Below are 60,948 nucleotides of genomic sequence, written 5' to 3'. Positions count from 1 at the left end.
GCATCTGCTCACACAATAAATTGATGATCATCGCAAAAGGAGAAAACCACACATAAAACATACAAACAAGCAGAAAGGGTAAGCTAAAGTAAAAAGGTTTCCATCATGCAATTGAACATACAATTTAAAAGTCATGAGTACATAAATCAACCAAGCATATAATGACCGACAAGCAAAACACTAAGACTCAAAGATACAATTTATCTGGATACATATAATTAGTCGGATTCACTAGATGTTTGCACTTGTGGTGGCCTCTACTGCTCTGTAGAGCCATTGTCAATGGGTTTCACCCTACCACTCATAAAGTTAGCCTTCAAACATCTAAGGCCATTATCCTACCAAAGACTAGGGCCTCCTACTACTCTCACCACTTGAGTCAGTACGCTTTACGTGAGACTAACTGACTCTTTAGAGTGTCAGGATGCAATCCTTACTTGAATCCTTACTAAATTATATAATGAGGCACCACCACGAAACCCCGTGGAATTACGTCCTAACTAATGAGGCACTACCATGAGCTCCCACTAACAGGGGTCATGGAATTACGTCTTGACCAATAGGCACCCCCATGAGATCTCACCTCGAGATTCATAGAATTATGTCCTAAATCACACCAAAATCATGTCTCACCAACCAAGCATAAATTTATCATGCATACCAATTCCATGTCAACTTTTATAACCAACCATTCATTCATGTTCCATACCAAGATCACACCAAACTCATCAATTCTAACATGTAAGCCATTGAATACATGCAAAATCACTCAATACATGCTTTAATATAGTAATCCAACCAAACATGTGACCATCACTCAAAAATAGAGAAGAAAACAATGCATGAGCATATTCTCGCCCAGTTCTGGCTCAGGCTAAAAGGCCTCGCTCAAGCGAGAGAGTTCTCTCACTTAGGTGAGCTCCTTTCACCTAGGCGAGAGCTCGAAAAGTGAGAATAGTGGCCTAAGCGTTCTCTTGCTTAGGCGAGACCTCCTCGCCTGAGCGAGATGGACTCTCGCTCAAAACAAGAGCTCGTCGCTTAAGCGACAGCTCACGCAAGTTCTAGGGAGCAACTTCTGGTACTCTAGCTTGGGCGAAACTCACACGCCTGGGCGAAAACACCATGTTTCTCCATTGTTCACGCGTGCAATAGTCAGATATTCACCACTAAACAACGTTTTAGCACTTCTCTAGCAATTACAACGTCAAACAACTCATAATATCATGAAGCAAGACCAAAACAAATAGAAAATCGAAGAATAAACAAAACCCTAGCTTTCCTTACCTTATCAAGGCTACTATGAGAGGTTTTTGGCACGAACAGAAAAACATATCCAGCTCCTTGAACAACTTAGTGAGCTAGAAAAATAGTGGAACAGAAAGGAAATGAGGTCATCAAGAGGAACCTTAGTTGGTACCAAGACAACAAAGCTAGAATAGAGGGAATATCAGTTGGGAGGTTAACTTACATGGAATAAATGGAGTCGTTCCAGCTCAACGGAAAGCGGAAGCAAAATCCTAGCAGAGCTCAGTTGCGGGAAAGGAGAGGGAAAAAAGCTGGTTCGTTTATGGAAAATAGAAGAACGAGTGAGTTAGGCTGCTCTAGGGGTTTTGGACACTTCATGGGCTAGCCCTAGGCCCAACTGATTTAAGGCAAGCCCTTAAACATTGAGGCAAAAATAAAGTGGGCCTTATATTCTCCCCAACAACAAAAATTTTTGACCTCGAAAATGAAGACTTACCAGGAGAATAGATGCGAATGTGACTTCCTCATATCCTCATCTAACTCCTAAGTAGAGTCACCTGTTCTTCGATCCCAGATGACCTTGATAAGACTGATTGGTTTTCTCCTACGTTCCTCAGCTCGGCTATCCTCCAAAGCAACAGGTGGTACTTATATCGTGAGATCCTCCCTGATCTGCCTATCCTCGGCTTCCAACACATGAGATGGGTCAAACACATATTTCCTCACCTGCGAGACATGGAATACCGGATGGAAATTTGCCAACTGAGGAGGCAAAACAATCTCATAAGCCACGGGCCAAATCCTCCTCGAGATCTAGTAAGGGCTAAGGAACTTAGGAGAAAGCGTCCTTGAGCGTAGAGCCCTTCCCATACCAGTGGTTCGGGTCACCCTTAAGAACATGTGATCTCTAGCCGCGAATTCCAAATGTCTCCTGCGGTCTGGATAAGCCTTTTGCCTACTCTGATAGGCTTGCATTCTATCTCTCACTAATTTCACCTTCTTTGTTTGTTCCAACAACTCCGGTCCAACAAGCACTACTTCCCCATCTTGATATCAACATAGAGGAGTCCTACACTTCCTGCCATAAAGGGCTTCATATGGGGCCATGTTGATGCTCGCATGAAAACTGTTGTTGTAGGTGAATTCTATCAAGCGCAATACTTCATCCCAAGCACCCAAATGATTCAGCACGAATGTTCTCAACAAGTCCTCAAACGACTGAATTGTTTTCTTAGACTAACCATCGGTCTAAGGATGATAGGCTGAACTCATAGTCAACTTGCTACCCAAAGCACTCTGCAATGTCTGCCAAAAATGGGAAGTGAACCGCGAATCTCTATCAGAAACTATACTCGACGGTACCCCATGCAATCTTACTATTTCCTTAATGTACAGGTGGGTCAACTTAGCCATAGGCATTCTCAACTTCATTGCCAAGAAATGAGCACTCCTAGTCAACTGATCTACCACAATCCAGATCGTATCATGACCCCTAAAGGTTTGGGGTAAATGGGTCCCAAAGTCCATAACTATGCTATCCCATTTCCACATCGGTATGTCCAAAGGCTGTAGAATTCCACCGGGTCTCTGATGCTCTACCTTCGCCTTTTGACAAGTCAAACAAGCGGACACAAACTAAGCCACATCCTTCTTCATACACAGCCACTAGAAGGTTTCTTTAAGATCCTGGTACATCTTAGTCATGTTAGGATGCAAACTAAGACGACTCTTATGCCCTTCCTCAAGGATTAACCTTTTCACCTCAGTATCATCGGGTACACACACCCTACCTTGGAATCTCAGTACACCATGACTACCCATTGCAAAATCCTTCGCTTCATCTGATCCAAGTTGTTCTCTCACTCCTTCTACACTAGCATCTGCCAACTGTCTTTCTTTAACAAAGTTCAAGAAGTCACTAGATATAGTCAGAGCGCTACATCAAATGAACTCATATTCTAATTCAACTTGTAACTTCATGTCTATGAATTTCTCTAGTAGCTCCAACTCCTTGATCATAAGGTGTGCAATATGTACATTCTTCCTACTCAACGCATCTGCCACTACCTCAAGAATTCCATCCACCTCATTTGCCTCATGTTCAACTCCTTCTGATCAAACAAATACTTGAGGCTCTTGTGATCACTGAATACACGAAACTAGGCACCATAGAGGTAGTGCCTCCAGATCTTCAAGGCCAACACTATAGCTGTCAACTCTAGATCATGAGTGGGGTAGGTTCTCTCATGCACCTTAAGTTGCCTCGAAGCATATGTCACCGCTTTCTTCTCTTGCATCAACACACAACCAAGCCCTAGATGAGAGTTATCACAATAAACCTCAAAGGGTTTACCAACATCTGGGATAACCAAAATGAGAACACTCGTCAACCTTCGCTTAAGCTCTTGAAAGCTTCCCTCACATTTATCCGTCCAAGTAAAAGGTTGGTCTTTCCGGGTAAGCTGTGTTAGAGGTGCCACTATCTTTGAGAATCCTTCAATGAATCTCCTATAGTAGCTAGCTAAACCCACGAAGCAGTTGATCTCTGTTGTCGACTTGGGACTTTTCCACTTAACCAATGCCTCAATCTTTGCTAGATCCACCGCAATGCCCTGTGCAGATATCACATGGCCCAAGAATTGTACTTCATTTATCCAGAATTCACACTTGGACAACTTAGCATATAGTTGCTTCTCCCTCAGAACACCAAACACTAATCCCAGGTGTTCGGCATGCTCCTCCTAAGTCTTGGAATAAATGAGTATGCCGTCTATGAAGACTACGACAAACTCCAAGAATGGCCTGAAGATCTTGTTCATGTAGTCCATAAACATAGCTAGAGCATTGGTCACACCAAAAGACATAACCATGTACTCGTAGTGTCTATATTGGGACCTAAAGGTTGTTTTCTGTACATCATCTGCCTTTACCAAAATCTGGTGATATCCTGACTGCAGATCTATCTTTGAGAACACTGACGCCCCATGCAACTGATCCATCAGGTCGTCTATTCTCAAGAGGGGATAGTTATTATGATCGTCATCTTGTTCAACTGTCTATAGTCCACACACAGACGTGAACTCACATCCTTCTTCTTCAGCAAAAACACTGGTGCTCCCCATGGCGAAGTACTAGGTCAAATGAACTATTTCCCCAATAGTTTCTCTATCTAACTCTTGAGTTCTACCAATTCCACCGGAGCCATACGATATAAAGCCATCGACATTGGGGTGGTGTCTGGTACTAGGTCAATCGAGAACTTAGTCTCTATTGGGAGGCAACCCTAGTACTTCCTCCGGGAACACATCCTCAAATTTATGTACTACCTATGATAAATGTTCCTTCCTCCTTCTTCTTCTTCTTCAGATTGTCATGGCATTTGAGTTACATGTAATTGTTTACTATTTTCTATAATTATTTTTTATTTGTTCACTACTATTTGGTACATTGTTTTTATATTTATCCAGCTATAATTTCTCTTTTGAAATTTCACATTGAAATTTTTAGGGTTAAATATGTCTTTAATCTCTTAACTTTTAATGAAAATTGAAATTAGTTCATCTTCGAAACTTTGGTCCAATTTAGTCCCCAAACTTAAAAAATGTGTCGATTTAGTCCTTTTAACTAAATTTTGTTAAGTTAATTTAATGTTTCAAATATATTTTATTATAACATTTGAGTTGTTTACACTGTTTGACACATTTTCGCTTTAACGTTAACTGAGAAACGTGTTTGAAACGTGAAATAAACTTAACAAAATTTGGTTAAAATGACTAAATTCACACATCTCTAAAATTGAGGTTCTAAATTGGGCCAAAATTCTGAAGAGAGACTAATTTCATTTTACAGAAAGTTAAGAGATCAAAAATATTAATCCAAATTTTTATGATATCATATTTTATTTATTCTAATTTTTATTTTTTATAAAAATTATTTAATTTATATCTTGAACAATGAAGGATAGATGTAAGTGCTCGTTATTCAAGGAAAATAAGAATAAGACAATAATTTAATATCCATAGTGTTCCGGTAAAAATCCGAGGGTCTTTATCTAATATAAAAACATAAGGATCTCTTGACTTCAAGTAAAAAGCCAAAGCAGGCCAAAAAAATGGTTCAGTCCCTTGGCCCTGGGAATTAATTTTTTATTTATAGCGAAAACTGATTACAAGTTTTTTCTTTACAAGTTTTTTCTTCTTTTTTGAATAAACGTAGAAAGATATAATCAACAAAATAAAAAATTACATGGTCAAAAATGGATTAGAAATTTAATCTAAGCACCAATATCCTTGAGCCAGCTGTGAGTCAATAATCATTGGTTAGGTTCCAGAAGACTTGAATATAGGCCCAATTCGGCCCAAAAGAGGCTCTTAACTCATTGACATTGAGGTTGGCTATAAGTTGACCTTACCAATTGGCCTATTAACGACCTTCAAGGTCACGTGACTTTACTTTGTGTACGACTTCCCTAGAGATCGGTTTTCGGACATCTCTAGTGAATCGATTGTCATCTCTAGTGATAAAGATAAATTTTCACTTCAAAAATAAAGAAAAACGTAATCAAACAATACTCACTTTATTCAATTGTCATTCTTATTTATCTCTTTTTAAAAATTGTTTATCCTCAACCCTTCATTTTAATTCAAATCTAATTAAATAACACGTTAGTTTGAATAAAGGAAATAAAAAACAAAGATATATTTTTCCATCTTTGAATTTCAAAGACATGATGACTTGTGAAACTAGTAATCAGATTTGTTTTTATAATCATTTTACTTTGGTGATACTTAGTTTTTGTTACAAACCTTATTAACAACTTTTATTAGGAATTTTTATATTTTTTTCTCGTACACTATAAAAAAATTAATATTACCAATTATCAAATTTAGTCATTAATACTAAAATTCAACAATAAATTAAAATTATCAGCAAATTATTAATGATATAAATTTTTTTGGTAAAGTCTTAATCTATAAATTTATTGATGAAATAGGAATTTTATCGATAATTTAATTTTTTCAAATAAATACGTGCAGTACTTTATGTTTACAAGCCAAAAGTTTTTATAAAAAAAAAAACTGAAGTATATGTTTTTAAAAATAATTTTGTTGTAAAATTTGTTAATAAAATTTGATAATTAAACATTTAAAATATATTGGTAAAATTTGTCGATAATTCATCAAAATCAGTAATTTCAAATTTTTTTGCAGTAATATAATTAATCGAGAAAGTTTGAATTCAAAATTTTTATTTTGGTTTAGAACGAGTACAATACACTGGTGATGGAATATCTTTATGGAAGAACTTATAATTGAAACCTTCAAATCTGACAGTTTCTCATGCTCTTTAAAGCATACATTTAGATGTTTTTCCCAAAGGAAAAAAAAAATCCTTAAGGCAATGGGTCTATGAGTTGAGAGTGATGTCAGTGTCTTATGTGGTTAGGCTCAAATCTTATTGGTGTTGTTCTCTCCGGTGAAACCCCCTCTGTAAAACCTGACAAGTGGTATCAGAGCCGATACTGATGGTTAATACTGGCTCAGACGAGTGTAGTACCAGTGTAGTCCTAGTATCGAAAGTCTTCCTGGCAAGAGTCCCAGATAAGGGTTCCAGGTAAGCGTGTCCCGTTAAGAAGAACGGCGGTACAGAAAAGGACAGAAAAAGGAGTACTCGTGGTTCGTGGTTGGGCAGCTTCCGCTGGAGGGGGAGTGTACCAATGTGGTTGAAGGGACTCACCCTTAAGGGGAGAGATTGTTAGGAATCCAAGTGTGAGTCTAAGTCCCACATTGACTAGAAATGAGAAAGTAGAGCACTATATAAGAATAAAGACCCATAAACCTATTGCCTTGAGGTTTTGAGTTGAGAGTGGTGTCAATGTCTTATGTGGTTAGGCTCAGATCTCATTGATGTTGTTCTCCCCAATAAAACCTCCTCTGTAAAACCTGACAGAAACATCTTGACTAGAACAAAATGCATAGATATGATTGATATAATTCTAGTGTCAATTTTGATGAAAAAAAATTGTTATGCTTAAAGAAATTTAACCAAAAATATCAAATTGTATCAATTTTTAAAAAATCAAAACCAAACTAAAAAATTCTATATGACTAACTTAATATTTTTAAAAGAAAAAATAAATAAAAAATATAACTCAACAAAATTTTGAAACCTACAAATATTAGCTGAAGTTTCGCCAACTAAATATATGACATGGTCTTTCAAGTGAATATTTGAAATGATCTTTATGTTTCTAACACCGGTTGAGCATTTTAACTGAATTTCTTTCCTTTTTCCGTTTATTACTTTTTACATTATCAATTTTAACTTAATGTCAGTATTTCTCAAAATTTACAATAATGGAAAATAACATATATTAAATATTATTTATATATCACAAATTTAAATATAATTTCCCTATCTATAAAATTGTTTATCAAAATCTTTAGTATAGTATATATAACGATTTATTTATTATAAATTTTATTCCGCTCAAAACACACCTAAATACTGGTCATTTTAGAAGATAAAAACGAGCAAAAGAACAAAAGAGCACATAGTATTTATTTGGTTTATGCACACAGTAACGATAGTATCCAGAAACCTCTGTTTCTATCTGACACGTGTACTCTCTAGATGAGTCTGAACACGCGTTTGAAATACACCTTCGTCAGTTTTATTCCAATCAAAATTTTCATGAAAATGAGCCGTATGAAAGAGGAAAATTATTTAACCATAAAAACTAAAAACTATATATTAAAATCTATAGACTAGAACATTCTACTCATAAATATCTACCTGGAAAAATCTTGTTGAAGACTTGGATCATTCTCAGCCACATCATCAACATCAAATCCTCAATATAGATTTTTGTACCATAATGTCCCACAGTGGTGCCCACATGACTTTTTTGTGTATGTATATAAACACTTCGCGTGTTGCAGTGCAAAGCATCCATGTATGAAGAATTGACCATAGTGTTGCAGAAAAACAAAATCTTTCTGTTATATTCGAACACCCTTTTGAAAAAAGAACGAGATGTGTGCCCTAACACGCAGCGATTTGCAGAGGATTTTTGAGAAAGTGGACGTGAATGGAGACGGGTTTTTGAGCCTGGAGGAGCTGAAAATGGTGCTGGAGAAGACGGGTTTCAAGTACAGTGTGGAGGAGTTGGAGTGTCTGGTGGGAAAGAAGAGGCTTGAGTTGAGTGAGTTCTTGGTGTTTTATGAATGTATGGTGAAGCAGAAGAATGGGGAAGAAGAAGGGGGTGATGAGATTGAGGATGTGGAGAGAGACCTTGTGAAGACTTTCAAGGTGTTTGATTTGGATGGAGATGGGTTCATCACAAGCCAAGAACTTGAGTGTGTGTTGAAGAGGCTTGGCATGTGGGATGAAAGGTGTGGGAAGGATAGCACATCCATGATTTGCTCCTATGACACTAATTTTGATGGCAAACTTGATTTTCAGGAATTCAAGGACATGATGCTTCTAACAAATTCTTGATATAGTGTAGTTTTGTACTGAGTTTTACACTTTCACTTCTAAGGGTCTTGGTCATTTTTTTTCTGGCCTTAAATTTTGTGGCTTGTTGTAAATTCTGTGTTAGTCACAATAACCAATCTCTTGGTATGGCATACAAAAGTTATGTAATTGAGTTCGTAGATTAAAAGTGTACAAGTGAGCTTCAGTAGTTGTTTGAGCTTAGTATATAACAGATCAACTTTCATGTATATCATGTATTAGTTAAGAGGTGATTTATGAACACCCTTCTTAAGAAAAACTATATCAATATTTCTTACATTTTTCCTTTCCTGTTTATATCACACTCGATCGTATTAGTTATTATATATACTTATGTTGATGTCTTTTAGTTTCCATAAATATTTACCTTAGTAATGTTTATTTATGAAGGTGATTTATTCAAGGAAAATAAAATATGTGTTTCTAAATTATTTAAGTTTTGTTTTGATCTTTCTTTAAAAAAAAAACGTATTCAATTTTCATGTCTTTAAGTATCTTATTAGGTATTGTTAACTTTAAAATTTAGAATTTTCTTCAAAGTTTTATTCTTAAAAAAATATTTAAAAGTGTTAAGGAAGAAAGTATAATTAAATTTTTTTGACTTCGCGATTCTTAAATAATGTTAAATTAAAACAAACTTTCAATCAAAATCGGGAATAACATTTTATCTTTGAATCATTTTTCTTTTTTTATTGAGGGTCAAGAAATTGAGAGTTATTTTTAAAATCAGTTTTTCATTCTAATTCGCTGAAATAATATTTTTAGATCAATAATTACATTTGACATTTAGTTTAGAGCTTAATTATAATTTTATATTTAAAATAGCTTTCCAAAAGATTAAGAAATAAAACTATATTCAAATTATCTTAATCTCAACTTTTAAACGATAAACTATATTATTGTTCGTATTTAAAACACATTACATAACAAACTTTTTTATTTTCTATAAAGCATTGTCTTATAAGTTGAAAGAAGAATATATAAAAAAAATATTTCAAAATTAAAAGAATTAAAAGTAGAGAAAAATTTAGAAGGATTAAAATTGAATTTTGAAAATTTACGATATAAAGGAAAAAAACAGTAGGAATTGAATTAGCTTAAATGACGATTTGAATTTCTTGTTTTTTATATTTTCTTAATTAGATTTTGATTGCAATATTATTGATTTAATAAAGATTGAGAATTTGTTGAAAGTAATACCTTTTACTTGATCTAGAGTATTTTCTTTTTATTTACGTGGACATATGTTATCTTTTTATTTACATTGATAAAATTATTTTTGGTTGTTGTGAATAATTTTTATTTTTCAATCAAGTTAAGATTTTCTCCGTCAAGAAAGTTTTTATTTTTCCTTTTTAATGGATGCAAATACATTTTTCGATTAACATTTATCGTTTTTGTTATCAATGTATACAAGACAAAAAAACTTCAATTAACAATTTCGTAAAAGCAACTCAATTAATATCAACTTAAATAATTGTAATTAACAATAACTGAAATAAACAAAATGGATCAAATGAAAAATCTTGATAAATTTTAACCAAAAAACTCAAATCAATCAAAACTAGGAAATATTTAATATTAATATTTTTATTATTAGTTAATATTAGAATAATATTTTATCTAAATAAAAAAATAAATTTTGATCAATTTAAATTATTTTATCCAAATAAAAATATTTAAAAATAAATAATTTAAAATTATATTAATTTAAATTTAATGTATTTAAATGCTTTATAAATGTTCAAATTTTCTATCTAACCTTCCTATAAAAGTCATATAGCATTAAAGACACTCCAAGGGAAAATTGAATAGTGCATTGACTTTGCTGGTTTTCTTAAAACAGTAGGTAGTTTTTTCTAAACCTTGGCGGTGCATGCGTGTTACATATGTCCTGGAAATAAAAAAAAAAGGAACGAAGAAGTGTAGTTGAAATTATTATATACTAATTCAATGAATTAGTTGTAATGTTTTGGTTTGTATTGTCAAGGTTGTTATCATAAGAAATTTTTTGATAATTATGCTTTTGTGGTTAGACGTCATGTAATAATAAGTAAGTGATTGAAATATCCATAAGTGATAATTAAATTAGGGTTGAATATTTAGTCTCTAATTTTTGAAGTAAAATTAAAAGATGTTTTATATTAAAAATTATATAATTTAGTATTTAAACTTAAAAATTAGTGATATAATAACATTAATATTTTTAACGTATTTAGTGATAAGTGTCAAAATTTAGTAAAATTTCATATAAAATTTTGGTAGTTCAGTTTTTAATTTGTGTTATATGATATTGATTTCCCTAGTCTAAGAAAAATGAACTTCAATCACATGTTTTCAAGTTTTTACTTAAAAGAAATCATTTGATCTCTATTTTGTGTATTTTTCAAGTAAATTAAGGTAGGAAAAGAAAAAAACATAAGAGAGGAAGAATGAATTAAGAAACACAAAGTTAAAGGAAGAAGTCCTGCCATAGTTCGCTCAAGCCAAAATAGTCTCGCCCAAGCGAGAACTGCTTAGATGATGATCAATTCTTGCCGCCATTCTTGCCTAAGCGAAAAAGACCTCGCCTAAGCGAGAGTTTGTGCATAGGACAATCAAGTTGGGCATTTCTCACCTAAGCGAGAATAGTTTCGCTCAAGCGAGATGACTTTTCTTCAACATGAAGTACCTTCTCGCTTATGCGAGAATCGAGTGGCTTAAGCGAAAACTCATGCGGTATAAATATTCCATGAATAGAAAGTGAAAGGAGGCTATAATTGATCTTGAACGAGCTTTGGAGAACCACGAAAAGTAAAGGATCCATACTTTCTAGAGTTTTCTTCTTAGCTCTTACGATTTCAATGGCTACCATGTGTGGCTAATCTTTTCTCTTAGGATTGAATATAATCGATTCAAACTTGGATGTAATATGGTGATATTTATATATAACATTTCTGTTTCTACTCAATATTGGTATTATTATTTTGTTCTTAATGCTTGATTCTATCTTATTAATAGACTCCTGATTATGATTTTTAGATCTAAGTATTTCTGAAAATCTGATCTGAACAATGATACTTGATGAATTGCGATTTTACGAATAGATTTCAATATATCAATTGCTTATAACACTTGAACATAATGCTTGATAGTTTGTTGAATATGTGAGGAATCAATATTCAGGGGACTAATCTTATGAATTTTATATGTGAGGAATCAATATAAATGATTTTTTAGTGTTGCATCAATATTGGTATTATCAACTGTTATAATGTATTTTCCTCCAAATTACAAACAAGTGAGATAGATGAAATTCAATCCAAGTTTACAAAAAGCTTTCTACTTTTACTATATTACTTTTATGCAAATTTAGTATTACAATTAACAATGAATCAAACAAATATCTACTTTTTGTATATAGGCGATTGAGATAATTATATATTTTAATTGAATATGTTCCTCATGGGATTGACACTATTACTTAAAACTCATTATACTAAGTGGACTTTTGGTACGCTTGCCAAGAGACTAACAAGTATTTTTGGCGTCGTTGTTGGGGAACAATGCTCTTTTGAAATCTCTAGTTATCTCATCGAGCTTTGTGAATATTTTTCTTAATTAGATAGTTTATTCAATTGTCTCCTTTGTACTAATCCTTGCTTGAGTTGTTTTGATTTATGTTCTTATGAGGTTAGATTTCTGAAGACAAATTGGCATTTGACCCAGAGATAGAAAAGATAGCTCGAAGGAACAGAGGCAAAAACAAAAAGAAGCAATGAAAAACAAATGAAGAATCTTCCAGTACTTCCATCACACATCAGGAAATAGAAAATTTGGCGAATCAAGGGCTAACTCCACCCAGAAGAACACTTGGAGACTATGCTATGCAACAAGGGTCAAGATACTTTTCTAACATAGCAATACCACCCATCACTAAAACATTGGAGATGAAGCCAACTTTCCTTAGCTTAATCAGTTCTCAATTCACTGGAATGGATAATGAAGATCCATGTACTCATATTTCTACATTCGATGAATTGATAGGAACTATGGGTTTTGAAGAAGAAGATCTAGAGCATGTATATATGCGTTTTTTTTTTCCTTTTTCATTGACAAGCAAAGCAATGACTTAAGTCACACCCAAATCAAATTTTGAATAATTGGAATGATGTAAAAGAGAAATTCTTGAATAGATTATTTCCACCTTCTCGTTACATCAAAGCAAAAGCTTATATTTCAACTTTTAGGCAACGACAAGATAAGCCATTCTGTGAAGCTTGGGAACGATTTAATTCTTTAGTAAGGAGATGCCTTAATCATGGATTTGAAGATATTACTCAGTTAAATATTTTCTACAATGGTCTGAGGCTTGATACAAAGATGATATTAGATGCAACAGCTGAAGGAACAATAATGTGGATGCAGAGAAAGCAACGAGAATCATTGAGGCATTAACATCCACAGATCATCAAGCTCAACATAATAAGAAAATTGTTCAATGAAAAGGAGTGTTTCATCTTAGTACTACAGATGCAATCTTAGCTTAGAATAAAATTCTGACTCAGCAAATTGAAACCCTAACCAAGCAGGAGTCTAAATTACTTGAGCAGTTACAAGTTATACAATCTTCTCCTAGTCAACAACAACCATGTGACTTTTGTGGAGGCAATAACCCAAATGGTCATTGTTCTTATTATAGTATCTCACAAGGAGAAGTTCAGTACATGAGTAATGAAGGAAGACCAGGTAATTTCTCCAATAATGGTAATTTTTCACAGAGGTGGAGAAACAATCAAAATCAGAATTTTGGATGGAAACAAGATGTTGGTCCTTCAAACAAACAACCTCCTTATCAACAACAGTAACAACATTATCCTTTTGAACATGACAGGACAACCAAATTGGAGGATACTCTGGAATGAAAGCTTCTTTGACCAATTAGAAAAATACAAAAGCTTCAATCAGAAATCCTGAAATACAAGTGGGACAATTGGCAAAGCAGCTATCAAATCAACAAGCATGTCATTTTTTAGCCAACACTCAAACTAATCCCAAGGAGCACTGTAATTCAATTACTACTAGGAGTGGTAAAATTGTGGGAAGAGGGTTGGAGATAACCTAGTTGTGGAGGAGGAAGTCTTGGAGGAAATAGAAAATGAAAGAGAAAAAAATGAGTGTGAGAAAGAGGAAGAGAAAAATAAAAGTGAGTATGTAAATAAAATAGTGAATAAAAGAGAAGAAAAAGAAGAAAAAAATACAAATAAGGAGAAAAAGAGGGAGAAGGGTGAGAAACATGTACCACACTTAAAGAACCTACCATACCCTCAGAATCCTTTCAAAAGGGAAAGGAAAGATAGTTTGCAAGGCTCATAAACATTTGTCAACACCTAATTTCGTCCGAGCAAATAAAATGTATTTTTGAAAAAAAAAATAAAAAAATAGATAATTAACATAAAAAAGGTTATAGAAATAAAAGAATAATAAAGTTTGTAAAAAGGAAAAATTAAAAGTTTAAAGGAAAAAATAAAAGTTTAAAGGAAAAAAGTAAATGTTTCGGTTAATTTGAAATAGAAATAAAAATAATAAATAAATAAATAAATTGTAATAACAATAATAGAAACTCAATTCTTATTTCTAATCACACTCATGTTTTCTTCTTTTCTTCACTCCAAAAATTCCCTCTTATACAAAGTTGTCACTGGTCTTTTTGCCACACTCCACTCACTTTTTTTTTTCTCTCTCAACACCCGTGGGACCCACACTCCACTCACATTTTTTTCTCTCACACACCCTTGGGACCCACACTCCACTCATTTTTTTTTCTTTGTCACACACACCCGTGGGACCCATCCATTGACCCATTTTCATCACCTCACCTTTTTTCTCTTTCACAAGCCTCATCTAAAATCACTAGGATAATAGTAGGATGACTACTCAATTTTGACAACATTTGTTACTACCTCACATGGCATCCTATATGGCATATATTTTCAATTTTCAATTTTTCTTTCAAATTCCACATTGGCAACAGAAGAGGGAAGTGAAAGTGGCATTTTTGTTTGAAAATTAGGGTATTATAGATTTCGAGAAGAAGTTATTCAAGACCTTTCTTTCTCTCTCGAAGAACCTCACCCTTACCAATGGATTAATCTAACACACTACGATTCTCACCAACAAAACACATATGTTGCTTCTCCATGAAACCCTCACGCACAAAGGGAGATGCCTTCATTCACCCCGAATCTTCAAACATTGCAATCCATTTTCCTGGGTTCGACCTCATTGTCGAGGTCATACTCATCGATTGGAAGCGCTAGACATTCTATTGCTGGCAAGCTTCAATCATCACAACCACCAACGTCCATTATTGAATCTTCATCTAGTTGGGTTATCTCCGATGAAACCATTGTGATCATAGTGATCTCCTTGTCCCCAAAACCTCAATCCTTGCCTTCACTCCAAAACTCCCTTCCAGCACTCAATATCTCTCTCTAGACCACAATTTCATTGTTCTCTCCTACCCTCCTTGCTGCCACACCCAATGACCCTCTACTTTCTCACTCAGCCTCTCCTATCTCTCCTTTACAGCCTAAAATAAATAAAAAATATAATAAAAACGAAATTAATAAAAATTAAAGGTTAATGAAAAGGAACTACTCATGGCTAGCCAAGGTTCAAACTCACATCCATCCAATTCCTAAACATATGCACAACCAACAAGCTAATACATCTTTCCCACAACCAAAACATATGTGAAATAAACCAACAATTAAACACCACACTAATGGCATACGTAGGACTCGAATCCAAATCCTCTCAAACACACCAAGTGTGTCTAACCACTTGAGCTACCATTGCTCCTTTCCATGTCTTAACAAAGTAATTCTCTTATAGGTACTTCCAACCCATAATTATTGGTAATTAATTATTTATTATTTATTTAAATTTCTCAGGTCTTACAATTGTCGCTCAAGCGGGAACGCGCTTCCCTGACTTAAGTTAGCAGTAGGGGGAGAACTGATTCACAATTACTTTCTTCCCCAAACACTCACGCACGCTTTTCCTCACTCAATTCTCTCCAATTTATCTCACCAATCTTTACCTCCATATGCTAATTTCTCTTCAAGGTAAGTTTTTCTTCATTTCTTTCCATTTTCACCAAGCAAATTCTTGTTTTTATGCTCTTTCAAACCCTAAGGGTAGTGCACATGCTATGTTTGATGTGTTTTGTTCTTGTGATATGGGTTTGAAGGTGAACTATTGGTGGAACAGAATAATGTGGGTTATCTATGCATGAACTGATTCAAGAAAATTCGTATTTGGGAAATGCACCTATATTATTTGATGAAATGTCTTGCTTGGTTTGTTCTTGGTTGGACATTAGAACTTGTACATATAATAACATGGACCTTTTCATTGTCATTAACTGACTTGGGATGTTTTTCTTGGGTTAATTTTGATCTTTGCAAGAAAATGGTGAGAACAAAGACAACTTCTAGACTTCCCCCTACTAAACCCAACAAGGGGAAAAAGAGTGCAACACATAAGAGTTATAGATTGCCAACAAAATATACACCACCACATCATGAATGGGAAATAAAGTTCCACAACGAAAACCCCTCACAACATGAACACAACACTACCATTCACTCACTTATTTAAAAAGCGTACCAATCCCAAATATGGAGAACATGCATATGGATACACGAATTAAAATAACGTGCTAAGGCACAAAGGCTAAAATCACAACAAGCCCAATGAGAAATTGGTTCCACCACTGCGGCAACCATAATGGTCAAAGAAAAATTATATGGAAAGCAACACTTGATACCTTCAAACGTACTAATCCCATCAAAGCTAAAGATGACTTACATGAAGATAGTTAGACTACTAGGCATCACTTACAGCCCCACCACCATGCTAAAGTCAAATCACAAAAGAAAGAGAACAAATCATGCCTAATAAGAAGAAAAAAATCGTGAATGCACTACTACAACTTAACCCTTATGTGTATGCTATTGCTTTCAAAAGACTACACTCGGTAAATAGTTATTTTTAATCGCCTTAATATTCCAGTCAGCATAGGCTATATGTTTCTCTTTTATCATTGAGAGGGGTGTCTTTTCGAAATTGAGAAAAATACATTTGACAAAAATTCTTCAACACACTTTCAAAGAGAAATAGAGATACTACAATTTTAGTGGTTGTTTGTGAAGTTTTAGAGCTATGATTGTCACCATCTTGATTTTGGAAGAAGATCTTTGATTGGCTAGAGAAAGCTAATCATCCAAGTTTTGTTAATCATATATTCATCGTGTTGCTTAGTGTTTCTAGTGTGATTTTAATTTGCATGAGGGTGTTCTTGTTATGTTGTGTGTTCTTCTTGTGTGTGTTTCAAGAACATTGTGTTTAGGTGTATATTTCAAGAAATTGTTTGTAAAGAACCTTGTAATTTCCTGTTATAATGGAAAGTCAAGGCTCAGGCTATTCTGACTAACTAGATGTAGCTCCTTGTAAGTGAACCGGTATAAAAACTTTGTGTGCATTGTTTTAATATTTTCAACAACTCACATTATAACATACTACATTAATAAAGTTAATAAATTGAATCTTTGTGATATAATTCATTGTGATCAAGTAAGCGATCAGTTAATCTATCTATTTCATATTATCTTGACTGATCTTTGATCATCAGTTACTTATATTTGATAAAAGAGTCTTGTGTAATAAACAATTAAATTCTCTGGCAATTTTTCAATTTGTTAATTATTCTTTTTAATCGGTTAAATGTCTGGTTCAGTAGTGTTGTTTACCTAAATCATTTGGCCAATCTGAATCAAACGGAAGTTTTTCATAAGTTCTAATTGAACACCAATTTTAACAAGTCTATTTCAACTCCCTCCCCCCTTTCTTGGCTTTGAACTTTCTTCGTGTTTAGTGTAAGACCCGAGAAATAGGAATGTTACATTTAGAACGAGTAGACAAGTCAACACAAGCACATCAAGGCACTAGATGAGAATTAGTGTTAGATGAGTCAAAGTCAACTTATGAAGCTAAATGGTGAAATATCCCTACCAAACAATTACTTCCATTAGACAACTTAAATGGAAGGTTGATTAGACGAGTAAAGTCAAAGCATGCATTATACAAGTATCATAACTATTAGACAAGTCAAGATGTGATCATCAAACGACACATAAAAGTTAAATAAATCACCAAGTGATACAAAGATCAAGTCTGAGTTGAATAAATAAATTTTAATGTTGAAATTGGTAATCAAATCAATAAAAAATATATTATGATTAAAGATATATCTCAAGAATATCAAAGTTGGTCGATTATTTTATTAAATAGAAATATTAAGGCAATCTTATGTAATTGAAGATTGAGAATATTGTCATATGATTGTCAACCAATCACGAGCAAGGAAACGACTATGCAAATCAAAGATTGTAAGAGAATATCTAGATAATTAAAGCCATAACAGTACAATGAATATTAAAATTCAACTTGTTGAATAGCTAAAAAGGAAAAGAACAATGATAATTCACAAGAAGTAACACATTGTGATTGTAATATCAAGTACTTCCAGATGAAGCAAGATGCAAATATTTTAAGATATGAAGAATATACTCCATTGAATATGCATCAACGATATGATTATAAATATCGAGACCAAGATGAAGAAGACAAAAAGAATGTGAATGATATAGTGAAATGCTGAAGAAATAGAGAATGAGCAAAATTCTCAAATCTACGCTAGAATTTAAAGGGAGAATACTCTAAGTGCATCGAGTCAAATCCATATTTTGTAGAGTAATATTGGGTTAGGTGAAAACCATTGTAATATTGATCTTTACATTGTGCAATATATTTGTGATTGTACTCTCTGGTGTGAGAGATTATTATTGTTTATTGTAAGTGAGAGTTATTGATCTCGGAGGAAGATGGAGAAGGATACCTAGAGAGTTTGATACTCGTTGATATCTGAAGAGGTTGATGCTCGTTGATATCTAGAGAGGTTGATATTGTAATTTGGAAAGGTTTATACAAGTGCTAATTAAGGGATTTAATTAGTGAAATTAAGCGGTTTGTTTAAAATACTATATATAATATTCATGATTTGTTATTTTATTAGTTCTAAAATACGTTTAATATAATAGATAATTGCTTCACTTTGAATGTATTGAATTTTCTGCCATAGCTCAACAAGAACAATAAATGTAGTTTATGTTTGTGGAATTCAAAAAAAAAAAAGGAAGTGAAAGAAGCTAAGGACAAGAGTACCAATGTATTCTCTCTATTGTATTTTATTTATTGATAATGAATTTTGAACAAGTAAGGAGGCTACTAGATGACGAAAATAATTTATATTAATTTAAAAAAAACTCTGTTATTTTATTTCAATTCTTGACTTGATTCTTCAATTATTTCATCTGACATTTACTTCATTACACTCCAATCTAAAACTGATCATTCAATTAATTCATTTTATCTTTGTTGAAATACATTTCTACACTTCTAAAAAGTATAGAATCATTATTAAGAAAACCAACCAACAACCTCACCCTAAAATATAATTAATAGTAATTTCTAATTGAACAATTACATAGAAATATGTTATGTTGGAGGAAAATTATATCTACAATATATTTTTTGTTGAAATGTAATGTTTTTATTTTATTATTATTCATGGGAACCTAAATTTAGGATTAGGGTTTAGGGTTGTCCCTTAATCCTTTGTATTATGCTTTTTTTAATATATATATATATATATATATATATATATATATATATATATATTAGTAAAATTGTATCAGTGAAATTATTATTCACTATTTTACTTCACTAAATTTATTCAAATTGGTATCAAAAGCAAGAACATCTTCTTCATTCATTGTTTGTCACAGACACTGTCGTCCTTCGTTGTTCGTCCACAGTCCGCCGCCCCCATCCACCGTCGTTGTCACGGTTGCCGGTGTATATACATATTTATATTAAAATTTTGCATAAGTCCTATAGATACTACAATTGTTTGGTACTATAAGTGACTTAATATACATGTTGAAGTTAAAGAAAGATTCAAAGAAATTAGTGGCGTCGTTGTTGGGTACTTGTATAAGATATTCAGTAGTTTAATTAGTTTAGATTTGAGTGTATATATATGTGAATATAGTTAGCAGTTTTTAATTTTCTGTAATTAGTTACTCTTCTATGCTCACCTACTCTTGAGTTGTTTTCTTGTATGCGAAGTAAAAGACAGGTCCAAGACTTGTTTTTTGAACCTGAGATAGAAAGAACGGTGCCGAGATATATATCAGTAAGGCAAGAAAATAGAAGCAGCTCGAGAAGAGAAGACAACAACAGGGAAGAGGCATCCACTTCCATTTCAATTTAGCAACATCAAACGGAGAAAATGGTAGCAGAAAATCCAATATTCTGTATTAGCCTTATAAATATAACCATGTATGTAATTTGATATTCTACTTTATGGACTATGCTTTATGATATTTAACATAGAACTTAAACTGCTATGCAGATTGGGAAGAAATATATTAATGAAACTGCACCCCTCGAATTTCTGCCTTTAGTGATGGCAAACAATGAATCAATCGGAAATGTTTGAACACACTCATACTGACACATATATCAGTAGTAAGTTTTCCATATTTGTGATGATACTGATAAATAAAGAGTAAAGATTGTTATCGTTTGAGTTATTTTACATGAATATGAAAATTTTACACGATATGTTTGTGAGGCTTACAGAGGCACTTATGTTCTAGCTGCATGCAATTAGGAATGGATGGAGTACTAATAAGTTTTGAAGTGGTGTGTGTAGTTGCTAAGCATGGTTTTATAAGCACAACAAGAAGACACACAATGAATGCTGAATATGTCATTACCAGTTAACATGGATAATCATAATACAGAAGACACTGATTTTTCATCATTATGTTCAATTTAAAAATGACAATTAGACCGTTTTTGAAAAATAAAAATCCTTAATTTCAACTTCTTTATGAAAATGCTTATTCTTACATACTTTTACTGTAAATATATATTTTTATCATGTAAAATAAATTAATCATCTTAAAATACAGTAAACATAACAAAATTTAACTTTGATTATAACAATAAATACTTATACCTATAATTAATTGCTAAAATGATCTAATGTCACCTATGCGAATTATAGATTATTGGTTTAATTTCACCCCCTATGCCCCTTTTTTTCTTAAAAGCAAAACTTCAGAGATGGGAGGCTAAGTGGTATTTTGTTAGCAATAATATATTTACATTGTGAATTGATATATATACTAAAATTATTTTTTTAATTACTTTAAGCATTACATTTGAAACTTTCAAAGTGCTGTCACTGTAAATTATTTACGTTAGCTATGTATGCAAATTATTAATTAAACTCGTATAAAATAATAAAAGTTGGTTCTATAGATGATACTTCAACATCCTTGCAGTTAAAGATAAAATCATTCATGTCACAAGTTTAGGCCTTCTCTCTCCGGCAATATTTTAGACAGTAGGAAGTATAAACATTTAAAAATGAAACTTTAGAACATCATATAAATTGCATTTTATTAAAAACGGGCACTTATGTTTTTAATTTATCAAACCAGAATATACATCCATATACAAAGTCCAGCAGATAAAAGTAGAAAAATATAGTATCAACTAGGCAACAAAATCTGCTAACTGGAGTGAAAACTGAAGCAACTGAAAAAAGCAGAGTCATCCTTTTGGATGAGTTGCGCCTTAGGTATGAGTAAATACTACACCAGCACAAACCTCTGCTAGCTTTAAACTGCTGAATTTTTTTCATATATGCTTCAGTGTATTGCATACTAGTTGATATGCAAGTAGCGAACTACTTTGCATGTGTTAATAAATGCAGGGGCATTTTCTTGAGACGAAGAACCAGCGGATGAAGTTGAATATTACAAGCTATATTACCCTCCTCTCTGTAGTTGATATCAGCATTGCAAGATTTTCATTCATAATAAATTAAGACAGAATTCTTATACCAATGAGTGAATTGTAGGACTACTAAGAGTCCACTCAAAATTGAGAAAATAATACATCGTTGCAAGTATCAACCTATGTGGTTGACATGCATCACTCACTAATTATTTTCCAAACACCATTACATATATCAAAAGCAGTCATCTTAGAAGTATCATATTCAAACTTCTCAACTGCATCTTTATCCTTATCCACAATATCTGCAAATGAGGATTAGGGAGCAACCAATTTTTTTAAGAAAAGAATCAACAGATAATATCAGAATACCACAAAAAACAGATTAAGGGGCAGAGAACAGTAAATTCATCAAAAGGATACAGCCTGAGATTTTGGTTTGTTCACCCAAGTCAGGCACAATATTTGTCACAGAAGCATACATTGACAGTATCATCCTGAAAATGAAAAGAAGAAATGTTAAGTCCCTAATTTGTCATGTTTTTCATTGTTAAAACGCTTCATTTAGGATTGTTTTGGTTTTAATTCTTTGGTTTTAATCCATTTTCAGTTTTTCTTGTAAAAAATAGAGATTTTAGGAAAATGTGCAAAAATTGTGTTTTTAAGTTTTTTTCTTTTTAAGTAGTTATTATTCTAGTTTAGTTTTCCAATAGTAATTTCCTAAGTAGCATAGTTGAATTCTCTAGCTTTACTTTTCTGTTTTCATGTGCAGCATAATTTTCCAGGTTAAGTTTTGGTGCCTAAATTGATTTTTACCTTAGTACATTTAACTTGAGAGAACTCCTTGTTTTAGGTGCTGTGAAGGAAAAAGGAAGACAAGTAAAGACAAGCTAGTGACCAGTTGAGAAATAAATGAGAAGTCAATCAATGAGTGGATGGAAGAGGCTGGTTGCAAGCTGTGAAAGACAAGCTGCCGCACGTGCTGAGAGGTCATTCGAGGTTTCAGAGCTGGAAAAGACAAAGAAACCCACACCTGGCGGTTTGAGATGAACAGACAGCTGGACAGAGGAGCTGAACCTTGTCCAAGACTGGCTGTGATGTTGAAGCAACCTATGACAGCCAGTTGGAAGTTGACTAGGCATTTGCTGCATAACATGTTGACCTGCATTAGCCAGTCCAATTTAGAAGAAGCTGGGAAAGTTGACCTGCTGTTTAGGTTTTCTAGGACTAGAGTTAGGTAGTTAGTTGGTTCTAACCTGTTTTGACATTCGTTTTCCAGTTTTAGCTCTTTGCTTCAGCCTATATAAAGGCATGACTGGTCATTTAGAAACTTGTTTAAACAGTGCTTCCTTGGTGGGTTGTAGTAGTAGTGGCTTAGGTTAGTTTCTCAGAAACCTTTTTTCTGGTTCTGTACATTCCAAGTGCTATTCTCAAGGGCTGTTTCAGGTTCCATCAATTCAATTCTGTTTTTCGTTTGATTCTACTTTCCTGTGATGCTTTCTGCTTCATCTTATGATTCCTGTTCTTCTATTGCTGCTTCTCTATTCATTCTAGTTTCAAATTCATGCATTACGTTAGTTAATTTCTTCCTTCTTTATCGGAAATTCAAGTTCAATTAATGAACACTTGGTTCTCATTCTTGCATTTTATCTAGACTCAGTTTTTGGATTCAAGATTGAGTTTTAAGGAGTACAAAGTGACCACTTACACACCAAGAAGTCAGAATTGACCCTTGGCTAGCAAGAATGAAGCCTAGTAGGCATTGACTCAACATTAAAATTCTGGTTTATTTAGTTAGGTTTTACAGTTTTACGTTACTGCCTTTCATGTTTTTCTTTAAATTTGATTTCTGCAATTGATTTCACTTCCAGAATTTACTTTCTAGTTTGATTTCACTTTCAACATTTCATTTTAATCATTTGAAACTTGTTCTAATAGTTAGTTTCCAGTTTGACAGATTTTCCAATTATGAAACTTGTTCTATTTTTGGTTTGAATGTTCTATTTTTTATTTTTGGTTTGCATAATTTTGAATTTTCATTCTCCATGCATTTCATCAAACAGTTTGTGCATTCTAGGGTTTCACTTAGGCATTTCTTCAAACAGTTCTCGTATTCACATTTCCACGTAGTTTTTCTTCATTCTAACTTTCAGAACATGTTTCCATACATCATTCATGACATTATATTCATTCATTGGTCATTCCTAATCACTCTAGATTAGTTTCATGTTAGATTTGCATCTTTCTAATATATATAATATCATGCATTCTGTTACAGTAGTTTTATATACTCTCTCTACACTGTTTTTAGTCTCATGCATCATATCCATCCCATTCTTTAGATTAATAGTTGTTGTATCCTATTGTTTTACAGTTCAATATTGTAAATATCCCCCAATTTTGTGACAATCACCATGGTTAAGCTCTCACAAACTAGCTACTAAAATCAGAGTTCCTAGCATTGACTACATTAAAGGGGAAATTTATTTTTTGACTAGAGTTCTATGTGACTACGGGCTCTATCAAATGGCACTGTTGCCAGGGGAACAATGATTTAGTAGTCATTTGTGTCCAGTTAACAATGTTTTCTGATTTTTAGTTTGATCATTTTAGTAGTAGTTTAGAATTTTCTGCCACTGTTATATATTGTCTTTGCTGTGATTACTGTCATATTTGTCTCACTGTATTTGCTGTGAGTATATGTCCATGACCATACCAGGCTCAATACACAAGTTTAATCCTGAGATTGAGAGGGCTAAACGGGAACTCAAAGAAGAAAATCAAAAACCAATTTGAGTCAGGACCTGTTGACCAAACTGTCAATTACACAACCAAAAGCTGCTAAATCTGAGAGACATGGCCTGGCGGCATGAGAGAACCTTGAAGGAGCTGGCAATTCTGGATGTAGGCTACCGGCCTCTGTGCATCCAGATTCCCTACACAGAAGGGTCTCTTAATTTTGAACTAAGGACTGGATTGATCCAGCTGCTGCAACAATTTTCCCAGCAACCTATCAACCAGATGCAGCTGTTCAACTCTAATGCTCAGCAGAAATATGTGCCACCACCAGCTAGGCAGAACTTAGCATCAAATCCTAGTCAGTTTCAACAGTTCAGACTACAAAATTTTGCACCACAGCAGCGTGTGAAACAAGAGACATCCTTAGAAGCTACCATTCAAGACTTGAAGACACAGATTGGCCAGCTAGCTACTACTGTGAATGAGTTGGTGGAACAAAAATATGGATCAATTCCTGCTCAGCCAGTGATAAATCCAAAGATTTGACAGAAGCTGTCTCCAGATTGCTTCCCTTGCACATTGAGGAGAATGTGTCACTCAAGTGAGGAGGGAGTGGTTCAATTTTCGTTTTTTTGCTTAGTTCTCCTTTGCTGCTTTATACATATATTGCTGCTTTGAACTTCTTTTTGCTGATTTCATCTTTAATTGCTTTGTTTTTGAGTCATATTGAGTCATTTGCTGTTTCTAGAGATTAGGAAAGGTGCAGTACTTCCATTTTGAGTTTTATTCTCTGTTTTGAACTTTCTTTGCTGTTTCAAAATTTTCTTTGCTGTTTTGAGCCTATTCCTTTTTCTTTTTTGCTGCTTTTGTAGGTTAACCAATAGTGCTTTACTGTTTTGAGATCAGTAGTAGATGTTTTGATTAGTTTCATTTGTTGTTTTGAGATTTTGTTTACTAACTAGTTTTAACTAAACTAACCAGTTTTTGTTTATCTTTGCTGATTTGAATTCACTAACATGTTTCTTTTCTGTTTTGAGATTTCTTTTTCTGATTTAGACAGTTCTTTCTTGTTTTGACTGTGTTGAAGTATCATTTTCAGTTTTCTGAAACTTTTTCTGTTACAGTAGTTTTATATACGCTCCCTGCACTGTGTTTAGTCTCATGCATCGTATCCATCCATCCCATTCTATAGACTAATAGTTGTTGTATCCATATTGCAAATATCCCCCAATTTGGTGACAATCAACACGATTAAGCTCTCACAAACTAGCTATTAAAATCAGAGTTCCTAGGATTGACACTCAGGTGTCCTCTATACTACATTAAAGGGGGAATTTGATTTTTGGCAAGAGTTCTATGTGACTATGGGCTCTATCAAGAACACATTTACATTCACTTTATGTACAATATGCTAAAATCAAACACCATCACAAGCAATCGAGAGATTACAACACGAAAGAAAACATGAATAACAAATCAATCATATGTATGAGGCAGCTTTACTATCTTCGATTCAAGTTTTGTAATTTACTTACTGAGCCCTTAGCTTGGTCTTCTCAATTTTCTGCAAGGTCTTCTTTTGCCCTTGGACAGAAATCCACTGCTGTTCTAGATCATTAAACTCTTCGCCGATGGCTGTGCTGATGAGAAACAGATGGTAAGACATATTATGCTATAAAGCTACGCAATTGAAAAGACAAAAACACAACTAGAGACATATCTAAACTCTTCTTTCAACAAACGTTCTTTTTCAAGTTCTTCCTCCAGTCCTCTCTGCAGAAGGTCCAGTTCCGCGTCAGAAACAGTCTCAGATCTAGCTTCCTCTATTTGCTGCTTGCAAGCATCTACTTTTTTCTCACAATCTGATTCATACAAAAACACATTCAAAAACACATTATAATGAAGAAGATCCACTCATACCAGACAACATTGATAAGAACTACTCCATATAAGTGATATAATTTCTAGAAAAATTCTAATACCACAACCTCGGCTGCAAAGTTAAGGTTTTTACGAGTCGGCGACCACAATTGTGGCTACATGTCCACAACTTCTCACAATATCAAGGAACAGAATGAAACCGAACTGCAATTTTAAACCTTTTGTAATAGTTAGCAATTAGCATACACAGAATCCACTTCCACATATGACTAGAAACACTATCAAATCCAATAGCTTTTGTAGGAGAGCGTTTAACAAAGACTCATTTGTAATCGAGACTATATCTATAAAAAGTTTAACAGCAAATTTGCAACATCCGACACAGAAAAGGTAACGAAAAGAGTGATACAATTGGTGATGAAAAAAAGGGTATTGGCACAAACCTTGGAGGGAGGAGCGAACGTCTTGGTGGTGGGAATGGGAAGTGGAAGACATAGAGAGCTTTTGTTGGTGACAATATGAGAGGTTGTTGAGGTCGCGCGGTTCCACCAATACCGTAACGAGGTCGTCGGTGTAGGAGATCAGCTTCTCCACCTCCATATTTCTTGAAGGTTCCGCCATCACTCTGCAAAACCCTATCTCCTCTCTCTTCACTCTTCAGAGACAAAATTACAAATTCAAAATATACTGAAAAAAAGTTTATTTAAATTAATTCCTTGATTTCATTTTTTTTTAAGTCATGAACCAAATTCTTCTTCACAGTGCACGAACAAACCCTCGCTAATTCACGAACCAAATCGAACATCCACAGCAGCTAACCTTCTCTTAGTGCACCAGCAAAACCCTTGGCCGCTACACAAGACAAATCGCAAATGCGCGTGCACTTTCCCTTCGAGTTCCTTTCGAGAACCAACGAACCTTCGAATCCCAAAGCGAAATCGCAAGAACACCAAACGAAAGTGCCTTTCGAAAACCCACGCCTAAACCCAATTCGTCTCGAGAAATAGAATTCTCCTTCCCAGAAAAGCCAAACGCAAATCAAATCTTCCCGCTCTCTGTTTTCAGTTCAATCTCTTCCCTTATTACACTTTCAATTTTAACTTCCTTATTACCCTTATTTTTATCCTCTGGACCCACAAAAATATCCTTGGACCCACAAATGCGTCTACTATAAAAAAAAAATAAAAAAAAAAAATATATATATATATATATATAAGGAATAAATATGTTTTTTTCCTTGTACTTTCAAATTGGTCCTTTTTTTAGAATTTTATAAAAAAAATATCATTATACTTTTAAAATATTTGAAATCCATCCTTCATTTTAAAACGGTGTTAAGTGATTGATGATGTGTCTAATAGAGTTGGTGACCTAGATAAAAATAAATGACACGTGTTAATTAAAATTTAAAATACTAAATAACTTAAAAGTCAAATAATGTTTTAATTAAAGTTTAAAATAAGAAAACCTCCTTAAAAATTAGACGTGTTTTATGTTTGTCAGAGAAAACCCCATTTGATAAGCCAAGTTGCATTTTGTGTTTTTTTTTTTGTTAAATCATTCTAGAGGTCCCATTTTTATATCGAAATCTTAAGAAGGTCCATTCATTTTTATTTGACTTAATTAAGTCCCTATTTTTGGAAATTCATTGCAATCAATTCCTTTCTGTTAGTTGTACAGTAACAGAAAAATTATTTTTTTTATTTTTTTTAAATATATATATATATATATATATATATATATAATTGTCACGTGTCAATCTGACATTGTGCCACATGACAGAGACAATATGATGTGGCAGTGCCACGTGTCACTATTGGATGTGAAAAATCTCAATGTAGTCCTTGTATTTGTTATTTTATCTTAATTTGGTCCCAAATTTTTTAAAATTGAATCAATTTCATTCATGTATCAAATTTAATTTTTATATAATTTTACAATGGTATTTTTATTATAGTTCATATTTTTAACAAAATTAGGTTTATTTAAATCTATATTTTGCACTGATATTTATTTAAATTTTTTTAAAATATTTATATATCTATAATTTATAGATAAATGTTAGAATTGCTTTAAAAATAAAAACTTTATAAATTCAAATAGGTATATTGATAAATATATGATTAGTTTAAAATTTCACTTCAATATTTCAATGTTGATATTCATACCCATTCAAATTTGAAGGATTTGTCGACCATTATTGAATTATGTCAATCTTTGACAAAAACAAACAAATTAAAGATATTTTACTTGATTGATTTTCTAATTCATTTTATTTAACTCTTAATGTTTATCAAAACAAAATTTGGAGTAAGATGAAAGATGAATTTCTTGAACGCAATATGGTTATTTACATTCAAAAAGGAATAACTGGAGATTTTTATTCCGAATAAATTATTGTTGGGTTCAAAATTTTTTACTATATGATTTCAACTATAATATTAATTATAAATAATATTATCATTTGTATTATTTTTATAAGCATTAGTATTTATAATTATTAATAACATATTATTATAAATATTATTTATAGTGATAGTAGTAAAATTATAACAAATATTGGTATTATAATAATAATAATAATAATTGTTGTTATTATTATTATATGTTACTATTATATATTATTACTATTAGTATTATTAACATTATTATTAGTAGTAAAGTTATTATTCTTATTTGTAATATATAATATTGTATTGGAAGTCTGGGTACATCCCATTAGTTAGGTACAATAGGGAAGTTTGGGAGGGATATACTCGGCCACGGGCACGACAGGAAAAGGTGAGGCACAGTCAGTAAAAGAAGGTTAGAGTGGTGTGGTCAGAGGCATATGTCTCGACCCAGGAGCCGTAAACATCACGGCCCAATGGCTAGACACATTTGAGGCACTGAAGTCAGGGAGTGGCCTGGTAGGATGGCAGGCACGCGCAGAGTGGAGGCCGAGTAGGTATCGGCCCTGGGTGCCTGGTACATCTCGGCCCAAGGGTTCTGATGCGTAATGGGCTAGCAGTGCAGAGGGGTAGACCCATCCCAGTCACGGCAAAGATAGCACACAGGCCCAAGAGTTTGGAAGTCCAATGGAATGTAGAAATGTTACCGTTAAGGTATGAGAGGCAGTTACTGTATTGATTAAGATTCCTTAGTGTTTAATGGGAGAAGGAAACCGCTCTGTAGGCAATAATGATGGGAATAAGGCCAGGTAGTATAAAAGATATTTGGACTGTCTAGTAAAAGGTAAGTTTATCTAAAGCCAATATCTAAAGAGAGAATATCTGGGGTTATTACTGACTTAAGCATCGGAGTATTTGCAGGTACTCACCCCTGACGGTAGTCCAGAAGCAGCTGTAAAGAGAAGGGACGCAAAGTGGGCGGAAGAATACAGAAGGCCTTTGAGATCGCTTGGCTCTAACCCTTACAAGAACAAATATTATTACTATTATATATTTTTGTTAGTAATTACATCTCAATTTTTTTAGATTATGATAAATTATTTTTTTGTCTTAAACTTAAAAAAAAGGTATATTGATAAATATATGATTAGTTTAAAATTTCACTTCAATATTTCATTGTTGATGTTCATACTCGTTCAAATTTGAAGGATTTGTCTACCATTATTGAATTATGTCAATCTTTGACAAAAACAAACAAATTAAAGATATTTTACTTGATTTATTTTCTAATTCATTTTATTTAACTCTTAATGTTTCATTTTCTACGACGAAGATTATCAAAACAAAATTTGGAATAAGATGAAAGAGGAATTTCTTAAATGTAATATGGTTATTTATATTAAAAAAGGAATAACTGGAGATTTTTATTCCGAATAAATTATTGATGAGTTCAAAATTTTTTACTATAAATTATTTTGGCTCCTCCAAAATTATTGGTCAAGATCCGTCACGGGTTATTATTATCAACTATAATTTATAATCATTATTACTATCAACTATAAATATTATTATCATTATTATTAATTATAATTATTTTTATCATTATAGTACTAATATTATTATATTACTATTATTATTATTATTAAGAATTATAATTATTATAATAGTTATTATTATTATTGTTGTTGTTTTTATTATTATTGTTAGATACACATTTTTAGGGATGTCAACAAGGCGAGTAGGGTACGAGTAGTAGTTCCCTCATACCCTACCTGCTGGATAAATATATGTCCCGTATCCATACCCATATTCATCGGGTACCCGCCTATTTTTTCATATCCGCAGGTATCCACGGGTACCCGCAGATATTTACAAAATTATTTAAGAAACAAATATTTAATCATAAATTCAAATAAAATAAAATAAAATACATCAATGTCATAAATTTTGAATAATGTTCAAATAAACTCAAGTTCATACAAGTCCAAATAGTTATAAAAATAAATATAAAATGACGTTCAACATAATGAAAATTTTTTAATTAGTGCTTTGATCAATAAACTCACTTTCTCCGATTGATTCTTGAAAAATAAACAAAATAAACAAATAATAAAACTCAACTGCCACGTGTTAAGTATTCTTATTTTGATTCCATCATTTGACAACAAACATACCATACCATAAATGTCACTGTCTATATAGGGTTTGATGTATATGCCCAATTTCAAAGAAAGGAAAGACAATAATGTCAAGGGGTGTACCTAAAAGAAGACAATGTACCAATACTTGAAGTTGGAAGAATGAAGACAGAAGAGAAGACAAGATGTGCAACTTAGAAGAAATTAGGTCAGAATTTTTTTACTAATATATATATATATATATATATATATATATATATATGGGTATTTTTATGAATTAAAGTTTAGCGAGTACGGGTATCCACAGTACGGATACTATGATATCTGTACCCGCCCTGTTAACATGCGAGTATCAAAAATATTCGTACCCGTAGATATCTATTTTTAACATTCGTTTCCTACCGTTGCAGATACCTGCGGGTACTTATCATTTTTATTTGTTTTGTTGTTCATTTATTTTTCCATTTGAACAATTATTTCAATTTAAAAAAATAGTTACTAAAATTAGTAAAATAATAAAACTGAATTTTTTATTATTATAAATAATTATTTAAATTTAAAATATAATAATTAAGAGGATAAAATTGATAAAATAAAAAAGACACCAAAAATATTTATCTCTTTATATATGTAGTTGTATTAATATTAATATTATTATTATTAGTAGTAGTATTAAAAAAAAATTTATCACTACGTGATATTATCATAGTGGTATTATTATTATTATTATTATTATTATTATTATTATTATTATTATTATTATTATTATTATACTTAGCCACATATTTTACTTTTATTTACTACGAGATCATATTACAATTATTTGCTCTTTGTATTTGTTTTGTTATTCATTTTATCTTTATGTCTTGGTATTTTTTGAATTGAAAAAAAAAATAGTTACTAAAATTAGTAGAATAATAAAACTGACAAATAATTTTTTATTATGAATAATTATTTAAATTGAATAAATAATAATTAAGAGGATAAAAATGTAAAAACGAAAAAAGACATAAAAAATGTGTATCTCTTTACATATTTAGTTAGTGTATTATTATTAGTATCATTATTATTTTTATTATTAATATTATTAATATTCATAGTGATGTTATTAGTATAAGTGTTTTTTTAATTATAAAAAATGTTATTATACTAAATACTTTTGCTAAATATATTTTTAATCTTTTAAAATTTTTATAAGTTATAATTTATATTTATATTATTATTATTTTAATGGTTACATAAATATAATAACAATTATATTATTATTTTAAACATATTTGCAATAAATAAAAAAATATGCATATACACACGCACGGGTCATATACTATTATAATTATTTTGTAAAATCAATTAACTACACCATATTGTGATATTAATTTTATTTATTATATTTAAAACTGAATTTACAAATTCATTGATAATAATATTTAAAACAATATAACCTAATTTTCATGATATTTATTATTTTATTTTTATATTACTGTTATTATTATCAATTATAACTCTAATTATAGTTATTATTATTATTATTATTATTATTATTATTATTATTATTATTATTATTATTATTATTATTATTATTATTATTATTATTATTATTATTATTATTATTATTAGCTCTAATTATAATAATAATAATTAATTATTATTATTATTAACTATAATTATTATGATTAGTATTACTACCAACTATAAGTATTATTATTATTATTATTATTATTATTATTATTATTATTATTATTATTATTATTATTATTATTATTATTATTATTATTATTATTATTATTATTATTATTATTATTATTATTATCATTAACTACAATTATTTCTATTATTATGATTAGTAGAATAATAAAACTGACAAATAATTTTTTATTATGAATAATTATTTAAATTGAATAAATAATAATTAAGAGGATAAAAATGTAAAAACAAAAAAATGACATAAAAAATGTGTATCTCTTTACACATTTAGTTAGTGTATTATTATTATTATTATTACTATTATTATTATTATTATTTTTATCACTACAAGATATTATTATAATGATATTATTGTTATTATTATTATTATTATTATTACTACTACTATTATTATTATTATAGTTAGACACACATCTTAAATTAATTTACTACGGATCGTATTTCAATTACTTGTCATTTTTATTTGTTTTGTTGTTAATGTATATCTTTGTATATAATTATAAATTATTATAGTTGACATTAGCCTTAGTGTTAGCATTAATATTAATATTAATATTTATAGCATAAATATTATTATTATTATTGGTTCATTATTATTTTTATTATTATTATTATTACTATTCATAATGGTGTTATTATTATAAGTGTGCTTTTTTCAATTATAAAAAATGTTGTTATACTAAATACTTTTGTTAAATAGAGTTTTAATTTTTTAAATTTTTATAATTTATAATTTATATTAATATTAATATTAGTATTTTTAATGGTTAAATAAATATAATAATAATTATATTATTATTCTAAAAAATTTTAAAATAAAAAAAGTAAAAAAATGTTCGCTCAATTAACTATATTATATTGTGATATCAATTCTATTTATTATATTTAAAACTGAAATTATTATTGCATCACTTAGATTTACTATTTTATTACTTGAATAACAACATTTACAATAATATAACTTAATTTTCATAATATTTCATTACATAATACTTTCACTATTTTACTATTTAATATACAAAATAAAACAAATACGTCCCGTGCGTACGGACGGGTCAGTATACTAGTTTATATAAAAATTAAATTTGATATAGGGATGAAATTGAATTAGTTTTAAAAAAATTGGGACCAAATTGAGCAAAATAAAAAATACAGGGACTACATTGAGACTTTTCACATCCAATAGTGACATGTGGCATTGCCACTGCCACATCACATTGTTTCTGTCACGTGGCACAATGTCAGATTGACACGTGGCAATTTTTTTTAAATTATAAAAAAATGAAAAATTAAAAAAAATTAAGAAAAATAAAAAAAAATGATGTGCTGACACGTGGCACATAATTAACACGTTACTGTACAACTAATGGAAAGGAACTGATTGCAACGAATTTTCAAAAATAGAGACTTAATTGAGTCAAATAAAAATGGGGGGACCTACTTGAGATTTCGCTACAAAAATGGGGGCCTCTGGAATGATTTAACCTTTTTTTTTCGATTAATGGTTTTCGAGCAACCAAAGCATCAAGGTCACTGAAGTTAGATTGTGAACTCGAGGTTGGTTTGTGGGCGTGATTGCGAGTTCGAAATGAAAGTGGGTTTGAGGTGGTGTGATTGCAAAGCTTATGGTTTTTCACTTAGGACAACAAAGGTATGGTTTTATGGGTTTACTTAATTTTGAAAGAAGAATTATGCAAATCATTAATATTATTTGAGTTAATGTTCACATTCCTTGTAATGTTTCATTCACATTTTCATGGTGACGTGCAAAATCAAAAATTAGGGATTTATTTTTTTGATTCATGCATTTTGGTTTTTTTTTTTTGCTGAATTGGTTTAGGGGTTTGAAGTGGTGGTTAAAGTAAGGTTTTGACATTGTATAGAAATGGGCTTCTTTATAACATTTCATCATATAGGGAAATTTGTGAAATCTTAGAAGTTGCATGACGTGGGTGGTGAGAAACATGTCATTCTTGATGCTAACCCAGATGTGTGGTCCTATTTTGAGGTTGTTGGTATAATAAGGGATTTCAAGTTATGGTAGAAGCCTAGTAAAGGAAGCTTGGATACCAATTTGAGAGTGTTTAGTGTGGATAGGGATGCCATGGAGTTAGCAAATTATGCTGAGGAGAATAGAGAAGCAATAGATATTTATGTTAAGCACGTAGTGAGTCTAACATTTGAATTTGTAGAGTTTATTGAAGGCAATACAAGTGTTGGGGTTGATGGTTGTGAGAAAGATGATGTTCATGTATGTTTGTGAGGTTGAGAAAAGAGAGAATGGTGAGGGTGAAGGTGATGACAGAGATGTTACTACAGGTGGTGAGATTGGTGAACAAGGTGAAGATGAAGAGGGGTCTGTTGAACATTTTGAACTAGATTATAGTGAGGAAGAATTGTGTGAAGATAAAGATGATGGTTTTCAGATGGATGATGATAAACCTCGTAGAAAAATTGGAGATGTTCTAGAAAGATGGAAGAAAATAGTTGACAGCAAGAAGTCAATGTCTACAGTTGGGGGTGAAAAGGTTGGTTCTATTAATGGTGTCCAATCAAATAATACTATTGAGGAACATGAGATTGACGAGGAGTACAACAATGAAGATTTGGATAGTGATGTTGAGGGGCAAGACAACTTCTCAAAGTATAAAGTTCATGATATGTGTAACAGCTTCAAGTTTAAACTAGGCATGGAATTTTGCTCATTGGAAGAGGCTAAACAAGCAATTAAAGAACATGTAGTTCTAAATGGCAGACATGTTGAATTTGTGAAGAATGATAGGGTGAGAATTAAAGCTGTTTGAAAAAAAAAGGTACGGGTTTGTGATATTGGTGAGTAAAGTTGGTTCATGTCATACCTTCCAAGTTAAAACACTCGTTGATGGACATAAGTGTGCAAGGATTTTTTCCAACAAAAATGCGAATGTAGAGTGGGTTTCAAAAGTTGTCATGGATAAGTTCAGAAATGTGGGAAACATGTCCGCAATCCAGATAATGGATGATGTTAAGAAAAGTTATAGCACTAAAATCAGCCTATGGACAGCTTTGCAAGCAAAACACAAAGCTTTGGCAGAACTTGAGGGAGATGGAGCTAAACAATATTCTCTTTTATTTGATTACATCGCAGAACTTAAGAGAGTTGGTAGGGAAACAACTTGTGAGATTAAACTAAGTGAACTTATTCCCACTTTCCCGCAAAGATTTCAAAGCTTTTACATGTGTTTGGATGGCTGCAAAAAAGGTTTTCTTGCTGGTTGTAGACCTTTTATTGCAGTTGATGGGGTTCATTTGAAGACTAAATATGGTGGGCAGTTACTAGTTTCTATTAGAAAAGATCCCAATGACCAATACTTTCCACTTGTTTTTGCGGTGGTTGAAAATGAATGCAAAGAAACATGGAGGTGGTTCCTTACTTTGTTCTTAGATGATATTGGGAATATGCACACAAATGGACGAGTCTTCATTTCTAATCAACAAAAGGTATGAAGAATATGTATAAACAATAATAATTTATATTTATGATAGTTATTGTATAAGTTGGAACTAATGTCAATTATTGTTATTTTTTGGGTTTTAATTGAGACTTAAAATTTAAATTCTATCATATCAAGTCATATCTTAAATTTGTTATCGAGTAAACCATCTTATATTATCCGTGCACCAAACCAATAATGCTTGGTGAGATGGTAAGAGAACCTCACCCTTAATTACATTGTATGCGATAACTCCCTGGTAAGAAAACACACTAGTTCTGAGTTTTACAAAAGTAACCATTCATTTTACAAAAAAAAAAAATATTAAAGTAACATTAATGTGACATAATTAATTATTACTAAAGAATAATCTGTACATAAATAATTATGGCTAAAGAATAATACGAAGTTATTAAGCATTACAATTCAATATATTTAATGAATTTATTCTTCATTTAAATTGAATGAATAAAATTCAACTTATTCTAACAACTTGAAATCCAATGAATTTAATGATTTTAAAGTCCAACTTATTTTCGTAACTTAAATTCCAACTCATGAATTTAAAATCCAATTTAAAGTCCAACTTAAAACATTGAAAATAGAGGTTCAACGAAATTGGAAACAATGTAAACTCCAACTTAAAACCTTCAAAAGCAAAACATGGTACTGCATCACCACAATATAAATTCAAGAACAAAATCTCTCATAGTCAAACTTCATTGGCTTAAAAGCTTTTGGCATTATACTTGTCTAATTTCATTACATTCACAACTTAACAACATTCTTCACCTACAAACTAGTCCAAAAAGAAACCTTTCAACCTAAACTTAATTATCAATTACAATTGCTCTTTAACACAAAAATTATACAAAATATAATTGTAAATGCCCAAGATACAACAAAACACAAGAACTTTATTTTTTCCCTTTTTTCTTTCTGACTCTAATTTCATCTTCAACTTTGCATTCTTCCTTACCAACTCCATGATCAATTTGTCATTAACGTCACCAATTTCCTCTTCTTCTCTTTCTGGCTTCTCTTCCATTTCACATTTTGCTTCATCAGCTCATCGGAAGAAATTGCAATGACAATCACTCTACAATGAAAACCACAACCCATAAACAAAAATAGTCATAACATAATTTAATGCCAAAATTATAATTTACTTACTTTCCAATTCATGCATCTCCAGAACAACCTTCCTTTGTTTTTCACGGTGTTTGCTTTGAGAAGCATTAATGTTGTCCCATAACCACATACTTTTCCTTTTCCTCTTAAGCTCAAAAAGGGTGTTGATGAATGTTAGAAATATTTTAATATAATTTAAAAAAAATAATTAAAATAAAAAACTTATTGTTACTGAAGTTTTTATAGACCTTTAATTTATGTGTTAATGTTTTTTATGGCTAACGGCTATATTCTTATTACAATTCACTTCTTTGTCTCCTTCTGCTACCTATAAATACCACCTAGGTGCATGAATAAAAAAACAACCACAACAACAAAGACAACAACCACTAGAGTTTTCCTTAAAAGTGTTATTCTTTTCTTCTCTATATTATCTTTAAGATAGTGGTGTTTATAAGGTTCGGAGATCCTTCGCTGCACTCGATTGATCTGACGGGTTGTTGTATCTTGGGAGAGAAACGCATATGATTTGAAACACATATGAGTGTGTATTTGTTTAGCTATGTGCAGTAGGGGCGTTTTCTCTCTAAGGATAGCACTATGCGTGCCTCAACCCAGGATATTTCTACTCCTTACCTTTTATCTTTTATTTATTATTGTTATCATAATTGTTGATCTCTGATTAATATTCATTGTTTTATATATTGTCTTAGTATTATTATTGATTTAATAATTATTATTATATCATTTTATATTTTTATTATTAATAGTATTATTTGAGTAATCATTTTTCTAACATTCTTAGAGAGAAAAATTATTATCTTGTTATTTCTTTTTTTGATTATTCATCTGTATTCATTTCTAAAATTATAAACAGTATAGAGTTGAAGACTGAAAACACATTTTATGAACTAATGTGTTTGTTATGGTTATAATTAAATCAGTGTCAACTAAGCCTAAAAATCTGGGTATAATTGTCTCTATTTCTATTGGTAACAATAAATGAAATTATGGATAAATGATATTCCTGCTCATTGAATCTTTTTTTGTGATGTTTATAGCTAATATTTTTTGTTATATTAATTTATGCTTTAATATTGTCTATTCTTATCATTGATAAAGATGTTCTATATCATGTATATATTTTAAGTGTTTTATATGAAAAAAAAAGTGACTGATAATAAATATAACCTTATCAAATTTATGAATTCAAAATTATTGTTTATGACATGAAATTAAAATGAATTATTTTAATTGATATCATGTTTAAGATCATGTAAATGCTGATAAAAGAAGAAATCTTCATATCAAAAATTGAAGTGATAGTCAAATAAAAATTAAACTTGTCTTCTAGATTTTTAAAGAGTTTTTCATGTTTCTGAATTTAAAATCTTTCTTGTGCTCAACAAGGTTATGAAGTGGTTCCCAAGTGCAATAAGATTATTATTTCTAGACATGTGTTTTGGTTGATAAATGATATATTGTTTGAGTTAAGTGTTTTTATCTAGTGATAAAATATTTAGTAACTTTTTCTTTGATTATTACAATTGTTGAGAAGTTGAGAAATTTGGTTAGAGACCATTCAAATTATAAAATTTTGAGGTGCAAAATTAATTAATTAAAGAAGTGATGATACATGTCTTTACAAATGAGTGTTTTTATGTAAAATTCATGGTATTATTCATTAAGTAACATCTTTATATAGTGTATGATGTTAATATAATGTTGCAGTGAAAGAAAGAAAAAAAAAATGTTTTGATATGGTAAATGTTATTCTACAAGTTCTAGCTTGCCTAACATTATATTAGTGAAATTTTATATTTTGCTTACCATATTTTGAACACAAAAGATTGAGATAAAACTTTTTATGAGTTATAAAAGAAAAAAGAACCACATTAAAAATATTTCAAAGTGTGGGGGTGTCTTGTAAAGGTTAATATACCTTTTAATAAAAAAGAATCTTTGGTTATTTATATTTATAAATATCTAGAGATGTTTCCTTCAATTGATAAATTATCTAAATTTGTTTGTGATACCTCGAGAACTATTTTGCCATCTAGTGTAATATTATTTGTGTTTCTTATATTATGGCAATATGTCCAATTTCTTGAGATCATTGAATGATATTTTTAATGTGAATTGGATATTGATTTTGGTGACACAAAATCACCTATTGGTTATGGCTATGTTTTAACCTTGGATGGAGGTGCACTATCATGGAAATATGTTAAAAAGTTGTTGTTCTATCATGATCTATTATGCAAGCATAAATTATTCCTTTGCTCAAAGCATCCTGACAATCAAATTGTTATATTTAAAGTTTCTAGTAAAAATGTCAATGAAAAATTGACATATTAGAATGAGAGACAAATGTATTAGAAACTTAATTACTCATGGTTATCTCTCTTGACTTTGTCAGGTCAAAAAGAAATATTGCAGATCTGCTTATCAAAGAGTTGATGCATCAACAACAAGTATTTGAGTCGTCGAGGGGAATGAGACTATAACCCATAAATTAGTTGCAACAATGGACACCCATCTCCACATGAATGGCGATCCCATGGAATGAAGTTCAATGGGTAACAATGAAGTTGTTGTTGACTAAAGTACACCAAATAATTTGATTAAATTTTATATCTCATTCCTATGGCGAGGTGTACTATAAATTGTGGCAATAATAAGGTTGAGGTATGTGCATTATTATGCTTATTTTATAAAATACCTCTTAATAAACCCAATGGTTGAGGTATGTGCATTATTATGCTTATTTTATAAAATACCTCTTAATAAACCCAATGACAATTATTGTAGGGGTGTGAGTCACAAACCACCCTTTGAGGGTTTACCTAGTGAGTGTAATGGTGGGGCCGCCATTGTGAGACATGGGCAAGTCTCTAAGTGACACTCATGAAACAAGATACATGCGCAAGGCCGTAATGTGCACCCACTGACTAGAACCTATAATGAACACCGATATTGTATGTGTTATTTACTAAAACCTGGTCACATGAGATGTAGTTCAAGACAATCAAGTCTCTGCATTTTCTCGGGTGGAAATTATAAGCACTAGGTGTAAGGTTCAGACCTGGAAGGTTCCTTATTTTGTTTTAAAAGATAATATATTTTATTTTATTTTTTTAAATTATGTGGGGGATTGTTAGAAATATTTTAATATAATTTTAAAAAAAATAATTAAAATAAAAAACTTACTGTTACTGAAGTTTTTATAGACCTTTAATTTATGTGTTAATGTTTTTTATGGCTAACGGCTATATTCTTATTACAATTTACTTCTTTGTCTCGTTTTGCTACCTATAAATACCACCTAGGTGCATGGGAAAAAAAAACAACCACAACAACAGAGACAACAAACACTAGAGTTTTCCTTAAAAGTGTTATTCTTTTCTTCTCTATATTATCTTTAAAATAGTGGTGTTCATAAGGTTCGGAGATCCTTCGCTGCACTCGATCGATCTGACGGGTTGTTGTATCTTGGGAGAGAAACGCATATGATTTGAAACACATATGAGTGTGTATTTGTTTAGCCCTGTGCAGTAGGGGCATTTTCTCTCTAAGGATAGCGCTATGCGTGCCTCAACCCAGAATATTTCTACTCCTTACCTTTTATCTTTTATTTATTATTGTTATCATAATTGTTGATCTCTAATTAATATTCATTGTTTTATATATTTTCTTAGTATTATTATTGATTTAATAATTATTATTATATAATTTTATATTTTTATTATTAATAGTATTATTTGAGCAATCATTTTTCTAACAATGAAGTTGTACTATTCAATCCATAGCTTCTACGAATAGATGCACAACCTTCACCATGTGATTTCATCACTAAATCAACACCTGAGAGTGGTTTAACATTTATCCCCAAAAATTTGATACTTTCCTAGAAAAAAACCCTAAACAGTAAATTTGAGACTCGAAAACACACCTTTGTTGTAAATGAAAAACCCTAAGATTCACAATCACACCACCTCGAACCCACTTTGATTTTGAACTTGCAATCACGCCCACTGACCAACCTCGAGTTCACAATCTAACTACAATGACCTTGATGCTTTGGTTGCTCGAAAATCACTAATCGAAAAAAAATGCAAAATGCAACTTGGTTGTGCTTTGTTTTGATGAAAGTGGGTTTTCTTATTTTAAAATTTAATTAAAACATTATTTGATTTTTAAGTTATTTAATTATTTAAATTTAAATTAACACGTGTCATTTACTTATATTCACGTCACCAACTTTGTTGGACATGTCATCAATCACTTAACACCGTCTAAGATGAATGATAGATTCCAAGCATTTTAAAAATATAAGGATGTTTTTTGTATGAAGTTCTAAAGAGGGACCAATTCCACTTTCGCATAAAAGTATAGGGATGAAAAACATACTTATCCCAATATACAAATATAATGTAATAGTAAAATTCCAAAATTGAGCCTATTTATATAGTTACCATGTGTCCAACTTTTCCTATTTTACTCATAGTCCAGTGAGGATACATGTCATTTTTACAGGCTTTTATGTAATTTTATCAGTATACCAGTGGCACAAACACTATAGGTGTGGTGTGTAAATGCTTAAAATGAGATTCTTAAGCTAAAAGTGTTCGTAGTTATTCTAGGAGGAACAAGATAAGATATTACTATAAATTCATCTTACCTTTGTGATCATTGTCATATATTAACTTTGACAAAAAATATTCGTCTATCACAAGTTGGGTTAGACCCGACTAAGACAACAGAAATAAACAATTTACTGATTGCATAGTGAAGGTTGGGGATGGTACACTAGCTGAACCGAAGGATGGTTTAATGGAAATTAAAATTCCACCATAACTTTTGATAATGCATTTTAATGATCCTATTCAAGCTATTATAAATAACGCATACCCAAATCTAACACAAAACAACTTCAATGATAACTGCTTGCAATCTAGAGCAATATTGACTAGCAAAATAGAAATTACGAATGAGATTAATGAATATGTTTGTCCTTATCATTGTTGGATGTAGTATGTTTAAATCTATAAATAATTATATATAATACATATTGAATGCATTGTTATAGGTGAACATAAAGAATATCTTAGTTGTGATAGCATTGCCAACACTAAAGAAATGGTTGTTGATGCATATCATCAAATCACTCCAGAATTTCTAAATACACATTCATTATATTAGGCCTCCCAAATCATAACATTAAACTTAAGTTTGGGGCCTCAATTATGCTTTTGAGGAACTTAGACCAGGATGAGGGATTATATAATGGTAGTAGATTAGTTGTAAGCAAACTAGCAAATCATGTTATTGGAGCAAAGATAATTACTAGAAATAGAAAAGGTCATGAAGTATATATTCTTCGAATGTTTATCATTATCACAATCCCCATGGACTTTCAAGCTTATTAGAAGGCAATTACTAGTTATTTTATCATATGCAATGACAATAAACAAATGTTAAGGACAATCTCTAGCATCAGTAGGATTATACCTACCAACATCAATTTTCAGCATAGGCAACTATATGTTGCAGTATCTAGAGTTCAAAACAAAGTTGGACTAAAGATCTTAATTCATGATAGTGAAAATAAACCTTTAAATTCTACTACCAATGTAGTTTTACCAAGTATGCACTTACATCCATCTAACCTATGTTATATAATTCTAAAATGAAGGGAACTATCTCAAACATATTTTACTTGCATTATGTCTTCAGTTATGCATATGGACATACTTTTCTTGATTACTAAATTTTATGGGTTAACATACAATTTACCATCGTTATAGCATTTGGACTTTGAAATTTCGTTATCATAACAACCACTGAATGAATCCATAACAATAACCACCACGATATGTACAACCATCATATAAATAAATTACAACAAAAAATCATATTCAAAACAGATCTAAACCTGTTCGAAGACGAACATATCATGGAGTTCCAAGTTCTCCCCATATATCCTCCACAAATTTCCTCTTCCATCATCCATAACTACAACCATCAAAATGTTAGCGATAAACTTTAGCAAATTTCACCCTATCTAAACACTATTATCGGCTTTCGTGTATGCAACTCACTAATTTCTCTTTACACCCTTCCTATATCAAATTAATCTTTATTTTCATAACCATATTAATTAACTAAACCGGTCTAAACTAACAATTTTCAGTTACAATATTATTCTATCATATACTTATTTGAACCATATACATAAATGCAATACATCTAAACAGAATATTCATTAAAAATCCTCTCAAAATTATATCTATAAGTTCCTTAAATTTTACTTAAAATGTACAAGAACATAAAATGTTAATTATTTAAATATTGTCAATTACTTAATATAATAATCATTCCATTAATATATTTATTAAAAAAAACTACAAATTACAGACTCTAATATGTCAAAAAAATATCACAACCCGTTTAAATTTTAATGATTTCATGTAACTGTATTTCGGAGAATTGATATATTATAATTACTGCGTTTTAAATTGATATATCCAACTACTAAATCTAAACTTTGTAACATACAATAATATTTATTTTACTGTGTTTTAGCATTTATATTTATAGAAATTAAATTCCTGCATATAACCATTATTTTGATTATTATACTCAACAAAAAAATAACAATTCCATTTAACTATTTATTTCAACATTAAAATTTACAACAAATTCATATAATAACATTTAATTATATTATATCTCACTATTCAGAAATTTATATCAAATTAAATATTTCAACATAAGTTAAAATAAAATTAACTAATTATTTAATTTATTTTCATATTATCAATCTCATGATTTAAATATTTTATGTAAACTCACCATGATAATAAAAATTAAAAATAAAATAAAATAAATCACAACGACGTCCGTGCTTTACGCACGGGTCTCAAGTTTGAGTGTAAAATTGGAACCTTGTCAAAGTATTTATTTATAAAATATTATTTATGAACATTTTATTAGCCATGTTTCTTTTAAATATTTTATTTTTATTGTTATTATTTTAATATTTCAAATAACAAAAAAGAGATCTATAAATTAAATCTGAAATTTACTTTTTATATTTTTAAATTGAGGAGTTTTCTTTTTGCATCTTTTTTAGTAATTGGTAAATTTAATCTCTTTTTCTAAAAAAAAAGTTTATATTTTTAATTTCGTTTCTCAAATCGAAGTGGATGATTACCTAGATTTTGTTTTTAGTTTTAAACAAAATATCAAAATTTAATCCAGAAGCAAAACCTCTCATATGTTACTATTTTCATTTCCTCTGTTTAATTAAAGTGCAAGTTGTTATATATCGTGTAAAAAAGAATAAACATCTTTATATAATCCTTCGAGATAAATATCAACACGAATCTGTACAAATCGAATTATAATGACTACTAACATCTGATCTGAGACATGAGACACTCAGGTTTTAGTTTTTCCAAGTTGAAAATCTTAACAGTTTTGTTCCTTTGTACTCCAAAACTAGTTCATTGTCATTTTGTCCTTCGATCCTTGCTTGATATGAACCTTCATTTCCTCTCAACACTTCTCTGGTTTCCATCAAAATATTTTTGCTCAATTGGCAACCCTTAAAGCTAATCTCATCACTCTGCATCTCCTCCCATATTTGTAACCAATCAAGAGAGGAAATACAAGGTTGCAAAAACAGTTGCTCCATGGTGATTCTTGCTTCTGAGAAACGAGTTGGGAAATGTGATTCAATTGCTTCTAACAAGGCTTGGTAATGCTCCAAATGTACTTTAAAGAATGACCTGAAATTGAAGTTGTTTTTCACTTTCTGATAAGCACTTCCATCACCAAAAGTTATAATCCCCCTATTGCCAGAGGTGTTGATCAAATCTTCAGCTACCCTTAGAAACTCTGAGGCTTGTCTTCTGCTACTTTCTCTTCCCATATGAGGAAGACCAATCATGGAATTGAAGGCCAAAAACGCACCTTTCCCACCCCTTTTGTTCATTTTCTTAATCTCAGCAACAAGTTCCTCCACTCCTTTCTCCTCTACCTTCAACTTCAAACCACAGGATTTGGCATGCTCACAGAGCAGCTTTCTAGTTTCCTCAAAATTTGATGGACTAGAAAAACATTCATCACCACCACCCCATTTAATTGATGTCAGTTTCACTGTTTTGTTCATGTGTGCAATGGCCTCAATCAATGGAACCCATTGAAATCCATGTCCAACACAAGAGTCCACTATGTGTACACTATTACAATCTTGTGGCATGGCTTCAAGAATTGCAGAAACAGCAGCAAAGTGAGCAACTCTCCCAATTGGGAGACCTTGATAGAGTGCCCTCAAAGCAGCCTCAAAGTTCTTGAAGGCCTCACCTTTGAGATAGTCTCCATGATTGGTCATGCTTTGAGACAAGTAGAACACAAGGCGCTCTAGAGACTCACCTAGTGGACTAGCTTTCTGACTCATGCACCTCAAAATCACTTCTGCTAGTGACTTTTGTCCTTGCTCCAAGGCCTCTCCATGTGCCTCTAGCAAGTGTGGAAGACTCACTTGGTTTTCAATTTCCATGTTTTGGTGAGGTAAAGTCAATAGTGATGATGCTTGATTTGTGGACAACTCTGACCTCACAGATGGGGTAGGACTCCAAGCATTTTCCACCTCACTTGAAAAAGTCTGTGTAGGAAAGAAGCTCCCTTCACTCTCCCTTAGGTATCCATGACCTTCAATACTAACAATTTCAGTATCCAAAATGGAATCAAAATCATCCAATTCCATGAGTGATGGAAGTTGCCCAGTTTCTTCAATGATTGGGTATTGGGTGTGAACATGATCATTGGAGAAGAATAAGGAAGAGGAAGAAAAGGGTATGGAAGAAATTTCAGAAGTGGAATCCTCTAGAGTGCTCAATAGTGTATTGAGTCCATGGTCATCCACAATGAAGCCATAGGATCCAGAATCACCAACATGGTCATACATAGAGAAGCCATAGGACTCAACACCTGATTCAAAAGTTGAGTTCATGTCTTCAAAGAAGGACCATGGTGACTGCATATCCTCTTGCTGCATTATCTTTTCTATTAAACTTTCTCACACTGCAAAGAGTGGAAAGTCTTGTTTCGGAGTAGGTAGGGTTTGATGAGTGTGAATGTTTGACTATTTATAGAAACAAATATTAAAGAAAGTTTGTTTCCCCTCACTTTCAGCTAAGTTTCCATGATTAAAATAACATGAATTATATATTTTAATGAGACATTAAAATAGTCTCTTAAATTATACATCATCAATGAATATATTATTTCGAATTTTGTATTCCTGTCAAACTTACCCACCAAGCCTTGGATATCCTTTTTAAAGAACACGTATTATTCATTAGGAATAGAAAATGACGAAATTTTTTGAAGCAGTTTTTGCAGAGTTTTTTATTCCTGCAAGGTTGCCATGAAAAGTGTATTTCCTGTTTTGGCAGCATCGATGGAAGGTTGAATTCAATGGGTACCACAATTACCGGTGTTATCACTATTCCATATTACAATTAAATAATTGATTAGTTAATAGTTCATGTCTTTTCAAACCTCATCTGTTGGTGAGTTTCAGTAAACGACTAGGTTTGATGATGGAAGATCCTTTGCGGCTTAACACGTATTTTGATTCTACGTCAAAGTAATATAAAATTAGTTAAAATTGATTTTCTAATGTAAAGTCGATATGTGATTGATTTGCAAAATGAATTAAAAAATATAAGATTCACGTTAAATAAAAAACAACTGATTGATTCCAATTCCAAGTCCAATAACGCTAAACCAAATCAAATCCTTCAAAGATGAAAGCATTGGAGGAGGAGGCAATAACTTGTGTAAGAAAAACGGAAATAAAGAGAAGATCTTGAGAAGCCATAAGAGATATTGGCAATTTGATTGAGAAAGCCAAGAACATGCAAGGAAAGTCTTCTTTGTCATGTTCTGACATGTGAACGTTAATGCAACGTTACAAAAATGTATGCAAGAGGGGAGATTTTTCTTAAAAAGAATTGAACAATCATAAGGTTGAAAAAATTTATTGATGAAAGTACAAGAATTTAAAAAAAAAGAGAGTTTGATGTCGTGAATATATATTTTGTAGACAGCTAAAAAGCTTTTCCAAACATGTTTTTGCTACATATTTGGCGAGGATGTTCTTAAGTGGTTGCTTGGAATCAAGTAGGAGGGGAATGATTTGAATTTGAAAATTATAATTAGACAGCAAAAATATTAAGTGTCTTCTTGATTAATTTCTAGTACGATCTTCTATCTTGGAGGATTGTGATAATTCATTGATTGTTTCTTAGCTATTCAACAAGAAATTAATATAGAATGTTGTTATATCAAATTTATTATTTTAAGATTTTATATTAAACATTACATTGTAACGTCTAATTTAATAGATAAATCTAATTAAATAAAATATCGCATAGAATATAATATTTAAAGGGATACAAGACTTAAAGTATAAGGATTTTACATCATCCAATTACACCAAGAGGAAAACAAAGGTACTACACAATGCCCAAACAAAGATAAGAGTTTCAACGGATATCCAAAGGCTTGCCCATAAGCAGGAGATTACAAAAACAATGAAGACTCTTCAAACATGGGCACAACAGTGAGCCCAATACCAAACAATGTCCAACTAAGCTGCAACATTTTCGTCGCCAATGCGATCGCCAGAAGTTTCCATATCTGCTCACACCAAGGGATCCTTGGTGATCATTGCAAAAAGGAAAAACCACACAAGAAAACAACACAAACAAGAAGGGTAAGCTAGAGTAAAAAGATTTTTTATTATACAATTAAGCATACAATTTAAAAGTCAAGAACACATAAGTCAACCAAGCATGTGATAGAAAACCACAAGACTAAGACTCAATTTATCCGGATACATATAATCGGTCAGATTCACTATATGCTTGCACTTGTGGTGGCCTCTACTGCTTTGTAGAGCCATTGCCAATGGGTTTCACCCTACCACGCACAAGGTTAGTCTTCAAACATCTAAGGTCATTATCCTACCAAAGACTAGGGACTCCTGCTACTCTCACCACTTGAGTCAGTCCGCTCTACGTAAGACTAACTGACTCTTTAGAGTTTTAGGATGCAATCTTTACTTGAATCCTTACCTAATTATATACACTATGACACCACCATGAAGCCTTACCAAGAGGTCCATGGAATTACGTCCATCACACAAGGCACCACCATGAGATCTCACCAAGAGGTTCATGGAATTGCGTCCATCACACAAGGCACCACCATGAGATCTCACCAAGAGGCTCGTGGAATTACGTCCAACTCATACCATAGCCATGTCTCACCAACCAACCATAGATTTATCATGTATAATAACTCATACCAATATCCAACCAATCATCCCATCATGTTTCATGAATTCATTCATACCAATCTCATCAATTTAAAACCCAATATATCACATAGAGCATACATGGCATCATACTTAAACTGTTTAAAGCAAAAAAAATCATCCAATCATGTGAAACACACCCATGTACAATCAACTCTGTCAATCTCGCTCAGGCTAAAGAGCTCTCACTCAAGCGAGAGGAATCCCTCGCTCAAGCTACTAGCTCTCGCTTGGGCGAGACTGCAAACAGAGGCACGTCGAGGTCTCGCTCAAGCTAGCCCATCTTGCTTAGGCGAGATTGTTCTCGCTCAAGCGAGTGACTTTCGCTTAGGCGAGCCCTCAAAATAGAGAGGTGGCGAGTTACTACTGTTCTCGCTCAGGCGAGAGCTCCTCGCTTAAGCTAGAGCATTTTGTTTTGAGCGACCACTTCGCTCGCTTGGGGGAGTTCAACAGAACTCACTGCTTTCACACGTGCAAAACCAGCAAAGTTCAACTCAAGCACCAACAGTTCATTCCCACATAGGCACAAACATCATCCAAACATTTTAAACATAAAACAGAGGCAAATGCAGGCAATATACTCAAAAACATATAGTGGAGCCAAAATGTAAGCACAACGGTCCTAGGAGAAGAGACGAGTACTATAACTCTAACCAGTGCAAAGAAATTGAAAAACAGACGCATAAAGACTAGCATAAGGTTTTCACGTCAACCCGAGGTGGAACCCAGACACTAGAATGGAAGAAAAGGGTAAAGCTCAAGTTCAACTTACCAGGAGAAGACGTTAGAGTGAAACAGCGGGTACTCTGATTGTGCCTTAGCAGAGCTCACTTCTGCAGTTCTTAGAGGGAGGAGGGGAACAATTTTCTGAAAAGTAGTAAAATGAGAGGGGTTAGGGCTAGGAGTAGGGTTTTGGGACACCCTATGGGCCGGTCTTAGGCCTAACAGAAGGCTAGGCCTTTAAACATTAAGGCAGAAAAGAAAGTGAGTCTTACATTAAATATCTTATATAAATAAACCGGTAACTTATCATATGTATATCTTTCCAGCTACGAACTAACTCTTCTTCCCATAGAAGGAATTTAAGAAAGAAAAAAAAAAAATAGAGTTCGTGTTTAAATAGGCCTAATGGAAGAAAAATGATTTTACAATTTGAATTATTTTGTATACTTTTAAAATTTAAAATTTCAAAATATAAATAAGCTTTTTTTTTATCAACTTCTAATGTTTTATATTATTTTTCTCTCATCCTAATCATCCCAAAAAAAAATGGACCAAGAGAAATTTTTCTAAATGTTAACTCAAAAATAGAATAGAATGAGATTTTTTTAATAAAAAACTTCATAAAAAAAATTTGTCAGTATTCTTTGAATTGTTTTTACTAAGAATCCTACATTGGTTACATTTGAATAATACTCAATTTTTGTAATTGAGTATAAAAATGGAGATATGAATATGTATACATATATAGAGTTTCTATCCCTGTACTCATTTCAATAACCATTCCTATCTTCATCTTTGTCTATGTTTAAATTATTAAAATAACCTAAAATTATATATATATATATATATATATATATATATATATATATATATATACCCTCCTTTTGTTTTTGTTTCACTATATCTTTTTTTTTTCATCTTTCATAATTATTTGATTGTTCTACATCCATAAAATGCACTCACATTTTTAAGATGTTTTTCTTCTTATTATAATGTCAGGGAATCATATAGTTCTTCATTCTCTTTCATCTTTATTTTCTTTTATTTATAGAATTTTTGTTTTACTAAAATAATTTTATTTATCTCTCAATCGTTCAACTAGTTTGATATTTAAAATTTTTTCTCAAATCTTCAACATACTTTTCATTTTATTATATCCTTAATTGTACACTTTTTTTCTATTGTGTGATTTCGTTCAACATTGTAAAAAATCATTTTTAGGACACATTCAATTATTTTTACTTCTTTCTAATATTTTTATTTGTGGTTTATTTTCATTATCTAGAATATAGTTTTGATGATTTTTAATATACTTAAAAATGAGAAAGTTAAGAACCATATAAAATTAAAAACTCATAAATCCATTGCATTAAAGTTTTGAATTGGAGGTAGTATCAATCCTTTATGTGGGTTGGACTTATATTTCATTTGTATTGTGTCTCTCTTAGTTGCGGATTTTCAGTCAATATGTTGGAGTTGCCCAAATTTTGGTTGAATTACTTTTTTTGTCCATTTTTTCGTCTAAAAATATCAAGTTTGTCGTCTAATGTTTTTTAGTCTCAATTTGGTTTTTATTTTTAAAAATTGATGCAATTTGATCTTTTACGTTAAATTTTTTAAAGCGGAGCAAGAATTTTTTACCAAAATTTATACTAGGATTATGTCAATTACATCATCAAAACAAACCATTATTATTCATAACTTCAATTTTGATGAAAAAACCTTGTTCCGATTCAAAAGATTTTTTTGAAAAAAATGACAAAATGGCATCATTTTTTCCAAAAATCATGATCAAGTTGAGACTAAAAATATTTGAGGACCAACTTATTATTTTTGAACGAAAATAGGAATCAAAAGACTAATTTCAAAATTTTTATATAAACTAGTAAAAACATTGTATTTACTTTTTTTATGATAATAAAAAATGATAAGATTATAATTATTGTTATCATTATAATTATAAAATTAAATATAAAATGATTTTTATTTTACTATAATTAATTTTCATTTATAATAATTAAGTTTAAAAATAATCAAATAAAAAATAATTAAATTAAATAAATAATCACTTAAAAAATAATATTAATATAATAACTATTTTTATTTAAAAGATAAAATTGAAAAATAAATGTGAAGAAAAGAAAGACTATTCCTCACCTATATATATATATATATATATATATATATATATATATATATATATATATATATATAAATATATAGAAATTTATTGGAATATAAATATATAATATTTATTAAAATGTTAAATTTAAAAAAAAAATTATATGAAACTATATAAATATAAAAAAATGGGGCCATGACCCCCTATGTCAACACTAAGTTCTGCCGATGGTCTCTCCCGTGAATCCTCCTCTCTATAGACTCATCAGTGTGGGTCAGAGTCAATGGTTAGTCCTATGACCAACTCATACAAGCACAATATGATCCTTGTATTGAAAGTCTTCTTGATAAAGGGTTCAGGCAAGCATGTCCCACTAAGATTAACAACAAAATGAAAAGGGGTACTTGTAATTAAGAGTGTTTTCGCCCGAGGGGGAGTGTACTAATGTGGAAGAGACTCACCCTTGAGGAAGATATTGTTGAGAATGCAAGTGTGAGTCTAAATCTTACACTAGGTAAAAATAAAAAAGTTGAGCATCATATAAGGGTCAAGACGCATAAACTCATTACCTTAAGATTTTGGGTTGGAGGTGGTGTCAATCTCTTATGTGGGTTAGGATGAGGTCTTATTATTGTTATGCCTCCCTAGTGAATTATCCCTTGGATAGACTTATCAATAGTATCAGAGTTTATGGTTAGTCTTTGTGACTGGCTCATATGAGTATATGATCCATGTATTAAAAGTATTTCTAATTAGGGTTTTAGGGTTTTAGTAAGCATGTCTTGTTAAGATGAACGACAGTACAAAAAAGTGTACGTTAGTGTAAGACCCGTGAAATTTAATTAATTAAATAATTAATTAATTAATAAATGCGGGTAGTGGGAGCCTTTATGACATTTAATATTGATTAATGTGATGTAAAAAAGTACTAGCTCAAATGGTTGAGAGTACTTAATTGTGTGAGAAGACTTGGGTTTAAGTCCTAAGTATGTCATTTTGTGTGTTATTTAATTTATTGTTATTTTGACAATATGCTTGATCATGTTGAGTGATAATATAATCATAGAATTATATTAGTCATCATGAAACATGAATTGAACATTAGCATGGTTATGGATTTGAACCAAGGAAGGGGGCTGAAAAACCATCATAGAATTTCCAATGAATGACAATTAAACTCAAGTTTAATGGTATTTTCGTTTTATACCATTTACCTCTCATTAAGACCATAATTAGTGACTATTATTGTTCAAAGGAAGATCAATGGTGATCAAGAGGGAACTCACAACAAGTCGATAAATAAGCTAAGGAAAACAGGTTAGGGGAGCTGCAATTTATTGTTTTAATGATATTATATGCAATTGTGTTATATATTGATGCATGAAAGCTTTCTCCTGAATAAAATTCTTGTATTCTTTAATTTCTTGATGTTTGTAGTAGGTGATTTTAGAGAGTATGTGTGTGTTTGTGATTTTCGTTGTATTGAGTTCTCTTTGTGACTCAATCATTGCTATGATTGCTATCATTATTATGATTCTTCTTTTGGCTTTTGTGATCTAATCATTGCTATGATTAGCATGATTCTTCTTTTCGACTTGACGAGATGTTTAGGATTTTTCTTGTAAATACAACACACTTAATATTATTCTTATTATTTATTTTATTTTATTTTTACTATTATTTATTATTATTATTATTCTTATTATTTTATTCTATTATTATTATTATTATTATTTTATTATAATTATAATTATAATAATTATTTCTATTATTATTACTGTTGTTATTATTATTATTTTTATTTTATTTTATTATTATTATTACAATTACTATCATTTTTATTTTTTTTTATTATTATTATTATTTTGATTATTATTAATTTCATTCCATTTTAAGAATTTGTTTTTTTCTTGATATATTTAAAGTATGAAATGATTTTCGGGAAGAAAATCATGAGTTTTTTTTTTCATAATATAGATTTATTTTGCTATGTGTACAAAGTAATTTTATCATGATTTGATGTCATCCTCGTATTTTTCTTTTTCTTTTTTAATAAAATCTTCATGTAATGAAAATAATATAGATGAACTTTTTTCGAGAATAGATATTGGATATATAGGAAATAAGAGAGTACATAGTTTTTCCTTTTTTTTATATGGACAAAGAGAATATGTTAATTTCTCATGAATAAAAAATGCAAGAATAAATATACTCACGTTTCATGTTTGCAACAATGTCTGAAACAAAATATTAACACTAGTATGGACTGCATGCACCTGGTCACAATTTTCTGAACCACTCATTTATTGTGTTTTTAGGGAGCGAATTCAATGACTTTTTTGGAGAGAAAGTCATGTAACTTCAGTTTATTTTTATCTGTTTTTTATTATTTCTTTTTTAAAAACTGGAGTGGGTTATTCAAGATTAGGGATGTCAAAAAAATTTATATCCACAATTATTTGCAGATAAAATTCACAACAGAGTTTTTTTTTATACCCACATGTTAACGAGACAGGTATGGATATCATAGTATTTGTACTCGTGGATACTCGTATTCACTATACTCTAATTTAAATCAAAAAAAATGATTGAAACATTAACACATTGATAATGAATGAGTTATTTTTTATCAATTGGTTTTAAAAAATCATCATTTATTTGTAAATTGTCATTCAACACTAATTAAATGAGTTATTGCACTTTGTTTGAAATTTATGGATATATACATTGTATTTTTTATTTGAATTGGTTAAAATATGTTGTTATCTTTTATAAATATCCGTGGGTATCCAAGAATATTAAAAAAATATATGGGTATATACATAACAGATACTCATACGGATATAGATACAGTTACGAAGTAGATATTTATTTAACAGGTAGAGTACAAGAGAGTTACTATTCGTACCATACCTGCTCTATATATTGACATCCTTACTCAAAACATAAACCTGAACTAAAGTTAAAAAGTCTCTGAATCTGCTCTCATGTTTTTAGTTTTTAGGTCTAGGGTTTTTATTTGTCATTTCTCTTTCAAATAGAAATTGTGAGATTTTGGTTGGGAAATGAGCTTCAACAAAATCAACATCCATTTATGGTTTTCAATCACTTGAGCATAGAACTAGTTTTCTTTGAATATGTGTTATTATCTTGGTGTTTTAAATTTTCTCATTCTTGTTTTTTAATATGATTAAGATGGATTTCTATGTGCCTTGTTAATAAATCAAATCCATTAGCCTTCGGTCAAAAGAATCTATAAAACACTTCTTTTCAGGATCATTAGTTAATTAATTAATTAAGTAATTGGTTAATTATAATATATATTACCAACTTCAGTAGAATCCTGTTCCTTTGTCATGCAAATATCTTAAAACTTTATATTTAATACAAACGTTACGTAACCACGTAACCACGTAGGTTGATTCATAATTTGGCTTTTTGCTACCTTATCTTTTAACAAATAGTCAAAAGTATGTTCTGGGAAAGATTATCTATCATCATTTTAACTGTTTTTAGAGGAAAGAAAAAGTCTTTGTAGTTTTAACTGTATCTTTGAAAAGAATAATTTTATGAATTTGAAAATTGTAGTCTATGATTATTTTTAACAATTTTATTCCTGTTAACTTCAAGTTTAAAGTAAAAAAAATTACTTTATTAAACATCCAAACAAAATTAATTATTTAGAATATTTTTCAACAAAATCTGCTCAAATAATATTGAATATGGTTATAATAAATTATATATATCAGTGAAATAATCTATTTTATTTCAATTATTTAAAACTTTTAGATTAGAAAACTTAAAAAATATGCATGAAATGAGGAATGAGAGATGCTCCTTTAAAACTTGTACTTCATTCCAAAGTCAATTTAATGAAATAATTAATTAACAAATGTACCAAAACAGTGGCTTAGATAGAGCAAATTCATTATTATATTGCAACGAATCTGAATTAATTAAGGTATAAATGTTCAACAGTTTTTGGCTCTTAACTTTCCTATTGAATGGTATTCTTAACTCTTCTTTGTATGATTAGTTAATTAAGAAAGAAGCCATCCTAGCGTAAACTCTGAATACGTGGTGAACGTTAATGTCTTTATTTTCTCTCTTATTTTCACTAGTTTAACAGCTTAATTATTTTTTAAATTTGCATAGCACTTTTTCCTGTTAAAAACACTTGAAGACCAGTTTTATACAGTAGAAAAGTCTATGTTATTTAAGGAGAGGTTGGAATGAAACAGAGAAAAGGAAAAACAAAATTAATTGAGAAAAAGATTGAACAAACTGATGTTTAGAACAATTTTAAGAAAGAAAAAGTCTGGAACCGTGTTTTTCCACCTTTTTCCTGTTTTCTTCTTCGTGGGTATTTGTAAAGTTTACAGACTCTTTTTTTTTCTGAAAATATCAACTTAAGATTTGACCTTTCTGTGTTACTAACTACATGAATTAAATGGATATCATTCTATAAATAGTTGGATAGATGTTAAATAGAAAAATAAAAAGAAAATATTTTTTTATTAAATAAGAGTGATTTCGTCTGTAGAATGTGCATTTTGTAGCTTTGCAAAAAGTATTAATGCTTAACTTACGTGAAATTTATTGGGAATAAAAATAATTTGAAATTGAAGTTGATTAAAAATGTTTGTTGTCGTGGGACTCTTGTACAAACACCGGGACATCTGCTTTAAACCATACATAGATCTGTTCAACTTTTGAACCAAGTTTTCTTTTTTTTGGCTGTTATTTGATCTTATTTTTTATTCAATTTTTTAATTCAGTCCTACTTTTAAATTTTTGTTAAATTTGATCCTAAATTTTAAAAATGTCTTTCAATTAACTCATTTGATCTAATACCGTTAGAATTATTAACAGTAAATTTGTACGTGTCAGTTTCACATTGATGTAGATCACTGTATAGTTAAGTGGCTGTGAATGTACAATAACATAGACTGTGATTTAATTGAAAAGTGATTTAGGTTTTTAATTATGGCCGTTGAAATTAAAAAAAAATTATTAATTGATATTTTGAAAATAATCGTTATTTTGAAATATTTTGCATAAAATGGTCAGTTTTTTTATTATTATATTTATAGTTTTCTAAGCAAGATACTTTTTACTATTTTTATTATTTTTCTCTTATATATTAAGTTAATCAATTTACATATATTATTATCTTAAAATATAATATAAATATTTAAAAAAATGTGAATACACAATTGATTATAATCTTTTATTGATTGATAGCGTAAAATTGTGCTAGCAAACCGTGTATAAAAAGTAAACTCTTTAAAATATATAATAAAATATATAAAAAAATATGCATCTCATACATTTTCCTTTAAATCATTTAAAGACGTATATATGATAAAACTTGGTCGTAGATAACATTCTTAATTATTATAAAGCAATATATGAGGAGTATGAAGTCCTTCAATGACAAACAAAATCCATCATATTTAAACAAAACTTTGACATTACCCATAAGTTTGGGATGTCTTTACGTATAAAAATATCTTTCAAGATAGCAAGATATTACATATATTGTTCATGAGGAAAACATGATACAATAAAAGATTTTTTATGAATTAATTTTTCTTTATTAAAAAAAATTATTTGGGTTGAATAAAGGTAAAATGAGCAAAATGTTTTATCCAATTATTTAATACAGTTATATATACTTATGATTCAAATTCAAAATGGTTAAGTTGAAATATTTGTATGTGACTTAATCCATATGATAGTATAATAAAAAAATATATAAATTTTCTTTCATTAGATAAGATTGGATAAGAGTTTGAGAAAATTTAACAAAAGATCATGAAGGAAAGCGAAAGGAAACAAATATAAGGACATTATGTCTTCTTTAGCTTAAATTAACACAAAATTTACAAACAAGTTATAGATTGTTTGGTACGTTTAATTAAAATATGTTAACCTTATCTTTATTAACCATTCCGATGTTTTTTTCTTTGAATCTGCTCTTGGATCCGAAGAGTTGTAAGCATATTAACTGCATATTTTAAAGAAATACGTAAAAGTCTTCTTCAATCCATGCAAATATCTTGAAGTGTTGTATAATGTTCATGTATTTTGTCGCATTCATGCTTTGGTTATTAAAACTTATAATTATTTAAAAATAATTGGAGAATGATGATATGACATGTATGTTTATGCAACAATATAGGGGCAAATTCTCTTTTAAATATGTGGATATAACGTTTTGATTATGATAAAAATGAGAAAGAAGTAATGGATGATAAAAAACATAACGTATCATAAACTTTTAGTATATATATATATATCAAAATCTTCCTAACATTCACATTTTTAGTTAAATTTTAAATTAAAACAAATATGTTTTGGTTCCATCCATTCAATTTCAATATGTACGGAAAATCATCCAAGACCACGAACATCCAAAAATCTCATTAGTTATCCACATAAAAAAACACTACATTTCAAACCAGAAATCAATAACACATTAGTTTGCTTAACCGAGGGTTTCACTCATAAGTTCAAATTAACTAAATTAAAATAACTTATCATAATTGTTTCAAGAAAACGTACATAAGACTAGAATTATTATGAACCTAGACCAGCAAAGATTTAACTTTTCAACTTATATCTCACATGCAAAAAGACTAATCATCCATATACAAAAGAAAACATAAAAGGGAATTGATAATATGAGGAGGGAAAAAACTAACACAAAACAAAATTATAATTAGTGCAAATTGTTCTAAACCTTCTACCTTATATCTAGTGTGACATGAATCAAGAAACAAAGAAAAATAACTTAAAAAGAAATAAGACATTTTTTTAGATTTAAAGAGAGAATCTATTTTATTAGAGAAATAAAAAGTAAAAATATAAGTTTTATAATTTTAAAATAACAACATATTTATTCTTCACTTGTCTTAAACCTTTTTCATTTAAATAAGTCCTTGCAAATGTAAAAACAAGGATTAAATTAAAAAAAAACAATTAATTTTTTATGTGATTCTAACTTTTAGATTTAAATTAAGTCAAAGTATCACGGTTGTCTGATTTTATTCTCATCATCCATCTTTATTTACAGTAATACTAAATAATGATTTGGAAAAATATATTATCTAATCCACATGTAATTTCCTATTATTAGGAATATAATGGAACAAAAAAAATCACCCTCGAGAAAAAAATCAACTCTACGTAATATTCAAAATAAGGGTATATATCCAAAGTATGTGGCATAAACAGAAGGGAGAGAGAAAAAGCAGAGAAAAAGTTAACATAACAAAATTTAGTAAAAACAATAGAATTGTGGGACTAGTGGGCCAGAGAATTATCCGAGTATCATTAATACCCCCTCTCAAGATAGAGCATGGATATTGAGCAGGTCCATCTTGAATAAATTCTCTTGAAATGCAGTGGGATATTGTACAACACCTAGGCGGCCTAACATGACTATAACAGTAAAATCCGCCTACATAAACCCCAAGGATGCAAATAGTTACCAAACAAATCAACGGACGAGTATAGGCGGACTACTTTAGAGGATAAGACGACATCTGCTGACTATTATAGACTTAGAATATAGAGACAAACCCCCTTACAACCAACAATCATTGAATTAAGGGGGCCAGGCTAGGCCCATGCCCACCTACGACCCAATCAATAACCCAGCCCATGGCAAGGTCAAATGTAATTAATAAGCTATAAATACACATGGACCCTAGTACTTAAAGGTACGCATTCATTAATCCCTTAATCACTAGATTTGACTTTCTAAGAACTTGTTGGCTGACTTGATCATCAGAGTCTTCTCCGTAGGTAACCCCTCACGGGTCCAAGGCAAGGGACCAACAGATAGCATACGCGAGCCGAGAGGACGCCTACTAGAGGGATTGTAGATTGAGGTAAGGTGATATTTGTGTCTGACATCTCTTATTTGTTCTCTGCAGGAATAAATATAATAACTTGGTGAGCAATATAATGACTTGGTGAGCATGTCAGTGACTTGGTGTTTAGAAGAAACATGAGATAAAATAATAAGTCCTTCAAGAACTTTGGCTCTTATAAAGTGGCAATCCACTTCAATGTGTTTGCTTCTTTCATGAAAGGATGGATTTTTGGCAAGTTGAATGGCAGAAAGATTATCATAGAAAACAACAAAAGGCTTTGAAATTTTTAAAGCTAAATCATCATCTATGTACTGTAACCATTGAATCTCATAAGCTACCGATGCTAAGGCCCGATATTCAGCCTTTGTAGAACTACTGGAAACGGTATTCTGCTTCTTTGACTACCATGATATAAGACAATTGTCATAGAAAACACAAAACCTTGTCATAGATTTTCTAGTGGTGCTACAAGCATCCCAATCAGAATCTAAAAAAGCTTGGAGTCTATTGGGATTAAGAACATGATAGAAAAGTCCTTGTCAAGGAGCCCCTTTAAGATATCTCAAGACCCAAAAAGCTGCTTAAAGGTGTGGTTCCCTTGGCTGAGATATATATTGGCTAATTTGTTGAACCGCAACTGATATATTTGCGCGAGTGTTGGTAAGATAGATCAACTTCCCAATCAATCGTCTAAATTTGGTTGGATGTTTGATGGTGCGAAAGGGGACCATGGCTCCCCCCCCCCCCCCAGTTTTTTTTTTTAAAATTAAATTATATTATTTTTTTTTCATTGTCTTTGAAGTTTTTAACATATTATATTTATCTCTTACCACTCTCACCTTTTTTTTTCTTTTCATTTTTAAAGAAAAAAATAAAATTAAACATAAACTCACTATTTTTGCTCTCATTTCTTATATTCTCTTCCATTCTTGAAGAGAAAAAAGGACATTTTTTTATCTCACTTGATAGTGAAATATTAGTTTAATAGTTAACATTATGAATATTGAAGAAAAAGTAATGTACTATATGTTTTCATAACCAATTTTTAATTCACTAATAAAAAATCTTATATTTCTTGCCAATTTTGTTTTGAAATTCTTTTCATTGGGGGAGGGGGGATACTTCAGATTTTGTTATAAAAAACAAAATTGAAAGAAATTGCTACCAATTTGTTTGCAAAATATTTTGTATAAAACATTTGCAAAAAACAATTGTAGGAAATATTTCTGAATTTTATAATTTTGTACAAAATAATTATCCACGAAGGAATTACATGCTAATTAACATTCTTAGAAAAAATGGCAAAAAAAAAAGTTTTTTCTTTCAATTTTTTTAACAAAATTTGCAAAAAATAAAACTGATGTAATATGAAATATTCTAGTCGTGATTGTGAGTTGATTATGATATAATTTTCTTTTAGTAATTATGTCTTTGAATTTTTGATTAGATTATGATAAATTATTTTTGAATTTTAAACTTAAGAAAATAATAGTTAGGTTAATGAAGAATAAAAGAATATATTGATATTTTAAAGTAATAAAGGGAATTTAACCGTGAAGATGAAAACAAAACAAATTAAACTTTCTTACATAATTTGAAACATCTTACTAATAATCCAATTGTTCAATTGTAGAAATCATTTCTAAAGGTTCAAATAATTACATGTGATGAAATTATGAAAGTTTATTTCA

The 60,948-nt window shown here is 30.8% G+C and overlaps 3 protein-coding genes and 1 long non-coding RNA gene across 7 annotated transcripts; 2 read left to right on the top strand and 2 right to left on the bottom strand.

Annotated features, from left to right (window-relative positions):
- The first annotated feature begins 8,181 nt into the window (after positions 1-8,181).
- LOC114194011 (putative calcium-binding protein CML44) lies at positions 8,182-9,040 on the top strand. Its single transcript, XM_028084034.2, has one exon. It carries the CDS (start codon positions 8,281-8,283, stop codon positions 8,743-8,745), a length of 465 nt encoding a protein of 154 aa, XP_027939835.1. The 5' UTR covers positions 8,182-8,280; the 3' UTR covers positions 8,746-9,040.
- A 10,600-nt stretch (positions 9,041-19,640) lies between these two features.
- LOC146884140 (uncharacterized) lies at positions 19,641-25,206 on the top strand. Its single transcript, XR_014984277.1, has 3 exons — positions 19,641-20,164; positions 20,285-20,400; positions 22,535-25,206. It is a non-coding gene; the product is annotated as an uncharacterized LOC146884140 (long non-coding RNA).
- LOC114193334 (kinetochore protein SPC24 homolog) lies at positions 21,303-27,395 on the bottom strand. Of its 4 annotated transcripts, none has more exons than XM_028083084.2 (6): positions 27,121-27,395; positions 26,745-26,988; positions 26,141-26,282; positions 25,956-26,057; positions 22,105-22,178; positions 21,303-21,986 (listed from the first exon to the last, which is right to left on the bottom strand). In XM_028083084.2, the coding sequence occupies exons 2-6, from the start codon at positions 26,920-26,922 to the stop codon at positions 21,880-21,882; spliced, it is 603 nt and encodes a 200-aa protein (XP_027938885.1). In that variant the 5' UTR covers positions 26,923-26,988; positions 27,121-27,395; the 3' UTR covers positions 21,303-21,879. The 4 variants fall into 4 exon arrangements, with proteins under 4 accessions (XP_027938885.1, XP_027938886.1, XP_085522131.1 ...); XM_028083085.2 differs by having other exon boundaries at positions 26,745-26,956; XM_085666005.1 differs by having other exon boundaries at positions 26,745-26,936.
- A 17,075-nt stretch (positions 27,396-44,470) lies between these two features.
- On the bottom strand, positions 44,471-46,243 carry LOC114193974 (protein NODULATION SIGNALING PATHWAY 2-like). The gene has a single exon (XM_028083986.2). The coding sequence runs from the start codon at positions 46,199-46,201 to the stop codon at positions 44,588-44,590; it is 1,614 nt and encodes a 537-aa protein (XP_027939787.1). The 5' UTR covers positions 46,202-46,243; the 3' UTR covers positions 44,471-44,587.
- Positions 46,244-60,948: the final 14,705 nt, after the last annotated feature.

Source organism: Vigna unguiculata, chromosome 8 (assembly GCF_037176805.1).
Source record: "Vigna unguiculata cultivar grain cowpea cultivar isolate G323 ecotype 2 chromosome 8, ASM3717680v1, whole genome shotgun sequence".
Lineage (NCBI taxonomy): Eukaryota > Viridiplantae > Streptophyta > Magnoliopsida > Fabales > Fabaceae > Vigna > Vigna unguiculata.
The sequence above is the reverse complement of the archived record's forward strand: the minus strand, read 5'-3'. Positions and strand labels throughout refer to the sequence as shown.

Coding starts and splice junctions, on each gene's coding strand:
- LOC114194011 (XM_028084034.2), top strand. CDS start 8,281: ATGTGTGCCCTAACACGCAGCGATTTGCAGAGGATTTTTGAGAAAGTG.
- LOC114193334 (XM_028083083.2), bottom strand. CDS start 26,922: ATGGCGGAACCTTCAAGAAATATGGAGGTGGAGAAGCTGATCTCCTAC. Junction 22,179..25,955: donor AAGACCAAGCTAAGGGCTCA/GTAAGTAAATTA, acceptor TTTCATTTTCAG/GATGATACTGTCAATGTATG. Junction 21,987..22,104: donor ACAAACCAAAATCTCAGGCT/GTATCCTTTTGA, acceptor CCTCATTTGCAG/ATATTGTGGATAAGGATAAA.
- LOC114193974 (XM_028083986.2), bottom strand. CDS start 46,201: ATGCAGCAAGAGGATATGCAGTCACCATGGTCCTTCTTTGAAGACATG.